The sequence below is a fragment of the Vigna umbellata genome, chromosome 1 (assembly GCF_029865625.1).
Source record: "Vigna umbellata cultivar VRB3 chromosome 1, Vumbellata_1.0, whole genome shotgun sequence".
Classification (NCBI taxonomy): Eukaryota; Viridiplantae; Streptophyta; class Magnoliopsida; order Fabales; family Fabaceae; genus Vigna; species Vigna umbellata.
Genome location: NC_142165.1, coordinates 9,116,738 through 9,186,933, shown reverse-complemented (window position 1 = coordinate 9,186,933; position 70,196 = coordinate 9,116,738). Strand labels below are relative to the sequence as shown.

General features: G+C 30.3%; 3 protein-coding genes and 1 pseudogene across 4 annotated transcripts in view; 2 read left to right on the top strand and 2 right to left on the bottom strand.

Moving 5' to 3' along the window:
- The window catches only part of LOC124848018 (zinc finger CCCH domain-containing protein 29-like), a 2,999-nt gene extending 582 nt beyond the window's left edge, over positions 1-2,417 (bottom strand). Inside the window, exons 1-2 of the mRNA XM_047325621.2 lie at positions 2,223-2,417; positions 1-1,783 (exon numbers count right to left, since the gene is read on the bottom strand). The exon at positions 1-1,783 is cut by the window's left edge and continues 582 nt beyond it. Coding sequence (XP_047181577.1) covers positions 1-1,773 — 1,773 coding nt within the window. The 5' untranslated portion in view covers positions 1,774-1,783; positions 2,223-2,417. The remainder of the gene's footprint in view (positions 1,784-2,222) is intronic.
- A 28,814-nt stretch (positions 2,418-31,231) lies between these two features.
- On the top strand, positions 31,232-34,176 carry LOC124848035 (jasmonate-induced oxygenase 2-like). Its single transcript, XM_088093543.1, has 3 exons — positions 31,232-31,761; positions 31,927-32,257; positions 33,513-34,176. Exons 1-3 carry the CDS (start codon positions 31,265-31,267, stop codon positions 33,759-33,761), a joined length of 1,077 nt encoding a protein of 358 aa, XP_087949669.1. The 5' UTR covers positions 31,232-31,264; the 3' UTR covers positions 33,762-34,176.
- Positions 34,177-46,897: 12,721 nt separating this feature from the next.
- Positions 46,898-54,679, bottom strand: LOC124848020 (protein SMAX1-LIKE 8-like; annotated as a pseudogene). The gene is made up of 4 exons (XR_015780483.1): positions 53,884-54,679; positions 52,382-52,876; positions 49,078-49,186; positions 46,898-48,748 (listed from the first exon to the last, which is right to left on the bottom strand). The product of XR_015780483.1 is annotated as a protein SMAX1-LIKE 8-like (transcript).
- Positions 54,680-62,895: 8,216 nt separating this feature from the next.
- Positions 62,896-68,792, top strand: LOC124848025 (Protein kinase superfamily protein). Its single transcript, XM_088093539.1, has 7 exons — positions 62,896-63,419; positions 63,913-64,804; positions 65,133-65,412; positions 65,650-65,757; positions 66,005-66,283; positions 66,474-66,617; positions 68,361-68,792. Exons 1-7 carry the CDS (start codon positions 63,137-63,139, stop codon positions 68,532-68,534), a joined length of 2,160 nt encoding a protein of 719 aa, XP_087949665.1. The 5' UTR covers positions 62,896-63,136; the 3' UTR covers positions 68,535-68,792.
- Positions 68,793-70,196: the final 1,404 nt, after the last annotated feature.

The following is a 70,196-nucleotide window of genomic DNA, read 5'->3' as shown; positions in this document are numbered from 1 at the left end:
GGTTGGGGAACTCCAATCTGAGAGGGTAGAGGACACCCTGCAGGAAGGGTTGGAAGGTGAAGACAGGCCAAGATGGTGGGTTGAAGCACCACGATCGATGAAACTTTGGCTTCGCTTGGCGAAGGCGGCAGACCTTGAGTTCATCACTGCAGCTGCCACGGCAGCTGATGAGTCAAACCCAAAAGCTGAGGGCTTCCTCACAGGAGAGGAAGGGATGTTGGATGGATAACTCGCACGAAGGTGGTTCATGTTCTGGCGCATCTGAAGCCCGGTTTGGGTGGGTGTCGAAGGCTGCACAGAAAGTCCATGTAGTTGTGATAACACAGAAGGATCAGCAGCGGCTAACAGGCCATCAAGGTTGGTTGGATTCAAATCACCAATCCTGTTGAATTCCTTGTTGCGGAAAGACGGAGAAGAGATCCTGGCAATCTCCTCTATCAACTGCTGCTGCTGCTGCTGTTGTTGTTGGCGAACTGGACTATCTAGACCGAGCAGCTCCATCTCCATCTCCAGATCCCTGGCACTGAGAGCAGCCTTGAGTCTGCTACCAGGAAGCTGAAGTGATGGTGGAGTGAGGTTTATTTTGTTCTGCCACAAGCTTCCACTCTTTGGAGATGAAGCTGCTGCCAATGGAGACATGGGTGGGGTTGAAACAGTTGGCATAGGTAAAGATGTGGAACTGAGAGCCAATGGACTCATGGATGTCATGTCTAGTGCACTGGATGAATAGGATTTTGGTGAAGGCATAGCTGACCCGGTTGAAGCATACACAGGGCGTAACTCTTCAGGTTTGTGGGCAAAGAAGCAGACCTTTCTGGTGCAGCCAGTCTCGTCCTTGCAGAGCCTTGTTCTGTACTGGGCAGGGTGTAGCCAGGACTCGAAAACACCGTGAGCATACTCACAGGAATCAGCCTTCTGGCAGGTCCCTTTACGGAATTCTGGGCAAGGAACACAGCTATAAGGGTATTTCCTTGGGTCTCTCCTCCTTGCGTTCTCGCCCGGATGAACAAATGGACACTCAGTCCAGTCATGGGAGTAGGCCCTTGAGCAAGGCTTCACCTTGAAACTGTACATCCTAAACTCATCTGATCCATACACACCGTTGTTTATATCAGGCAAGGATATATCAACAGGATACTCTTTCTTATCACTTCCTTCTTTTTTCTCAGAGCCTTCTTTTGCTGATAAAGAAGCCGAGAAAATCTGCAGCTCCATCTCCTGGCTCACCAGTTCATCTCTTTCACCACCTCTGAGGAGCAACTCCATGGCCTTCCTCCGGGATTTGGAGGAAGAATCAAAGGCAGGAGCAATCAGATTAGCTGGCCTGTTTCCAGTAGCATCAAGGGATTCAGCATCAGCCCCAGCATCTAGCAAGAGCTTCACAATCTCATGTGAAGATTCAGAGCCTCCAGAGGCAGCACAATGAAGAGCAGTGGCCATATCAGAACCACAGGCCCTGTTCACATCAACAGTTCCTGCCTCGAGAATATACTTGAGAACCTTAATGCTTCCAAACAAAGAAGCAATCATGAGAGGGGTCCTCGTTTCAGATCCCATCTTCTTTGACCCAATTCTTCTGCCATACCAAAAGCCAGCCTCGTTGATATCTATGCCCTTCTCGTCCACTTCTCTTTTGAAAGCTTCAAAATCATCGGAAGCAGACAGTTCAAGTAAAGCCGAGAAATTGCGGAAACAGTCAAGATTCTGCTTCTGAATATTATTCTCCATCACGAGACTCGGAGAAGAAAGCTTGCTCTTTGAATCACTACACATGTCCTAAATTCTGCACAACACCACATAATCTCAATCAATAAGTCTATCAATTAAAAAACCATCTTTCACACAGAACAAAAAAAACTACCAAACCTTCAACTTACAAACAAAATTTTCTAACAACCCTGGTTCCAAATCCCTAAATATTCACGGCTAGTTAACTTCTCACAAAAACGTGGTAAACCAATTAACCAACAAAAACTAGATCCATAACCAATACTATCCAAGACAAAAGCTTGTTATTGGGATACCTCAACAGGAAACAAACAAGGAAACTAAAAGGGAAAAAAACAAAATACTCAGAACATCTAAAACAAAGTTTAAAACTTTGATCTATCCAGAAGCATACCCAGGAAGCATATTCCGTCAGACCCGACCAATAACCAAAGATCAAACAAAAACACAAAAAAAGAGGTTTTATGAGTAAAAACAGGAGAAGAAAGACATACCCTTTTGAGTAGTGGATTAGACAGAGAGTAGGAGTAGAAGAAGTGTATGTTGGTTGCAAGGAAGCGTTGTTGTTTGTAAAGAAGAAAATCGAGAAGACCTCGATTGAGCACAGATGAGGGAGAATGAAGGGTATGGAAGGCCTTTTTATTGTCAATACACCAGCAACAGCTATTGGGGATGGGAAAGGAAGAAGGGAGGAAAGTGTGACTTTTCTTCCTCCTTCTTTCTTCTCTCTCCTTTCTCTTTCCTTCTCTCTTTGGTCAAAGTCAATTATTCAATGCTAAAGCTTGGCCCCACCAGCAGCGTTTGCTTAATGTCACTATCTTTCCAAATGCAAATGCAGATGTGAATGAAACCTCAAATGACACTCAAATGCAACTCAAACTCCACATGGACCCACCATCCATTACCCCTCCACGAAACTCAACGGGCAGTTCCGCTCTCACGTGCCTTTTGAGTTGTGATTCTCTTCACTACTTACGCGCTGGGCCATTATCATCTTTCTTCTTTCTTTAATCATTTGTTTTGCTTTCAGAGAAAACAAAAAAAACTCAAAATATGTTGAATTGAAGATCAGACAATATTTTTTTCAAAACAGTCTATAATTTTAAAATAAAAAAAATAAGTTTTAATCTTTACCGGATTATTAGTCTTTTTAATATGTTAATGTCATCATCAATGTCAGTTTTGCTTATAATATTCATGATTACAAATTATAATCCAGAAACACTAGTAAGTGTCCTGTTAAGTTTTTCATCTCCAAAACATGTTGAATAGGAAGAGGAGTGCAAGTGAACAAGAAATTGAAAATATAAAAGGAGAATTAAAATCAAATGAATTTGTAAAATTTTAAAAGAGTAATATTTGTAATATTATGTTCAAGCAGAATATAGAGATATTTAACATCATAGGTTATAAAATAAGGTTTATAGTCATCCATTTGGGGTTAATAATTCTTTTAAGTGATTATTTTGTTTTGAAAGAACCTCTTATATTTTCTCAACAAAGTCTGTTCAATTTTGCACATGCAGAATGTTTAAGTTTAAATTCTAGGCAATGGTAGGACACAATTATATTATTTATATTATTGCAAGAAAGATAATAAATTAAATTGAAAGTTCAGGAACTGTGTTATCCATGTCATGACAATTCTCTTGTCATTGAGCATTTATATGAACTAAAAAACCTTGCAGAATTACTATATTTAATGAAATTATCTGACCTCAAATGATATATTCAATTTTTTTTCATTTTGAATATCAAGTACTATAAAAATATGATTTGTGAAAATGAATAATATAGTATCAAAGGAAGATGTAAATGAAAAATTTACTTAAAATATTATTGAAGGTGGAATGAGTTCAAAAACATCAATCTAAAGAACATGTAAAAAGTACTATAAGTTTATCTACCAAATAAACTAACTTCAACCAAATAAGCTAAAAGTTAGATAAAAATTGTCAAACACATTCTATATATCTTGCATTTTCTGAAAGTTTTACTACTTAATCCATTTCCATTTTACTGGGAATAATTTAAGGGAAAGAATAGTCAATTTTATAGCATTGAAAGTGGAAAATAATCACTGCTGAAAAAGAAATTTCTTTTGAAAAAAAGGGACAGAGACCCAATCCACTTGTTGGCTTCATTAATTTATGTTGTTACTAGTTAAACTTAGTCCACTCTAAGACCTATGTAACTAAATAATAACAATAAAAATAATAAAATAATTGTATAATTATGTTAGGACAGAAAGAAAGAAAGAGTGTGGGGACCACAGTAGAATGAGTATTGGGTATGGCAGTTCAACACATTAATAGTTTGAACGCGTTTTGGTTCTGTGTTTGGCTCTTTGTATTGTATAAAATTAAAATATTTATAAACAACGTTTGATTGTGTTATGCTTATGTGAGTGGGTCGCAGTTGGGTGACAGACAGCACTCAGCACTAACAGGATAAGTTTCTGATTCAGCCTTCCACTATACTTTTTACCTTCAAAAAATCAAAACCGGACACCTTTGGTCGTAATAGGTTTAGTTTCATGCATTGTTTTGCCCTGTTTTGCCCTATCTTCTTTTATTTATTCATGACTCCAACTCCAACATTTTTTAGTTCGGAAACTATTGTTGTTTTGCCTAGAGTTGCTTAACTGGGTTTGGTTGAATGAAGTGGGATATATGGGTTTGGCACTGTGATTAAAAAATAAATCTATAAATAAAAATAACTTTTTATATTTTGTTGAGGGTTTAGAATTTCTTTTGTTTATCTTGTGTTATATAAAAACTCACTTTTAAAATCTTCTCATAATTTTTATAAAGTTGAAATGTTCTCTTGGTCTTTAAATATATTCTATTGTAAAACTAGCACGACACGGGTAATTTTATTTGTTTTATATTTATATTATATATAATAATACAATATAAAATAAAATAAAAATCGATATGTAACATCCTAAATATACAGCGATAAACTGTATAATAGAATAATTACATTTAATAATATTTCAGTTCAGTCTTACAAAGAAAACGTACGCTTATGGCCGAACGACTTTACAGAAAGAGTTATAAATTTAAACCGTACAGGATAAGCGAACCTGACCGAACGGTTTACAGAAGGAAAATACCGAACGGTCATACCTAACAAAAGGGAAGGTGATCGAACGACCACCTTACCATAACTAGACTACTGACCGAACGTCCTACTCTTCGGTCTTGACTTCGTCCTCGACCAAATTTTCTTCTTCCAGCGTATCTTCCAACAGCGAGTCCCCTTCTGCTCACATCCACACGGATGATCATTACAATGACAAGACGAACGTACAACACAAGACAGGACAGGAAAACACAGGGTAAGCTTATGTAATTTAATTCATGCATAAACATATATGTTAAACAATCCAACACACAAGAGAATTTCAACATATGTATCATACAAAACCTATTACTAGACTGACTGTCCGGACTGTATGAAATATGCGTAGCTACATGCGTTCGTGCACCCGGGTGATGTAGTAACTGGAATACTCTCATCAACTGCCACCCGAGGTTAGTCCTATTTGTCCAAAGTACCCCTAAGGACTAGAACCTCCTGTCGTTCCCACACATGACCTACCCTTCTACGTGAGGACAAGTACTCACGGAACATCAGGATGAACCGCCAGCATTAGCATGCCCACAGTCATACTTTACCAATTCCAATATTCATCCAGGAGTCGTTCCTCCCTGGAACGCTCGTTCAAATCCACATCATTTCATTCATATCACATTCTCTTCCTATTTCATTCATAATCATTCTCAATTTCATCTTTCATTATCACTTTTCTCAAATTCATCTTTCATTGCCAATAAGTTAAATTTCATCTTTATTCAAAGATTCTTACGAATACTCGATACCAAACGTTCAATCCTTACTCAGAACGAGGACGAACACTTGGAACGAGACAGAGAAGTCTCCTGTTCCAGAATAGAATAATACAGAGGTGACCACTATTGGTTTGAGAAAGAAACCGAGTATAATCATATATAACAGAAACGACTTCAGAACGATCGTTACTTAATCCGTGAGCCAATTAGATGAACTGACCCTTGAGAGTTCTAACCGAACACCGAAAGAACCATGCCAAATACTAAAGTTCTAAGCCGGAACCAAATGAATGTATACACTTCAAGACCTTCGGAGAAAATACTTAAATGAATTCACATGAAGAAACCGAACGCTTATGAGTACTTAGCTTATTTGAGTTTGGCATCAATAAAACCGAATGCCATTTAATGACCGAACACGGAAAAAGGAAAACTCTATTGAAGTTGGACAAACGCTATTTTCATCAAGATATATTATAAAAGGAATGAGAATGATCGCTTGTTGTAAGACCAAGCCCCACTCAGACGATCGCTTGATGTAAGACCAAGCACCACTCAGACGATCGCTTGGTGTAAAACCAAGCACCATTCAGATGATCGCTTGGTGTAAGACCAAGCACCATTCAGACGAGCGCTTGGTGTAAGACCAAGCACCATTCAGACGAGCGCTTAGTGTAAGACCAAGCACTACTCAGACGATCGCTTGGTGTAAGACCAAGCACGACTTAGACGATCACTTGGTGTAAGACCAAGCACCATTCAGACGATCGCTTGGTGTAAGACCAAGCACCATTCAGACGATCGCTTGGTGTAAAACCAAGCACCATTCAGACGATCGCTTGGTGTAAGACCAAACACCATTCAGACGATCATTCATGCACAGTATTTTGAAACGAAGACGGTCGTCCTCAACTAAGATTCTTCCCAAATGAAATAATCCAAGTCTAACCAAATTCACTACGAAATACCGAACGGTCGATGACCATTCGGTAACGAAGTACTCTTTCATATAGAAATTTCATATCAGAATCATTTATATTTCATTTCATTTCTTAAGATATAGTTTCATAACTTTATACATTTATCTCATAATCAATTTTCATACTTCATGCAATCCAAGCATATCAACCATCATGCATCATATTCATTCAGTCAACTAACGAACGTTCATACAGTACAACAACATACAAATTAAATTAAATAAGCTTCCCTTACCTCTGAGCGTGAACGAACGTCCTAAAGACAGAGTTTGGTTCGCCTGACTACAATTCCTTCTACCCTCAACGCTCAACGACTCTTCAAACCAGAATCAAACAACAGACCACAATGGTTCAGAATGAGGCTATGAATTCATGCAGCCAGAACTTGGTTTGCATGTGTCCGAGAACGAACAGCTAAGGACAAGAAGAACTTACCCGTTCAGAACTCAGAACTGATCGGTTCAAACTGAAGCTTGGGATGCCGGAAGTGCTTCTACGGTGCCTGAACGGAGATCGAAGAAGAGAAAGGGTGAGTTTTGGTAGAGAGAAGGGAGAACTTTTAGAGAGAAGGAGGAGAAAATAGAGTTTCGGAAATCAGAGAGGAGAATGGTTGCATGCAGAGAATAGTGTAAACTTTTGAAACTTTAAATTTGACTTCTATCAACCAAAATCGAACGCCCAATTCCTTGCAGCCACCTGTTTTCCATACTCTGAGATTCTAACTCTCGTCTCGACACTTGACTTCCACTAAAAAGGGTTTTGGAATAATGTTTAATTATATTATGTTTAAAAAATTCATTTAATTTTAAATAAAAATAATGTATGAATGTTAAATAAGTTATTATTATATGATAATTTAATAATAATATTAATATTTATTATAAAAAATAAAATTATTATTTAAAAAAATCACATAATTTAGTTTTGTCTTAAAAAAAATCCAAGAACTATGGTGACTACTTTTAGCAAATTATTAATATATTAATTATGCAAAAGTTACAAATTGTAATTTATAATTAAAATGGTTATCCGTAGATTGAAATTTTGAGAACTTTACAATTAAATTAAAAAGTCTTGTAGAAAGATAATACTAAAATTTAATTTTAAATGATACAAAACTTTGTTATTTATAGATACAAACTATTTTAACATACAAAATTTATCAAAATTTTACAATTTTACCTTTAAAATTAAAAAAAAAAAGTTTCAACTAGGCATGATGATTGAATCTCTAAATAATAATATGCATATAAATGTACTTCTTGAATAAAAATAATCAATATTCAATATTGTTACAATTGACTATATATTTTGGAAAAATAATAATCTTAAAAGCAAAGATTACGCTTAAAATAAATTGTATAAGAAATTAAGTATTAATAAAATAAAACTTTATCAATCAAATAGGTCAATGATTAGTATATAAGTTTTAATAAATTTACAAAAACTTGAATCTGGACCTTCTCACCAAAATTCATCTCTTTTGTCAATCCTAAATATGCACTGAAAATAAAAATTATTTATATACTAAATAGATATGATATTATTGACTAGAAAGAATGTCACTAATTATCTAAATTATTTTTAAAAAATATATTAAGTATAAGCAACAACCTAAAATAATGTATAATGAATATAATAAAATAAGACTCAAATTCTTTTTCACCTTTATTTATTTTCTAAAGATTGTTTCCATGGTTTGTTTTAGAACTCGTATTCCTTAATTAACTTTAGCCTTAAACTTTCTATCATTTTCCTTATTCAAGTCTCAAACATATTTGATATATCAAACCATGTTGTCATCCAACATTGTTAAGTAGTGCACACCAACACCATCTCTTTTACTTTAAACTCGATATTCAATTTCTCTTACAAAACTTGTGATATCTGATCCCAAACTCTGTTCTTGAAAGTCTTTCAACGAAAAAGTACTTTTTGAACTCCAACATATTTCTCCATCCTTTGCAAACCAACTACTTTGATATTCTAACTCACAAGCTTCAACACATCACATCTCCCTATTTTCGAGGCAAAACTTGTCTTAAAGGTTTTAACCAATTGTAATAAAAGTATACATCTCAAGTTATCCTTGAATCTGCATTCCTTTACCACTATAAAATACAAAATATTATCACAAAGGTAAGAACAAAACAAGGAATACTATAGAAAACAAAACTAGGATCACAACTCTTATTTCCCCCGAACCTTCATAGTTAAGAAAGGAAAATCATAATGTAACATCCCATTTTTAATAGCATAATACTATTAAAATAAAACGTTACATAGATGACAATAGAACAATTATATAAAACTACAACTTACACAAGAACAAGATATATACCTACAGAACCATCTTACTTCCCATTTGTAGCACTCTCACCTCTCGCTGAGCAAATGAAAAGAACATCTCACTAAGCTCACTCCATTTAGGTGATCATCGTAAAAGAAAAGCATACACAAAGACAGACAACACAAAAGCAAGGGTAAGCTAGTGTTCAAATAAAGCATTATATAATAATTTGGTTTAACAATTTACAACACTCAACAAGCAATTCATATAACCCCAAGACCACTATACTCACTTATTCGATATAATGTTGATATAGACTACTGAAGGCATGCACTCATGCTAGTATTTATACTCTGCAAAATTATAAACAAGGGTAACTCGACCTACTCACCTACTCCTAAAACCCAGAGGGCTAGACATCATGTCATTCTCTCTACCACCTCATTCAAATCTACATGAGTTAAATGGTTGGTAGAATATCAGGATACCCTCTTACTGCAGTCTCTCTATCAAGCATTCTCTTACAACCGGCTAAAATATAGAATTTCTCATTCTCATATCACATTACACATATATATACACACACACACACAAATGAATCATAACCCAACAATAGCATGAAAATAGGTCAACATAACTCAATAACTTAGAAAATAGGAAAACACTTAACTAGTGACAGTACGCTCAGCGCCAAAAGTGACGCTTAGGCGCTGATGTGTGAATAAAAATGTAATTACATTCATATCTTAGTTTAGGCCATGTGTATACATAATTGCATTAATTAAATGATTTCATCATACATTATCTTTGTTTTGGATCATACATTTGAGTTTTGTGTTTTCCTTGTGGATACATGCTTCTAAGTGTTAAAATCACAACTTTGAAAGAATTGATATTCAAGATGTAGAGTTGAAACCAGAGAGTTCAACAACTGAGTTGTGAAACCTGTGGAGTTGTCTCGAGAGAAACAAAATGCAAACCAGCAAGTTCAACAATTGAGTTGTGGCTTTTTCCACAACTTGTGGTTTTACTTTAGGAGTGAAATTGAAACCAGAAAAGAACACAAGCAGATTATGAATTTTTCCATAAGCAGTGAAAATTTTCAGAGTAGTTACTAACCTCTAATAGATACACTTCAAATTTCAACTTAGACACTTTCCCCACACATTCTACTAATCGTTAGGACCTTCTTTACCCAAAGTAACATTTGAAAAACACCTTCCTAACTTAGATTTTTCTATCTCAAGCCCACTTAACTACTTTAAATCATTTAAACTCCATTTTATACCTTTCAACACCAATTCTCTGCAACTAACAACTTATACAAGTCTTAATAGACTTAATAGCATACCCCAAACCATCACATTTTGTCTAGACCTCCTAAATCAAAATACCACTAGTGAAAATCCATAAAAATGAACTAAAAACCATACAAAACACACTCAAAGGGCTAACAATCAGTTCTACATCAGAAATATGCTAACATATGACTCAAACAAGTCTTAATCAATCCTTAGACTAATCCTAAAACACTGTATTTCCAAGATAACCTTTATCTTATCTTTTCACCGGTCAAAACCTCTTTTTAGCCCAAAAACTACCTAGTTCTTCTGCTGAATACAAAATAAGGACTTATGACAGTTTGACAACTCATATTTCATCTAATTTAGTATCTCAAATTCATTACACACAACATTTACATCATAAATCACACTTCACTTCATCATTCATCAGTTTTCACATCAATACACAACATATACAAATAACTCAACATACCAGATTTCTCAATTCAATGCAATTTCATAATTAAATCAATATTTCACCATACACACATTAATTATAACTTTCCAAACAAACAAAATAAAATAAAACTAGCTTCCTTTACCTTTTTAGAAGATCAAACTAATTTAGAAAAGTAATGAAACTAATTTATAAAATTAGTTTCTAGAGAGATTGTGTGTTTTAAAATAATGAAACTCGTTTATAATCATTTCTTTTATATTAATTTTTTTATATTAATAGAGTCTCATTATTTTTAACTCACTACTATTTCTAAAATACTATTTTCTAAGTTTTCACAATAGGACAATAATAAAATATGAACAAATTTAAGAAAAAAAATATTACTTTTAATCTAAAATTTTAAAATAATAGATTCATGTGGTCTTCTTATATATTGGTTATCTCTATTTATTTATTTATGAATTTTCTAATTCATCTTAAATTTCTAACATGATTATTTTAGAATGGGCATTTTAGGAAAGTTGTTCCGATTATCAATACAAAATGTTGCACTTCTTTCAAGCCTCCATCCCCATTAAGGTAACCATTATCTAAGTTGTGGTCAATAGTGTTTGTAAGATTATTCACAATCCCAGATGAGCAAGTCAAATCTGCACTATAATTAATTTCCATCCCTTCCAATGAAAAAAAGCCTAAACAGGAATGCATTCTTTGCAACATCATTTAAATGCAAGTGAACTCTATCCTTCAAATTATAGAGAACTGAATCATATTTTGCACAAAATCAGACAAATAAATTCGACAGTTCTCCTGTTTTCTGAAAATCAAACTTAAATTTGTTGGGACAAGGATCAGTTCTATCTTCTCACCGAAAACCATTTTCTTTTTCCAGAACAAGTCAAACACTGGATTTAATAGAATGATGGACTGTAATCACACATGCACACAGTATTAGAGTGCAAACAAAAAGAAATAGACATTATATAAAAACAATGACAAAACAACTATAGCAAATTCTAACCTTTGAGGGGACATGACTTCACTCTATAATGTACAAAACATTTCCAAAGTAAATAATGAAAACCTTTCCAACTAGGGTTTATGAAACCCAAAACTGATCCAACAAAAACAACAACCATCTTACATAAAATGCAAAACTGACAGTCAAGCCACAAAATTAAAAAATAAATATCTTACAATAAACCTTTGAAAGGTTACCTTAGCGTGACTTAGGATACAGATAGAGTTCTGGAAAAGGTTCTTGAAACTATATCTCACAGAAGATGACATTTTCGTTTGCACCACTTTGCCATGCATGATGAACTCCAACAACTCTTTCAACAGTATTTAGAACTCTATAGAAAGACTTGTAATTTGGAAATTTATTACAGCTCTGTCCAATTTGGATTTTCAAATTAAGTTAAATTAATAATACTTTATAAAGACTATCACCTTTATTTAATAACATATTATTTAATTTTATTTCAATTTCACTAAAACTTAAACTGAAATTTTATATTATTTAATATTTTCGTTTTTCATTAATAGTATCAGAGTTTAATGCAAAATTAATAATACATAATACTTTGCCAATATAAACCAATCCTTAGATATATTTGAAATTCATATGAAGAAACATGAATTTATAATTTCTTTATTATTACTATATACTTTATAGAAAAATTATTAATATCATAACAATTTAGTTTATATTACAAATTATATTATTACTTCATATCCATACACTTAATAAACAATATATAACTAATATGATACTTTACGTTGTTAATAAATATATCTCTGTTTCTACATTCCCTAATTACCAAAATTGACATATAATTATGTTTTTGTTATATTTTAATAAATAACTATATATTATTTCACTCAACACAATTAAAAAGCCAAAAAGAACCCACCGGTGCGTATGCGGGTTTAACAGTAGAACTCAATCAAAAGAAGGGTGTTGCTCCCTCCACCACCACAGCCTTCTCCCTCCACCTCCCCTTTACTATTTTGTCCCTCAGTAAAATTTTATTTTTAGAATTATTGTTTTTTAATTTTACTCATTTATAACATATTTCACTGATAACCTACGTAGTTCCTTGTATGAGTAAAATATTTTTCTGCAAAGCTCAGTGATCATGAAAAGAATTATCAAGCAATCTTCCTCTTGCTTTCGGTGCAGTACGTGGTGCAGTGCGTTTGTGGTGTAATGTGCTTGTCGTGGTTCCTCTCCAGATACGTAGTCATAATCCTTCCAATAATCCTAAACCCTAAACCCTTCCAATAATCCTTCCAATAATCTTTCGAATAATCCTTTAACCCTAAAACGTAAAATGAAAACGAAGCGATGACATCGTTCAACGGATGTCAACATCCGTTTAAGCTTTGTTTTAATTTTATGTTTCTGTTATTATTTTATTAGATATTTTAATATTTTGATTTATTATTTTTGAATATCTTTTTAATGTATTTTAATAATGTATATTTATATTAGTTTATATTTAAATATTAAAATATTAAAATAATAAAATAATAAAAATAAAAAATTTTAACTTTAAGGATATAATTGGAATTAAAGATAATTGGGGAGGTGGAGGGAGAAGGCTGTGGAGGTGGAGGGAGCAACACCCTCAAAAGAATTAGGATTAATGTAAAACTCCTATCAAGAACAATTTTGACTTTTCGCTTAAACTATGGAGGTGTATGTAGCAATTAAGTGGTGTAGAAAGCAAAATGTATATCAAGGTTGTTTTGCAAGATCCATTCTTTAAACAAACTTCATTTAAGAGTTGCTCCCTCCACCACTCCCAAGTGCTTCATATACCTCCTTATTATTATTTTTATTTCAAAAATACCTTACATAACTTTTATCATTTAACTTTTTTTTTTAAAAACCCTAAATCTTTCTACACTCCTTCATTTTTTTCTCTGATTGTACACAAACTCTTCCTCACTTTTCTCTCTTCCTGTCTTCTTCGCACACAGACACAACCATGTAATTTGGTAGATGCAAAATCAATCGTCTCCTACTAAACTTATACACTAAACTTATGGAATAATAAATAATTTCAATAAGGTAGAAATAGAATGTGAGAGAGAATACTTCCTTTTTTTTTGCCTTCTACAACTTTTTCTTTCTTGTACAGTGGTCTATTTTATTACATTTTTTTTTCATTCTTCTTCTTACTCTTCTCTTAAATTGCAAAATACATGGTCGAGACACATAACATGCCAAATTAAATAGATAAACACAACCTAAAATGAAATGAATAATAGTTAATAGTTGAGATTAAATAATAAATAATCATTATTTTTTTTGTTTATGGTTTCATCTATTGCATTTGTTTCATTTCAATTATGAAACTCTGCTCTTAAACAACACCTAGAAGGTAATCATCCTAAAATAAGAAACTTGTGGAAGTTAGTGAAAAATGCAGCAATGCCAAAAAAAAAGTAGCATTCTTATTGAAATCATATTCACATCTTAGTTATTAGCATTATGTCTTATAATTCAAAATATATTTCTGAATCTGAAAATTCATTTCAAATTAAGTAATTTGAAACATAATTTTAAATAACACAATCCATAATGCATGTATGTATTACACATTATGAAATGCATTGTCAATTTAAAAATATGATTCAGATTGAGAAATCTACAGTATGTTCCGAGTTTTAACAATTTGAAAATCTTAATTACAGATAATTTAAACTTTTTTTAACTCATCATGGAAATATATGAAAAGAGCATAATTTCTCACCTGCTAGCTCAATAATAAACTCATCATTCATAAACAAAATAATACTCACACTTTTCACAATTATACCTCATAGAAAAAGGTGTTTTAGTTCTTATGGGACGATTGCTTTGTAGTTATTATTAAAAAACTATTTGAATCCGAGTTAAATCTGATGAAGGAAGAAAACAAATGTGTTATACAAAATAATGTGACACCTTTTAGTTTGTTTCACTAAGCTAAAAGTTTGTTTAACCAACATTCTGACAAAGTAGTTTAATTTATTACCTTGTAACCTTTTTTTAAATATCATTTCTTGAAATATTTTAAATGACAGTTTATTAGATTTATTTTTCATAATTTCATTGCATTTTTATTCCTTTTCATCGAGTATCATCAATCAATCTAGGAAAAACGGACGGGCCAGGTCCAGTATTAAAATTTGATTTTGAATATAGAATTTGAATTGGGCTTAGGAGGTTGAATTTTGGATTACTACTTCACGCACCCCAATTTTCTCTTCTTGCACCTATAAAGTTTTTAATGTCTATTCTACCCTTTTGAGCTAATAATATAAGTTGACTTTCTTCCCTAATTTGAAATCCCCATTTCCACCGCACCACCCATACATCTACCTCAAATTGGTTAAGAAGATGAGTTGGACTCTTGAGTTTCGCATGGAAGAAGGTAAAACAGGAAATATATTTTCAAAATGGATGTTTGAAATATATTTACGAATATGAAAATATATTCCAGAACATCCATTTCAGAAAAATATTTATGTATTCTAGATTGAGTATTCCGTAAGGTATTTTTGAATTCAAAAATACATTCCAAACTAAAAAATACATTCCGAAATATTAAAAAAAAAATTTAGGATAAGTGTTCTGAAAACCATTTTCAGATTCAGATGGATTTTTTTTCATATACCGGAGTAAATGTTCTAGAAGGTATTTATAGATCTGAAAATAACTTTTAAAATGGTCATTCTAAAATATAAAAAATTTCTAAAACAACTGTTTTGAAAGTCATTTCTAAATCCGAAAATACATTTAATAACATTTATTTAAAAAAAACTATATTCAGAAAATAAAATAATTTCCAAAATAAGAGTTTTGAAAAATATTTTCAAATCTAAAAATATCTTCCGAAACAATCGTTCTGCAAATCTTTTCCTATATTCTAGATTAAATTTTGTAGAAGTCATTTTTCGTATCCGAAACTATATTCCTGAACATTCAATCCAAAAGATATTTAAAATAAGGAAATGTAGGATTTTTTTATTATATTTTTAATAAAAAATAGTTTGTGAAGTTCAACTTACAGGAAGAAAAACAGGACAACAGAAGCAGCATGAATTTTGTTGACCTTTCGGTGTTTACAATATATTTTTTAAAGACTTTTTCTTTGAATCAAACTTTTTATAATATATATAATCTTCGGAATGGATTCTCCAAATAAACTTTCTACGTCAAAGTTTTATTTACATACATTTATCAAATGATGGGTTGTCCGATAAATAATAGATAAATGTAACATTTTATATTATATATAAGCATATAATATAGTGAATCATATTTATATAAAAGAGGACAGTTAGAGTAGTATGTAAATAAGATAGTTAAACTTACAGTCAAATAGAGTATTTCAAAAGAATAGAAATCACAGAAAAATCCTCAACAACTAAACAATAATTCAAAATACAAAAAATACTAAGAGAATCCTAAGAGACTAAGCAGCAACATCGTTTTCCTCCAAAGCCTACTCCAGAGGCATCTCATCCGCCTCTGCTCACATCCAAGTGGATGATCATTTGCAAAAGAAAAGCATACCCAAGCAAACACAAACACATAAGCAAGGGTGAGCTAGATATAAAAATCATGTTATAGCAGTCACAGGCAATATGCAAGCAAAGGCAGATACAGTACACTACACCCACATAACTTGTTGCACTTAAACTTAACTTGTCCGGACTTATAATGATTGTCGAGCTATGGCGGGTCATGCACTCGTGGTGGCCTCTACTGCTTTGCAAAGCCATTGTCAATGGGTTTCACCCTACCACACTCACAAGGTTAGCCCGTTATCACTCACCTTGGGCCATACTGGAAGCACCCAATACTAGGACCTCCTGCTACTACTCACGACATGATTCAATCCTCTCTACTTGAGAATGATTGACCATTGTAGTTTCAGGATAACCCCCAAGACTAAGCTACCATGCAAATCATTCTAAACAATGATGACACCACCATGTATCCCCTCTTGAGGATCATGGAATTACGTCCAATACTGATACTTTTCACTTTAACACCAGCATGATAATGCACACATAAGCCCTTAAAGCAACTGAAACAATTAAGTAAAATAGCATACTGGAATAAATAGGAATATAGGCCGAACGGAAAACATAAACACATAATGAGAAAGACCGAACACTCTGTGAATGGTGGAGATCGAACGGTATCTCACTTCCCAAAGGACAGGACCGAATTAAAAGGTAAGACTAAAGAAGTGGCCGAACACTATTTAGGACCGCCCACTAAGAGAGACCGAATGCTACTACGACCGAACGCTACTTGAGAGACCGAATGCTACCTAAGACCGAGCACTATCAAGACCGAACGCTACCTAAGAGACCGAACGCTCAACAGCGCATAGCCGAACAGGTATCAGTTCACTTTCGGCGAAACTGCATAATTCTGCAGAATTTCTGCAGAATTATGAACAACACCTAACATAACCATTCCTAACCATTTTTACTAACTTCTAACACCCTTAATTCTTGTTTTATACTTAATTAAACTTATCTAAATGATTCTAAGCATTCCTACTACCATTCTAAAGTGATTAAGACTCAATTTCAACTCTAAAAGACCAATTTTCCCAACTTAGGGATCCAAAACCCAATCCTACTACTTTGCACCTATTTTGATCAATTTAGTGACTCAAACAAGTCACAATACACTAGCTAAGACTGCCCCAACAACCCAATTGCGCTTTAGGCCCCAAATGCCCTAAATCACTACCTCACTTTCCCTAATTTGCCCTAAAACACCATAATTTCACTTAACTTTCCATTTCATTCAAGTTATAACAGATTTATCACTCCAAGCACTTCCAACACGCCCAATTACAGCAGCTAGATTCAACCAATTTAGTTTACAGACCTCACGCTACAATTTCATACATCACACGCATCAACATGTATGACCCACTTACTTTAGATCTTAAACAAGCAAACCAAATAGAACACCCATTAAGGAATTTAATATACATACAAATACTGCAAACAAATTGAAAACAATATCTAGCTCCCCTTACCTTGGAGTTGAGCAATACAACCCACTAGAATGCTCTAACAGTGCCTCACACAGCAAGGACCCGACCAAACCTCGTTGAAGAAGGAAAATCTAATCGGATGGTTGCGAAGCTCACTGCGCCGCGGTCACTTGAGCACTACCTAATCCAACATGCAATGACTGAATGTGAGGGAATGGTAGAAAAAAGGCAGAGCAAGGTTAGGGAAAATAAGAGTTCTAGAGAGAGAAGGGAAAGTTGGCTAATGAACTCAGATTTTGAAAGGTCCATTCTAAGGTCATGATGTCCTTAATTTTACGGGCCTGGCTGCCTCAACCTAAGATCCAATAACCCTACATTTTCAGGCCCTTACAATAATAGTTAAGTTATATTGATAAGCCTATTTATTTTTCATTTCTGTTCTTGTTATTTGTATCTTTTATTAACATTATTTAAGTGATGAGTTGTCCCTTAACCGACTAAGTAAATGTGTAGCAATCAATATATATATTTGAAAAGGTTTTTAAAAGAAATAATCAATGTAGTTCAAATAATGTTGTCTTCTTTATTTTGGCTTTGTATCAAGTTATTCTTATTATCTAAGAAACCCATAAAGAATGAAGATTGATAAGTTAAACTTGTTTTGAGAATTTTCTTTTATCTTTTTCCCTTGGGTTTCAACAAGGAAAAAACACCATTTTCATTATATTTCTTACTTTTTTTTTTGCTTTAAACTAAAAAAAATTTTACATTTCTTTTATTCACAATCAAAAAGAATATTATTGAGAAAAGACAAATATTACTCATCTTTTGAAAACACAAAAATAAATGTAAAATTTTATTGACATAAAAAGAAAAAAAAATACATGCATCTCTCTAGCTAACCAATTAATTGACATATACTTGTAAAATGCAGAGAGAAGGAAAAAATAATTCTTTTATCTACAATGATAGAAAAAAGTTATTGACAATTGTATGTAAAATTCAGAAATTTTAATGATTGCACAAAATTAAGTTATTTATACAGAAAAACATAGTAAGATAAAATTAATAACGATATAATATAATTTTCTTTAAATATTAATTCTAAGTATTACATTTTAGATTAATCAATCCAGAAATTATAAGAAATTATAAGTGCGTATAAGATTGACCAATCTGAAATGAATTTTCGAATCCAGTAATACCTTTTAGATTTGTTATTGGTGTGGTTAGAAATAAATTGGTAAAACTATCCATGTGTCTAAGTGTAGTGTTGAAAACTATATGGTTAGATTGCGTGTATTGTTAAAATTTATTATTGTTATTATATATTTTATATTTTATTTAAAAGTAGATGCATTTTAAATGTGAAAAAACTGTAAAATAATTTATATTTTAGATTAGAAACCATTTCTAGTAGTACACGGCTCTCGAGACATGGATTATTCTCTGTTGCAAGAATGTTCCAACAACAAGTCAATAACTAATAAACTAACATTCCCATCAAATATTTAGGTTCAAAAGAATCAAGTGGTTGAAGAATAATATTAGAAAAATAAATAAATCCAAAAGTACGATAAATAATGGCAAAATATAACATTCAAAAGAGAATTCTGACTTTGTAAAATTGAGTTCCATCCAACTTATTTTGTAAAATGATATTGATTGAAGAAAATACTCACCATATTATTTAAATAGCAAATTCAATAATATTTACTATAAAGTTTTAGGTCTAATAACTATTTAAGATATTTATTTAATGTGATTTTTCAATTATTTTGTATTGACTTTTTATAAATGGTGTGTAACATTCCAAAAATACAGTCTAAAACTATATAATAGAATAATCACATCTAGTAATATACAGATCAATCTTACATTAAAGAGAACGTGCGGTCTTGGCCGAACGACCTTACAGAAAGACCAGAAATTTAAAATTGAACGCCAAAAGTAAATTCTGACCGAACGGTTTACAAGAGCCTATACCGAACGGTCATACTAAACAAAAAGGGAAGATGATCGAATGACCACCTATCAATCAACTAAACTACTGACCGAACGTCCTACTATTCGGTCTTAACTTCAACCTCAATTAGGCTTTCTTCCTCCAGCGCCTCTTCCAGCAGCTCGTCTCCTTCTGCTCACATCCACACGGATTATCATTGCAATGACAAGGACGAACGTACAAAACAAGACAAGACAGGAAACATAGGGTAAGCTTATGTAATTTAATTCATGCATAACATACATTTCACACAATCAAACACACAAGATATATTTCATCATACTTTTCATATAAAGCCTAATACTAGACTGACTGTTCGGATTATATGAAATCTGTGTAGTTACGACGTTCGTGCACCCGGGTGATGTAGTAACTGAGATACCCTCAACAGCTGCCACCCGAAGTTAGTCCTATCTGTCCAAAGTAACCCTAAGGACTAGGACCTCCTGCCGTTCCCACACATGACCTACCCTCCTCTACGTGAGGACGAGTACTCACGGAACATCAGGATGAACCGCCAGCTTAGCATGACCACATTCATACTTTACCAATTCCAATATTCAACCATGAGTCGTTTCTCCCCAAAACGCTCGTCCATAAATCAACACATTTTATCCATATCACATTCTCTTCATCTTTCATTATCAATCATCTCAAGTTAACCAGTTGTACAAGGATCACTAAGGGTACGAAATACCGAACGTCCAATCACTAAACTCAGAACAAGACCAACACTTGGAGCGAGACCGAGAGGTCTCCAGTTCCATAACATATTAAGATCAAAGAGGGTTACCATCGGGTTGAGAAAGAAACCGAGTAAGATCATATATGACAAGAACTACTAGAACGAGCGTTACATACAAGGTGAGTCAATTAAATGAACTGACTCTTAAAAGATCAAAAGGAACACTTCAAAGATGATGTCAATTGTTAAAACTCTAGGCCGAAATCAATGAATACAGACACTTCAAAGAATAATACTTATAAGAATTTACATGATAAAGCCGAACGTTAATAAATATACTTAGCCTTTGAAGTAGCTAAACAACAATAATCATCTGAATATCAGTCAAAGACTGAACACTATAGTGAGAGAACCCTATTGGGCTTGAACGAACGCTCTTATTATGGAGTTGGCTTAAGGAATTAGAACGAGTGCATGGTGTAAGACTAAACACCTGCTTAGAATGAACACTTGGTATAAGACCAAGTGCTACTAAGCTTAAAGAGAATAGACTTGATAAATATAATTAGATACTATTTGAGTAGTGTTTAAGAATAATTAAAATATATAAATACACACACATATACATACATATATATATATATATATATACACACACACACACACACACACACACTTAAGTTTATCATAGAATGCCCAGACACAACTATGCTTGGCCGAACGCTCAAACATAGTATTACAACACGAAGACGCTCGTCCTCAACTAAGATTCTTCTCAAATGAAAGAATCCAATTCTAACCAAGTTTACTAACATTACCGAACGGTCAATGACCGTTCAGTGACGAACGTACACTTTCAAAGGGGAAATTCATACTTGGAAATCATTTATCTCAATTCAATTCTAACCATATATCTTCATAATGTCATACATTCATATCATAGTAAATTTCATATAGTCAAACATCTCAATAATCATGCTTCATTTTAATTTAACAACTCAACAAACGTTCATGCAATACAACAACATACAAATTAAATTAGATAAGCTTCCCTTACCTCTGAGCGTGAACAAACGTCCTAGAGACAGAATTAAGGCTCGTTTGACTACAAATTCTTCTACTCTCACGTTCAAAAATTCTCCAAACTAAACCAAATAACAGAAGATCAACAATGGCTCAGACAAGATGAAATTATGCAACCAGAACTTGGTTTAGATGTACCAGATAACGAACGGCTAGCGAGAAAAAGAACTTACAGTTCAGAATTCAAAACCGTTCGGTTCAAACTGAAGCTCTGGACGCCGGAAAAGCTTCTACGGTGCCTGAACGGTGATCGGAGAAGAGAAAGGGTGAGTTTTGGTAAAGAGAAGGGAGGGTTTTTAGAGAGAAGGAGGAGAATTTGAGAATATCAGAGTTTGGAGAAGAAGATGCATGGAAAGAGTGTGTGACGTAAACTTTCAAAAACTCAGTTTTGCTTAAAACGAACGTCCGCTCATCTGCCGACACTTACATTCCATTATCTGATTTCCGAATCCCCTCCGTTTGACACCTGACGTCCATTCAGAGGGTCTTTGGATGCGTTTTTAATGATTCTGACATGGTGCAACACCCATTTAACTAAAATGATGATATTGACTCTTTCTAAATAAAATGAGTACTGAATTGAAAAAAAATAATTAAAAATCATATTGAATAAATTTATCAAATATTGAAATAAAAACATCTATTAAATTAAAATTTTATTAAAAAAAATTTGATGCATTAACTAAAAATAAGTTAATATACAATATATAAATGAAAGTAATCTTCACCAACAATTTTATAGAATTGACATGCGTGTAAATTACTTTATGATAAATGACACAAATTTATGCGAATCCTATATTAACATTTACAAAAATCCATATACATTTCACACACCCACACATATATTAAGTAAACTTTATGGAACAACATATAATATTATAAGTAAGATTAATTAATAAAACCATATCATTTGAATTTTAATATATATTCAATCGACAATTAAAATGATTTAGAAAGTAAATTAAAAATATATTAGAATTTTCCAATTATTGTTTTAAAATTTAAACGTCAAAGTAAACAATAATTAATAATACTTATTATTCCACAAGCTGCCAAAAATATAAACTATTGGATAAGATTTATTTTTGCAAGATTATCCAAGGAGCTGGAGGTAATTAAGTTAGCCTTACTTTAAAGAAATAGATATTTAGAAGTGATAAAAATAATTATTAATAATAATTAAGTATAATCTATTCTTATGTATTAAAAGATCGTAACTAGATAGTTGAAATCATTTAAAAATTAGTTATATGCTGCAACTTACTTTTTTTGTATTTGCAAAGAAATCCTTTGTTAATTTGCATCCAGGAAAAAGCTATTTCTAAATATGCCTGATACACTTAAGCACAAAACGTTTTTTTTTCTGTTTAAAATAAAACTGATAAAAATATTCTTATAACAAATTTCCATTAACAATAAACGAGTTTTATGTCTTAAAAAATTAAAAAAACAGCCTTCATTTTATAAATGATAAAATTCCTATAAGCTATAGAAAATTTTGACAATATTACATCCTAAAAGAGTGGTTTGGTAGTGAAAATAAAATAAGATAGAACATGATATAAGGGTTTGATAAAAGTATACTTTTTTAAGTTAGGACATATTATCGTTGGTTATTAATTTAATTTTTAAAAATAAAGTCGGTGAGTCAAATTAATTTAGAGAATCATGAAAATAATTTTTTTAAGATTATCTAAATAAATTGAACATGTTTTAATAATTTAAAATAAAGATAAGTATGAAAGGGAAACAAATAAACATACTCACTATTCTCTTATATCAAATTTAAAAAATATATTATTATTCATATATAAATTTAATCTATACAAATATTTACTATCAAAATAAAAAAATTCGGATAATATCCATACAAATAAGTTTATCTGTAATTTCAATATTTATTGTACATAAAGCTTTGATTTGAGTTGCCGAAGTTATCCATGTTTCTTAGTTTATTTGTTTAAAAATTTTTGGCTTATTTTCAACAACTTTTATAGTGTCCTTTAACCTCCATTAAACCAATAATTCAGAAAATAGTTAATTATAATTTAAGTTTAACCAAGATGTCTTCATTTTTTTTAAGTTGCACATCAATTTTTCCATTTGTTTCTTAATTTAAAAAAAATGAAGCGATGTAACTCTTGGGGTTAAATTGGCCAAATGATATTAAAAAATAATAGTGTGGCTGATGTGATGGTAAATTTGGTTTTTAAAAAACAAAAAATGTTATATAATAGCAACTTCGTCGTTATTAGTGTGACTAACCAACACAACCAGCGGATAAATTCTACAAAAACGCTTTCTAATACTTAACTCACTAATTTGGTCAGTAGTCAAATCTCAATTAATGTAAAATATGAAAGTAAATTATCCTTAATGTTGTATTTATAATGTTTTTACCTTTTCTGATACCATAGACTTGGGTACCCGGTCCTCGATACCTAATATGTCATCATGTTTTAAGGCTACACTCCTTATCTAGAAGGGTTAAAGGGCCTTTAGCCTTACTCAGTACATCAATCCCTAGTCTTTACATGACTACAAGACGTGTAAAGAGTGCCTAACGTCCAACATGATCGAAGCAACGTGTTAATCCTCGTACTCAGTTATGATATTTGTAATAAAAGATTTTGCAAAAAAAAAAACTTTTATCTTTGGCCTTATCCCTATGGGTATAGTAGCCCCTGAGTCTCAAGGAACATAACGACGAAGAGATTTAAAAGTTGAAGGAGTTTTTTTACCGACATAGTGATGTGACCTTTAGTGGCAGAGTTTGGTACAAAAACTTCTCGTAAGGTTACTACGGTTCATGAAAGGATGCAAGGTCCATGGGCTTGCTTTGAACAAATGTGGCCTAATAAGTTGAACCTTCACCATTTTGCTATAAATAAGGAAGGGCGAACCATAATTCACCACTCAGTTTTTTGGCCTACTTGTTATCTTGTATTTGTCAAAGAAGCTTGTCTTTTTAAAGCAAAGTATCCAGTCTTCTTTATCGGGTATGTCTGAGTCCTTTAGTGATGATAATGTTGGTAATAGGGCATGTCTTCGAACACTTCATCCTCCCTAGGTTTAGGGGAGAGTCTCAAGCACTTTATAAAAACTCGAGTACATCGTTCTGAGGAGCATAGTGAGACCTCTTGGAAGGTCAAAGAGGGATACAACTAAGTTGATGTTGAGGTCCAGACTCAGACATCAAACTATAGATGGATCCAAACACTCCAAAATTGGGTGGACAACATCTACATTTTTAAGCATAAGGTGTTTAAGGATATTGTATCATTGAAGAGGGTTAGCGTCATTGATTGTGTTTGCCACAATAAGAAGAGTTGCGATGATGATTTCTTCTATATCTATACTAATATATTCACGTAATTACATGTTTAGATGTCGTTTGATGAATTCACAATTGACGTCCTTTTTCTATTAAATGTGACTCCAACTTAACTTTGTTCAAATAAGTGAAAATACATACAAGTAGGATTTTGTGAACATTTTAAAGCAAAACATAGCAAAATTAAACATTTTTTCAAAAATTATATCTAGAAAGATTACCATGTATATGCCCTGTAGAAAATTAATTAGCAAAGTGTTGTACAAAATTTCTTATAAAAGAAAGACGAATACGTTTAAGAATGTTATTTTATACGCAATTTGTTAATATTTAATTAAGATATCTCCTTGTTACAACTCATTCATGTATCATTCCATCCATCCTATGTATTGTCCAAGGATTATATAACCACTAGTGTCGGGTATCGATCATACATTAATAATATTTAAAGAATTAAAATTACAGGCTAGAATTTAATTATATTTGGATAAAGAAAAAACATGAATTTTATATAACCACTGAACATAGAACAAACAGGCAAATTATGTCTGGACCACTCTAAGCACTTAGGACATATAGGTTTCGGAAAGGAAAAAGTTTATACACGTGAATCATTTTAATAAAAGTCCCATCAAAGGCAGCCTAGAACATTTTCAAAATCTTGGAGGCTACGATAAACTCAGAAAATTCCTGTTCACAAACGGCGCCGGAAAATATATGGCCATCCCTTTCAATCCAACTCTGTCGACATGAGTTGTAACATTAGTGGGGTGCCCATATTCATCATGCATACGCTTTCGTTTACATATTCTAGAATATATATTTCTTTGTAAAATAATACAAAATTTTAAAATAAAATCAATATTATACTTCAGCAATTAAAAATGTCACTGTATCATCCCCATCATGTTTTTTTAACGTAACAATTCATATACTGTAATATGTGATTTTGTTGGTTCTTGTAAAAAATTAACTTTTCTCCGTACACATTGTCAATTTATCGTGTAATTCTTAAACACCACATTCTAACACCTATTTGAAATGCCGACAAAAAAAATAAAATTCAATCCACCATAAGACAACACCCGTGTCCCTTAACCTAAGAAAAACTTATTTATAGATAAATATCAATATAATAAGTTTCAAATAATTCAAATAATTCAAATAATATTTTAAAAAATGTACTTTAACTTAAGCTTATAAAATTAATTTAGAATATGATGTTTACACTTATATAAATATGTCTTATTTCTTAAGGTAAGATTTTTAATATTGTCAAAGTCTAGTTTGTAAGTCTAAAATTACGGTAATTCACTCATCCAAAGAAGATTCTACCATGAGAATGGTATTGGAGTTTGGTAAAACATGTCATAATTCAATAGAACATTTCCAGTAACATGTACCAAAATAATATAATATGTCATGCTTATAAACAACAAACACAATGAGAATTTTTATTTCATGTACAAGTTAGTTTTAATTAATTTTTTTAGGTTAAAATATTAATTTAATTTTTATTTCTCGTTCAGTTTTGTCAATTCAATCTTAATATATTTTTTTTAATAAAGTTCCAACTTTTTTTTTCAATTTTTTTCATTTATTTATTTTTACTCATTTAAATAATTAACGAGTAATAAACCGTATATGTTATGCGTCACTTTATGATTTTTTTTATTTTTTTTAATTTTTTCTTAATTAAAAAAAATTCACATGTCAAAGTGAACATTACACCACGTAATAATAGTATGTTACGTGCGAGCATCAATATCACATGATAGTGTTCGTGCTACGTGTATGTTAGTGTCACATCTTAGTATTTTATATTTGATTTGGTTTTTATTTGTTATTTTTATTTAATTAAATCTCATTTTTTATTTTTAAATGGAGTAATTTTATCTTTTACATATTATAACTAAATTTAATTATATAAATGTTATTATGATATCTTTTAATGAAAATTAGAATAAAGATTTTAGAAGTAGAGACTACCACCATTGGTTTTAAAATTTTAAGAGATTAAAAATCACATAAACTATTTATTGCTTTATATGATTTTTAGGTTTAAAATCAATAAACTATTTAATACTTTATGTGATGGTAGGTTATAAATCAATTAAATAATTTAACCTAAACATTAATATAACATTTATATAAAAATTAATTAAATTTGGTCTAAATTTGGAAATGAATAAAATTACTCCTTTTAAAATATAAAAACAATGAAACTTTTTTTAGAAAAATTAAGAAATATTAAAAAAATCACAAAGTGAGCAGTGATATATGTGGTTAACTTTTTGTTGATCATTTAAAAAAAATTAAATTGAATAAAAATGATATAAAAAATTGAAAAAAAAAGAAATCTAAGACTGAATTGACAAAATTTTAACCTATTTTATTTTCTTTCTTAAAAGTTACGGAAAAACTCATTGAAACACTAGGCAAAATTTGATTATTAGTTTACGTAGATTCACAATGTCTTTAAAACTAAATATATGTTTTGTTCACAAATATTTTATGAAAAATTGAAGTAAATATTATTTTACGAGTTAAAAATAGCGTTTATATACATTTAATGTTAAATTACTCTTATAAATGAACTTATATATAAAATAATTTTAATTTGTAAAAATGCCTATATAATTTATTTTATTTTTATCTCTTGAAATGTTTTATTAACAAATTTAGCAATATTTATATTTAAAGGAATGTTTTTTGGTGTTCCATCTCAATAACACGTCTTGTATCTAGTGACTTATACCACATATATTATTATTACATATCTCAGCTTACTGGTTGTTTTTAGCAACATCATTTTTTTTTCTGTATTTTATAATTTTTCATTGTATCCCTTAAGTCACAATTACAAATATTGAAACATAATTTTTTAGTATTTTCATTGTTGCTTTAATTATTCATCTCCCTTTGTCTAACATTTGAAAAATCCAACGTAATTTCCAAAATTTCCAACACCAATCTTCCGTCTCCATCACCTTCTTCCTCAATAATTGCTTCTCTTCCACCTTTATTCCGATCCAAAGAGTAACACCTTGCATCTCATCCGTTTGTTTTAATTTGAAAAGGATAAGCTTTTGTTTGCTAAATCAGATGACTTTGAGTTTCCCTTTCACCACTATGTTTTCATTATAATGAAAAATTAACGTTATTCTCTGCCAATCTCATTCACAAATTAAAAAAAGTAAAGCACGTGTATATATCCAATTTTTATGAGTGAATGTAACTCTTACTTTTTGTAAAATAATTTGAGGGATGGAGATCTACTTTCCTTTGAAGAGATTGAGACTGTAAATGAACTCGTCCTCAAGATTATTGTCCTAAATACGAATATATATTCAATAATTATCTATCATATTCTAATATTTATCTATATTTTTATATTTGCTCATGTTTTAAATTATTAAAACGTATTTAACTTTTTAGATAATCTAAAACATTTGTATTAACTTTTATTTAGTGCATACTTTATTTGGCCTTTTATCCTATTATTGTGTAATTTCTTGTTTGATATTTATATAATTAATTATTTTATATATTTAATATTGGAGAAAACAATTTAATTATATATCAATTTAACATTAACTATTTAATATAATATTGTAACATTTCAAAAATATAGCATAATTCTATATTATAGATTAATCACAAATAACAATATGATAGGTCAGTTCTCCAAGAGTTAATAAAGTATTTAACATTACAGTTATCCAAAAATAATCACAAAACTAAAACACTTTACAGAGTACCATAAGTTTGATACAAAACATAAACATAAACCGAACGGTTATACAACACCCTGTATAAACCGATCGGTTTACAAAAGATAAGTTAAGCCTATTGACCGAACGGTCCTATCTAAAACTATATACAACTGATGACCGAGCGGTCCTAAGCTAAGCAGCAGATCCTCGCCTTCCAACGCTTGTTCCACCGAACACTCATTGCCTTCTGCTCACATCCACAAGATGATCATTGTAAAAGAAAAGGTAACTGGACAGACAATGCAAGACAAAACAAGAAAGTAGGGTAATCTAATGTAATTTAATTATAAACACATCTATACATTTCATGCAAGTTCAAACCGTACGAAACCGAACGCTACATCATGCAAACACCGAATACAAGTAATCATATACAAGCCTAACACCACAAATCATGCATAAACCGAACACCTGACTTGACCGTCCGGATTGTATGAATATGTAACTACAGTTGTCCTTGCACTTGTGGTAGTGTAACAGTTGACACCAATCAAGCTACTACCTAAGGTGGTAGGACCTCCTGCTATTCTCATAAATGAAATATCTCTCTCTATGTGAGAATGATACTCATAGAATTTCAGGATTAACGCCAACTTAGCAATATCCATATTCATACTTTACAATTTCATAATCATCCATGAGATATTCCTCCTTGGAATTCTCTTCAATAGTTTTGAAAGCATAGTTCTCGTAAATTAACATAAACAATCATTCATCAGTTATATTTTCACTCATAAGACAAAGAGAACCTGTGAATGTTGGAGACCGGACACCTTCACACTACCCAAAAGATAGGATCAAACGATCCATAATAGATACAACTGAAGAAATTGCCGAATGTAAATATTGGCTGATTACTAGAGAAAAACTGACCACTAGGAGCTTAGCCCAACCCTAAGAGTTTAAAACGAACGCTTAAAAACTTAAACCGCATGCATATAGCTCAGACCGAGCACTGGTATAAGATCGAGCACTATCAAGAACGAGCGCTAGTACACGACCGAGCACTACCAAAAACGAGCGCTAGTACAATACTGAGCGCTAACACTAGTCATTACTGCCAGTATAAGATCGAGCACTATCAAAAATGACTCACACACCTAAGACCGAACGTTCAACATCGGTAAAACTAAAGAGACCAAACCCGGTTAATGACCGAGTAGGCCGATCGCTATGACTACCGAATACTACTAAAAACTTAACACTAAACATAGTACGACTAAGAACGAACGTTAATACCAACCTGAAGACTGCCGATCGAAAACAAGTATTTTTTTAAAACTGAACGTCAATACTAAACCGAACAATACTAAGTTAAAATATCATTACAAAACCAAATACCGCTAAACCCAATTACATGACCTGACCGAGCGTTCAACAATGAGCGCTCTGCTTTCTACATAATTCTAGAGAACTTCTCAACTAGTTCACAAGTCTTGGCAATACATATAAATCAAGCCAATATCAAATTATTTACACATGCACACGTTCAACCGATCATTTCAAACATAAACAAACATAATTAAATTACTAGCTTGCCTTACCTCGAATAAACCAGACACTTCCTACGCTTCCACAGTGTTGACTAACCAGAAATCAGCTTCTAAGGCAACCTACTAATATATGATCGGCGAAAAGGAACCAACCAGAAGATCAAAGACAGAAAACAAATTCAGAGAAGTAGATGATGAACACATGCAAGCTGAACAATGCTTGCATGTATAAGAAAATACAGAAATTTCAAAGAACGAGTGAATTTAACTTACCAACTCCAAACATCAACTTGATTGGTGAAAAGAGACTCTTAATTTAACTTAACACCTGAATTCCACTTTCCTCTTAATTTAATGGTCCTAACAAATATCAGATTTGTTTACTATATTTTTTTTATCAAAAAAAGAATGTAATCAATATTTAAAATTCTAAGAATACCAAGATATATTAACATTGATAAGCATACATACGTGTGTTCCATGAAAGGACGAAGACGAGACAAGAGACAAGAGACAAATATTCTTACATGTTAAATATGAAGATTTGAATCATGGTTTATTTTTTTCTAATTTCAGAAATAGATACGAGAAACTTGAACCTGCCTCTTCTAGCCTTCATTTTCATCCTTAAGGTATATTTTTCAAAAGTACTACACACACATAAATTTCCATATTGATAATTCGTTTTTATTTAATATTTTTCTTAAAGATCTTTTATTAATAAAAATATTTTATATAAAGTATTGTCTATTTCTTATTTTATTTATGTGAAATCTTGATTGTATCTTAAAAAAAAGAAAAAAGATAAAATAAATGAATAAAATATTGATGCTATGACGCAGACAATTAGGATTAATATTCTCGTTGTATTTCCACAACTTTGTTTTTACATATAAGATAGGGTTTACGTTAATTTTATTTCTTTTACGTCAACTTCAGGGAGACCTGCCACCGCACCCCACCCCTCCCCCACCATTGCAAAAATACCCACTGAATTGTCTCACCTTTTTTTTTCTTTGCATTAACTTATCAAGCATTCACACCTATCAAATCCCCCACGAATTCCACGTTTCCTTCACTACTTGCGCCCACCTCTCTCTTTCACCTTCTCACACACCACGTACCCCAACTGTTACAATGAAATCAACACTTTTGTTTCCTATTACTTCCTCACATGTCTGTCTCTCTCTACACACACACACATATATATATCTCCATGGTATTATGTTTCATAGTATCTACAAACAAACCTTGTTGTACCAAAAATGACGAAAAGTAGTCCTCAAGATTGGCCTGAGCCAATAGTCCGGGTTCAGTCCTTGTCCGAAAGGTGCACGGATTCAATCCCGGATAGATATATCAAGCCCATCAGTGACCGTCCATCTTCTGCTGTTCTCGATGATGATGCCAACATCCCAATTATCGACCTTGCAGGGCTTTGCGGTGACCCAGAAGCCCGAGCCTCCACGCTGAGCCAAATCTCTGAGGCCTGTAATGAGTGGGGTTTCTTCCAGATCGTGAACCATGGGGTCAGTCCTCAGTTGATGGACATGGCTAGGGAAACTTGGCGCCAGTTCTTTCACATGCCTGTGGAGGTGAAACAACAATACGCAAACTCCCCAAAAACTTATGAAGGGTACGGTAGCAGGCTTGGAATTGAGAAAGGTGCCATTCTTGATTGGAGTGATTACTATTTTCTCCATTACCTTCCCTTATCGTTGAAGGACTGCAACAAATGGCCCTCTCAGCCTCCCTCTTGCAGGTATATTTTATGATAGTTCATATCAATATTTAAAAATCATGTTTTTACAGAATCAAATGTTATGAATGACAGAAAAACATGCATGGGTAATACATAAAGTCGTTTTTGTATTGAAAGAATGAAGTTAATGTTGAATTGTGGAGTAAAATTGCATTACTGATGCAGGGAAGTGTGCGATGAGTATGGAAGAGAGGTGGTGAAGCTATGTGGGAGGTTGATGAAGGTTCTGTCGATAAACCTAGGATTGGAAGAGGATGTTCTTGAGAAAGGTTTCGGAGGAGAAGATGTCGGAGCATGCATGAGGGTGAATTATTACCCAAAGTGTCCACGACCAGAATTGACGTTGGGTTTGTCATCTCACTCAGATCCAGGGGGTATGACCCTCTTACTTTCAGATGACCAAGTCCCTGGTCTTCAAGTCCGAAAAGGCGACAAGTGGATCACGGTGAAGCCTCTTCCCCATGCTTTTATTGTCAATATTGGTGACCAAATTCAGGTGAATACTCTTTCTTCTCTCTCTCTCTCTCTCTCTCTCTCTCTCTCTCTCTCTCTCTCAATAATTATCCTTGTTAAGAATGTTTGGCTACAAATTCATGATACATGCATCTGTCACATGGAGGGACATATCACATATCAAGTTGTGCTCTTGAATTTTTTTAGTTTTGTCCTTCGTCGGATTTTTGTATGCATGTGGCCTTTTCAATGTTTCTCCACACACATGTTCCCATTTCCCGTACGGTTTCTTTATTTTCGAAAAATATATTAATTCCTAATTATATTTATTTAGTTCACACATTCACGTCAGAATACTTCAAGTTTACGTGGTTCACTGTTCCGTTAGTTTTCCTCGATGAAGATTCTTTTTCAAAGCAAATTAACGTAACTATTTTATATATATTATTCTATTAATATAACGTATATTAGAGATGGTGTGATTGGAACCAGAAAGAGATATTTATTATAAAGAACGTTCTCACTATTTGAGAATCATCGTGCACACATAAAATCGGATAAACATTTGGCCTGTTGGCCACGGGAACGATAAGGTCGTTCTTTTATTTGGCATGACATATCTAAACAAATAATTTCATGCCATGAGCTGAATTGTACTTTTTACATTCTAAATAGGCTTGTGACAGTTAAGTTCTATCTTGTATCGTGGTTGTCGCCAATTATATACCCTTATCATATATAAATATAATTATTAGTACATATTGGATCTTTGACATGGTTGAAAAGACCAAACATTTTGCTCCTGGTAAAATATTATTTCTGTCATGACTGTATAACATGCAATATGTAAATTATGTTGACTCTAAAAGAAGGTTAGGGCACGCTCCAATAATTGATATATATACTTCAACTATAAGAGTACTGTTTAGATACCTGTAATCTGTATCCTTGTTTAGATTCTAAAAAAAAATAAAAAAAAGACAGTACATTGATTAAACTCTTATCAACTATGAACACATAATAACGAGTGCATGACGTTGTTGTTTCTATCATGACTTAAAAAAGAGTGAATAGCATACAACCACCGCATGAATTAGTGATGGTATTTAAAAAATTATTCTCAGAAAGAAAGCACTGCATTATTAGGTGCATATTTGCTTAATCAAATCCGTGGTACGACGGTGACGTAGATCTTTGCTTCCGATTTTAGTTTGCATGACGATGTTACTTTCAACTGAAGTTTAACGTTTATTGTTTTTTATCGTACTGATTTGCATATTGATTTTGTGTTTGAGAAGGTTCTAAGCAATGGAAACTACAAGAGTGTGGAGCACAGGGTGCTGGTGAATTCAAACAAAGAGAGGGTTTCCCTTGCTTTTTTCTACAACCCTAAAAGTAACATACCCATAGAGCCAGTGAAGGAGTTGGTGAAGCCAGACAAACCTGCACTGTACACTCCCATGACCTTTGATGAATACAGACTCTTCATCAGATTGAGAGGACCATGCGGAAAATCTCATGTTGATTCGTTGAAATCTCCAAGATGATATATCTTTGTCAAGAACATTGCATGGATTGTACTATTATCTCTTCTTCATATTATCTCTTCTTCATATATCTTCAGATATGTAAATCCTGTACCTAGACAGCTACTTGTCTGAACAATTTGCCTAAAAAGTTAAACCACAGAGGATAATTTGGATAATATATAGATATGGAATTGATGTAAGAAAAAAAAAACATGTTAATGGCTGAATTTGAGTGGTCCACAAAATTTATACTTGTGTAACTGTAAGAGATTTGTGTCCCCATGATGACAGGGAGAAGTGCACCATAATTTTGGGGGCAACATTGTATGCTGTATCTACTGTATTAATTGTATGAGGCAAAGTTGCTTGCCAAGCCTGTTTCAAATTCAATGCACTAAATTAATTATTGAACTCCACTGAGTTTTCTTTTCCACACTGTTTCTGGCTTTATTTATTTCCAAAAATATATTTTCAAAAAGTGTTGTTACCGTAAGATTGTTCTATATATTAACCAAAATCTATATAATTTATCCCGACGGACCTAATTTTGAATTATGTTTACCATTTTTCCTTATAACAAAAATGTATATATCAAAGAAAGAAATATTAAGAATGTTTTAAGTAGAAAGATAATTAATATATAAGTATAAATATATAGCATTTTTTTCCCTTATATTGTTCTAGGATCTTTGAACCCCTAGGTTTAAAAAACAAAAAATGATGGTTCGGAACTTAATCTTTTCCTTGCAATAAACAAAACCAATAAACCAAGAAACCACTTTTCGTATGGCATCAAAACAAGATCTACTACACTTTAATGGCATTGAGATTCGATTGTGCCATTCAAAATCATATGAAATGATTCGATGGTGGCAACCAATTACAATAAGAAAACATCCAAGTGTTGATTTTACTAGGGGGTGATTATATATAGATATAAGTGATTAGAAAAAAAAGAAATATCATGAAACAAATGCAATCACATTTTCATCTCACACTTGAATAAACATGCAATTCAACAAACACATGCTTAATATTAATCAGAATAATTGGTTTAGACCAAACTAACAACAAACTTAGTAAATTATAAAGAAAATGATAAGTAATGCTTTGATAGAGACGTTTGTGGGGGAGATTTTGAAACACTATATACACTGGATGACTATGGGGTCACCATCTGAAGCAATAATAAAGAACTGACAGATTGGGTTAACATTATGGGAAGAAAAAGTGAGAAGATAGAAAGTATGGGCATAAAGGAGAGTAGTTTCTATATGGGTAAGGGGAGATGCATTCAGCAATTGTGAAAAGAAGTGTGAGAAGTATGTTTCGTATGTGGGGCATTTTTATTTTGAGGTTACTACTATTTTAATCGTTTAATTAGTAACTTTGTTGTTATATTTAGATTTTTTAGATTTAAACTTATGATTCGTTCTTGTCTCTTCCGTTAAATTAAAGTTAATACTGTTTAAAAGTGTTATGTATCAAAATCACGTCTTAAAAACTGTTAACTTTTTGTTTGAATTTTTTTTATTACACACGTGATATCTTTCAAGTAAAAAATGACTCATATTTTTGTATGTGATAAATTCAAATTTTAACCTATGACATTTTCAATGGCATAACGCTAATATAAAGGAAATAGTTACGTTCAGTATTTTTATAAAATAAAATTTTAATAGAGTCTTTTTAAAAAAATAATACTGAATCGAGTAAAAAAGATTAAAATAAAATACTAATTCAATCTATTTTAATTTACAATCTATTTTAATTTATGTATATTATGATAAATATTTGTTATAATAAAATATAGTTTAGTATTCATTTATTTTTTGAGTCATTAATAAAAATTTACCCGAGTTTTAATAGTAGTTATCGGTAAAAATATTTTTTGTAGTATTGAATTTTAGTATTTGACGTATATGTTACATATTTGTCTTAGTTAAATTTTTCTTCAACTTGTGTTGCTTAATTATAGGATGTACATCCTTTTATGCTTTATATATTTATGTCTTACACATTTGTTTCTCATTTCATAGATACTATTTCAATGGACCTTCTGTAGTTCTAAATTACTATCTTCCTTATAGCTTCATTTTAGTAGGCTGGTTTGTATGTTGAACATTGTAAACAAATTATGACATTGTAATTTTGGTGTGTTACTTAGCTTTTATAAACTTGTGTGTATTGTAATTTGATATCTATGACTCAATCAAGGATGAATGTAGTTTAATTATCTATTGATTCCAATTAGAAGAACTTCTAGATAGATAACTGAGTTTATATTGATTATGAAATTGTGATTATGCGTGTTGGTGAATTTGAATTTAGAACAAAATAAATTGAATTGGTCATACGTATTTTATTAGCGTTGGCTAACCCTCACTATTTGTATCGGCTAGCCCACATCAAATTTAATATTTTAAACTATTAAGTGTTGTCTAGTCCAAACATTAAACAGCATAACATAGTTTGACCCACTCTAGTTTTAATATTTAACGTCTCGTAACACACACTAACGCTATATCTTTTAAATTTTTTATTTGATTTTTGTAATTGAAGTAACTCAATACGTTGATAATTGATTTTATTGATATATTTTTTAATTTTCAATTATTTCTACTTATTTGTACAATATTTTCATAAATAAGAACAAAATATTTGTATTTCCCAATTCTAAAAATTTAATTATTTAAAAAGTAATAATAAAAATATCCATAAAAATAGAAAAATAATGATGAGGTCAATGATCACTTTTTATTAATTATAGTATCTCTGGACCACACTATTTATACAAATATATTACTTTTGTATTCGTTTGCATCAGACAAGGTTATATTACGTTACAAGTTGTGTGCGCTAGCCAACATAATTGAAATTAACATTTTTTCATGGGTTGTTTTTGTGATGCTTATTTACCATCCAATTTTTACATAATCAGCAATCACAAAGATTAACATATCACAAAAAGATAGACACGAATTCAACAATTACTACATATGATTGTACATCTCTCTACTTCCATGAAAAGGGTAATAATAGTTCATAATATTATTGAGCCTTCTTGGTAGCATATAGCTATCAAATAGAATCATTAAGACAAACACACACACCTAATTTTGTTTAACGAAAATATAATTATTATAGGTCCGTACTGATTCTTGGTATGAATGCTTAATTTGATACTTCCTGTTTTTATGTTAAATGCATAATATTTATACAACTTTGTCAGTTTTATAGAAACATTTTTTTTTTTGTCAAACAAGGACAAATCTAATCAACATTTTTCACGGATATATAATTTTCATTTTGTGGTGCATCTGGTTTTACATGTCGCACTTGATCACTTTCATTTATAATTTCTTTAGCAGAATGCATATTTTATTTCTTTTTAATTCGTCGAATCTAGCTTCTTCCATATTGTATTTTTTTTTTCCTTTTTCCATGACGGCAAGATTCTCCACTGGATTGATTGTCTTAAGTTAATATGAAAAAACAGTGTGCGGATTGATACAATGAAAAAAATATCATAGAGACTGCATTTAAAAAAAATATATACAATATGTATTAAGAAGTGAACTTTAGACCTAACTCAATTTCAAAAAAACAACTTGTAAGGTGAGGTTTGTATGGTCCGATAGATGAAAGAATATGTTTAACAAACAATAAATATTGTAGGATAGACTCGAACCTAATTCTGATACCATATTAAAAAGTACTTTAAGCTTAATTCAATTTCACAAAATCGGTGAAATTTACATTCAGTTGTTATATTATAAATTATAAATTGGTTTTATTTGATATAGAAATTTTAACAATATGTAAAAGAATATATTAATTAACCTTTTTATAAATAATGGTCCGATTTCATGTAACAATTTATCACATAAACTAGAATATAGACTGGTTTTCCTCTCAGAGCTAGCTCTAGCTAGTGGCCAACGTTGAACAAGACTGTTCAACAACGTGGGTCGTTGCTCCTAACATATTATTACAAAAGTTGTTCATAATAAAAAATAAAAAAACCCACATGGTAGCCTAATAAATTTCATGTCACCTGTGAGCTTTATCTCACAAGAAAACAAGTGCAACTGTATTGAATATTCTAGAGCTCCATCATCCTCAAAAGTCAGCATTGTCAACTATTTATTAAGGTTTTCATAACAAAAAAATATATCCAATCACTACACTTTTTAATCACGTGCATGAAACTGTACAACAGTGACGCTTTGTTTAATTTTTCAAAAGGTCACTCATGTTGTCTCATAGTGAAAGTGAGTCACCCCAATCTGGAATGGTTCATTTGGGATTACGTAGATACATGATAGGGTCGTTTAATTGGTTTGGAACCTTTTTCTTTCTTATGAAATATTCTAACAGGAAACATATTCGACAAACTTAGTTTAACAGACGTTTGTTCCAAAGAAAAAATTTACGTTTTCTTTTTCTTCTAGAATTAGTATGATTGGATGTTAATTTAAATTCAATTCTAAATTGATAAGATTTATTTATAATATATATATATATATATATATATATATATATATATATATTATTCATAGATCGAAATTGATGAATAATTTAATAAAAGTTGAAATAATATGTTCGACCAACACAAATCTTATTAGATAGACTATAATCCATAATTTTGATATTATAATATTAAAAGGTAAATTTTAAATTTAACTTAACTCTACACAAATAACCTATAAATATATTGGGTCTATAAAGATATATATGTTGAGTCTGGAACTATAGAGAAGAACATTCGTTGAGAAAACACAAATGAAACATTTTCTTTATCTAAAACCTTAAAATAATAAGTTAATGGATTTTTAGTCTGTTTTATTATCTTATTTCTATTTTTTTATCTAATGTAAAATTTAAACTTAAACTTAAAATTCTAACAAAATATATATATATTCTAAATTCACCTGATAATTAATCGATTTGAGAGTTACACATTCGTTTCAAAGATTTAACAAGTAATTAACACAATTTATGAGAAATAAACAGAAGCAACAAGTGCATTTTCGTGGTGTCAAATTGAATCAACTGTCGTTGGCATGATTTGAAATGTTTGAATTTGGAGAACTGTGAGTGGTAGTTTAACCTTTAACGTCAGCATCATGGCATAACAAATGGAGGGAAAAATTCAATCTTATAACCTTTCAATCTTTTCAAGTAAGAAAAGTATAACCATCTTTGGATTTTGATGAAATGGTTCCACTTGTGTGAACCAGATCAAGTGACAAACTGAAAATCATTAACGAAAGTTAAGATGCAAAAGTGATGCGTTCATTAACTATATTTTGTCTTTGATGTCGTCAATAAAATAGTAGAGGTGCTAGCTAGCTGCCTATACAAAATATGAAAAGATAGCGCCACTCAATATATATATATATATATGAACGTGAAAATTTTATATCAATCTCGACTAAGATTTTAAAAAATAGATTTTAAATTTAATATTATTTATAACGGTTCATTAACAGTGAATATTCAATCTTGTTAAAATAAATTTTAAATCTAATTCAATCTTAGAAAAATATTTATAAACTAAAATTTACATTTATTGATGAAGTCCATAATAGAAAAATAGGTCAGAACACGAGTTTAGCTTTTGCTACTGTTAATAGTAGTTTATCAAAATGTTGATTGAATAAAAACGGTTTGTTAAGTTGTCATTGTCTAGAATTATCCATTGAATGAGACTAGAGAAGTCACAACATATATATGTACGTATTTACAGGGAAAATCTCTTTACATAGCACATGCATCGATTTAGTGGTCAAATATCTTAATGGATTATATTAGTGATGATAATTATTGTATTAGACAAAATAGAATGTAGATAGTGGTTTAACCAAATTGAAATCACAAATGATGTGTTAACTTTTTGTTTGTCAGCTCAATTATCCTAAAATAAGACTACACATGTAGTGCTTATCTTTCTTTAAATTATAAAAATTGACCCATGAAAGATTCACCTCTTTAACTTTGTTTGGACAAAATTTCTCTAAAAATAAATTAAAAAAAGTAAAATAGATTAAATTGTAACTATATCATTTAACTTACTAAAAAATGTTGTTTATAAGGAAATTTAAATAATTTTATTTATTTATTTTTGTCTTACAAGTACTTAGATAAATATCACATACGTTCCTTTTCTTGTTGCTTTTTAAAATATAATTAGTTATGTTGGTCTACTAGTTATTTTAGTCTATATTATGAATTAAAAGAAGTGATGATTTAGCAAGTTATTAAGGTCCTAATTGTTTAATGATTTTGAAATGGCATGGAATGTGGGTAAGACAAATTTTTAGTGGAGTGTGATTTCATGTTGTGACAAAGTGTGGTAGTCCTCAGCATAAAAGGAAAATATAATTAAGAATTGGGTATTGAAAGTTACTCATATGAATATTAAGTTTGAAATTGTATTAATAATTATTTTTAATAATACATATCTCTATGCTGTTTTGAATATTTCTAGTAATAAAAATACTTATAATTTGATAAAGATTATTATAATTATTTCAATTTACTAATACATTATTTTATGAATGAATAAATTAAAAAAATGGAGATTTAGTCTTATGTCTAACGAGTATGATCAAAGATAGACTCAATTTTAATAACTCAATTTTTGTATGATTCTTAGATAGACTCAATTATTAGAAGTTCTAACGAGTATGATCAAAGATCTTTGTTACAAAGTCTTCTTTTAGTGATGGGACTTAGTGATGAGACTTGATAGAAATATTTAATTGATATGTGATAAATTAAAAATAAATCAAAATAAATCAAATATATTAAATTAAAATTTAAAAAGTTAATTTGAATTATTAATAATTTAAAATAATTAAAATTATGTATTATTGAAGTGAATTAAATTAAATTACTTTAAATTGTATAGTATTTCAGTTAATAGACATGAGTGTCATGTCTTGAATTATAAGTTTTAATTTTTTTTTTAACTAAGTTTTAAATTTTTTAATAGTTTGGGTTTTTCCTTTTGTCGCATTTAAAAATTTTATATTTTTCAATTAAATTTTTATCATTTAATTTTTCTGTTAACGATCGAGTTTGTAATTTGTTTTGCTAAATTAGTAGTATTAGTCCAACTTCAGTTTTGTTATGTAATTTTTCAAACACGGTATTTAAATTTTTATTTTACTTTCTTTTTTATTTTCATTTACTCTTATCCAAATTAAAAGTCTATCTATTATATTAATTATACACCTATTTGAAAACTAAAAAAAAATTGTAAAATGATGAAACAAGATAACATATGTTATCCAATTAATAAAAAAATTAAATAGTAAGTACTAAATTTAAAAGTATAACTTTTTTAAATACTTAATAGATAGAAAAATCAATAAAATTTCAGTTAAAAACACCCAAATTTATGAAATACTTAAAATTTAATTAAATTTTTTATTTTTAATCATTTAAAGTTTTTATTTATACATTTTAAGTCTGTTTGATGTCTGGTTGACAATGTCAAATGAAAAACATTATTTGGTTCGGCCCGTCTCTTGCCTTTGTTTTCTAGGTATTTGTGCCCCAATAGCACGCTTCAAATAAAATAAAAAGAAAAAGAATAAAAATATATTAGTCAAACAACACGTGTTTGAAAATGAAAGTTTACCATTTATTTAATGAGGCTAGCTGATGCACACTGTTTATAAATGAAAATGCAGTTTAATATTTTTTATTATGAATAATAACCATCTCTTACAAAATTATAAATGCACGTGAAATATTAAAACTATAAATTAAAACTTACTTTATTGCTAGTACAATATGCATTCACTTTCTATAAATATAAATGCTTATAGTTTTATTTTGAAATATTTATTTATTGTTAATTTAATCATAATTTATAAATACTTTATTATATTTAATTCTAATTTGAGGCATTTAAGTATTGACTAAATAATAAATAAAATTTAAGGGTTGTGTGAGTCGGATTGAATAAGATTTTTGGCAAATTTATTATTCATCTTACTGAAGAAATATCGGTTTGGTTGAGTTTTTTCAATTTTTTGTTTTATGTTATCTTCCATTCAACTTGAATTAGATTCAATTGAATTAAATTTTAAAAGAATATTAAAATTATATTTTTTTAATAATTTTAAATAAAAAAATAATACAATTTTCACAAAAATTAATTCAAAATTTGATGTCCATTGTCCAAACTAATTCAAAACACATTACAATTATCCATAATATAGGTTATAAGTTTTGCATCAATTAAATATAAGACGATTTTAAAATATATAAGTAGGTGCAAACCTTATTTTACAAGTCTTTTTTATCGAATTGAGTTAAATTTAAAGTTCACTTTTTAATATGATATAAGAACTATTTGTAGAATCTATTTTAGGAAGATTTCTTGTTTGTTGAACATATTATTATATTCATTATCGGACCGCTATGAGATATATCTCTAACATGAGAAGGAAATCTCACTTTACAAGCCAGTTTTAGAAATTAAGTTTAAAGTTTACTTCTTAAGATGATATCAAATTTATGAACTTGAGTCTAATCTAGTGAAATTTGTTTTTTGTTGGGTGTATTGTTTCATTCGTTATCGAATCACCCATTAATATATAATCTCACATACGAGATGTATATATCTCGATGTGAGGGAGTGTTGGAAATCATGTATCGATTAGAAATAATATCAATTCATAATACGTAAATGAGTACAAACTTCACTTTACAAGTCAATTTTGTAAAATTGAGTTAAATTTCAAATTTATTTCTTAACAATATGATTATTCAAATAATTTTTGAATTAAATAGCGAGTCATTTATATGAAATTCATCATCAATTCATATATGAGATAATTCATATACGAGTGAGTTAATTTAGATGAGGCCAAGTTGAATTCTATCATAAATAAAATTTAACATAATTTAATTTAATTATTTTAGGTTATTATAGGTCATGTAATCTAACCTAATGAATTTGTTATTAAAATCTAATGATAAACCAATTTTATGGAATTAAATTAAATTTAAAATTCACTCTTAAATAATATAATTATTCCAAAAAGTTTTAAATTAAATATTCAATCATTTATATTAAACTCATAATTCATGTAAGAGTGAGATGATATAGATTGGATCAAATTGAATTCTATCGTAAATAAAATTAAACAATTTAATTAAATTAGATTAGGTAATGTTAGATCATATAATTCTAATGAGTACTCCTAATAAAATTTAAGGTTTCATTGTTTTTCTTTGCATTTTGTTTTATTAAAACATAATAATAAATAAATTAAAATATTAGTTGAATTTTTTAGCATGAATACACTAAAATTAGAACATTTGGCCTTATTCAAAATCTCTTTTCACTACATTAACAGTCATATGTTATTTTCTAGCTATTTTATAAATGATTAATTAAGAAGAAAAAATGGATTTAATATAAAAGTTCATAAAACACCTATTGCAATACAAGGATAGGCTTTTTAAGTCACAATAAATATATATATATATATATATATATATTTTACCAAGTTATTTCAATAAATAACTTCATTCAACCAAGTTAATAGTTTGTAATTATTAATCATAGTTACTTGTTAACTCGAATCAACAGCTTATATTATTTTAGTATATATAAATATAATAATTATTGAAAATATATATATTTGTCTCGGTCTCTTTTGAGCAAGGACATTGAAGGCTGAAATGAACAATTCCACTTTTATTAATTTCTATTATTTTTAAATTATGTTTCATATTCTAAAAATTGGTTGTATGCCTCAACTTCTTTCCAATTATTGCTAGGAGTTTAATGGAGGTGATAACATCAGTTACAGTCTAGTTGATAAACATATACTAAGAAGTTTCTATTATACTTTTTAAAATATATTTGTTATTGTTGAAATTTTTTTAAGAATTATAAAATTATGTAGACTATACTTTTTTGTTCATAAGTTTTAAAATGTTAATTAATAATAAAAAAAATAAGTTTGAGTATATGAATAACATATATTTTATCATTTTTAATATTATTATAAATTTCATATCAATTAAAAATTAAATTAAATTACAAATTACATATAAACTAAAATTATATATAACCTGATTATTGTATTCTAAAATACAAGTTAAAAAAATTATATCAACACATCTTTTCAATCATTATCACTATTGTTTGTTGTAGTGTTGTTATCTTATTTAGATAATTTCTATCATGTATTATTGGTCCAATAAGTTTGCTTTTCACGTGGATTAATCACTAACTAAGTAAAGTTAAAAGTCAAAATTAAAAATAATTGGTGACATTTTTATAAATAAATGCAATTGTTAGACATCGTTCAAAACTTTATGTTGAATATTAAGAAGTTCGACATCCTATTGAATAAATTTTGCAAAAATATTTGTTCCAAAGGTGAAAATATATTTACGTATGACATTGAATATTGTAGAATTAAACGTGAAAAGGTTATAAAACGTCGAATGTCCTAGCGTTAGACGTCAAAAAGTCAGTGAATTCAATAAAAATTTGAGCGAGAAATTGAAAATTCATTCACTTTATCTTAGAGCGCGAGACCCTTTTTTCTGCTCAAACTTTTCTCGAACGAAGTTTGACGACCATCATATGTAATTTTTCTTTTATTTGATACAAATACATGTTAATTAACTACTTTATGTATGATTTTTGTTTGTTTTAACGAATTGTTTTCGTGTTCTACCTTTTTTTTGGTTGAACTTGTTTGTTATTGATACTACATTGCATACTTTCTACCTTATAAAATATCAAAAATTGAAATTTATTGTTTTTATGTTTTTCAAGTCTTTGTAGAGTTGTAAAAAAAAATCACAATTAATTAAAAAAACAAAAAAATTAATTAACGTCTATTTAACGTTTCTTAATACGACGTTTTCGGCGTGAAAGACCAAAAATACACCGATGTTATAAGTATTTTTGTACTAGTGTCCGAATCAATTTGAGTTAAGAAACAAATTATTTATGGTATTTTAGAGAAAATTTTAGTAAATTATTTTATTTATTCGGAAAATAAAAGTATTATATTCTTTATGCATGCATGCTTTTTTTGAGGGGAAACTTCTAATTAGAAAAATAATGGACGGTTACATATTTATTTAATTAGCCATTAGTGATGTAAGGAGATTAACATTTTTAAGCAAAGAATCAAATTGAGTATTGTAACAAAAAGACAACAGAAGATGGCAACGACCTTAAACAAATCCGACACTACTTTAATTAATTAATTGAAATAAAATATGACTCTGTCTCTCCTTAAAGGATATGGTTTTTGGATTAACACGTATTTTAAAATCCTGATTAGTCTATAGTTGAATTTTTATTTAACTCTATTTTATATATGGATTAAATATTAGAACTACGATACATACATGCATTCTCATATCACTATTTTTCCTTTTAATTATTTCATGACTAGCTTTGGATATGAATAAAATAATTCATATTTATAAACTCATTATTTAGAAATTTATTTAGTTAAATATATTTCTAATTCCCAAACATTATAAAAAGTTACATTTTGTTTTTAAATTAAAATATAATTGTTTTTGTTCTTATACTATACGAGAGTTATGTAAAACATTATTTTTAACAAATATTACGAAAAAATTATATTATAGTTCAATATAAAATCTTTTTTATCATATAAAAAGCATTACAAATGTGGTTTATTAAAAAATGATATTTTAAATAATTTTCGTAAAACAAAATAAATATTTTATAATTTTATTTAAGAATAAAACATTTTGATTTCTCTTTCAATCTTCTCTCCCATTTTCATATGTGAGAGCATGAACAATACTATATTGATTCCTAAATATAAGATTTTAAAAAATTTGTTCACCTCTTTTTGAATTATTTCTGTTTACTATTTTATGAAGATACTTTTAATTGTTTGTAATAAGTACATTATACACTAGTACAATACATTAATTTCTTCTTCTATGAGGATAAAGAAATAATTGATACAAGCTAATTAGTTATTTTTCTGGCAAAAATTATAAGGGGTAGAGAGTTTGTGAAGTTAGAAGAATAAAATTAGAGTTTATTTCAGCAGATGGAACTCAAGCCCAATTTCTAAAACCCAAATACATCAGACTTCTCATGCTGGAAAATAGTGACAGGTAGAGTTCGAATTATTTTAAGAGGAATTTCGAGAAACATACATAAATTGTTAGTAATTTTAATGTCAATCCCTAAAGTAATCCGTTTTCTAATGAATGTGAATTAATTAAGTAGTTGTATATTTTGGAACAAGGTAGTTTTGCTTTACAGGGATTTAATTGTAAAATTTTACAATAAATCATCAGAATATTGGTCAGTGTATAACAATACTAATTATAAAAAATTACATTTACTAAAAGCTTTTACATTTTAGAAAGTTTTGGTGAAAAATTAAAACAACCATTTCACCTAGAAAAGTTTGACAATTGAACTTCAATCACCAAGAGTTATTGATCAGTGTATAACAATACTAAAATAAAAGTAATTTAAAATAATAAAAAATATGTTATTAAACATTAATATATTAATTTTGATGAATTAAATTATTTTTAAAGTAAGGAAATTGCTCTGTACTCTCTGATCAAGTTATGTTTTGCACCAATTATAATTTAAATTCTAGAATTGAGTTATTATTCACTAATTATACAAATTGTAAGATTTATCTTTCCGCAAAACATATAAGGGGTAAGTAAAAGTGTGAAAACGACTAAGAGTGAGAATACACAGGGATTCAAATGGCAGACTTATATAAACAGGTGGATTGATTTGCAATTTTGATGATGAACTTTTTTTTTCTTAAAGAAAACTTTATCATTTATGTTATTTGGATTGATAAAAAAAAACAAATGAAGTAAAATTACATTATTTTCCATAATTTAGATCATTAAAAATATTATAAAATGAATAAAATAGGATCATCTTTTATTTCATCGAATACTTTTGTTCTTTTAATTTGTAATATATGCTTCTTTTTTTGTTTCAAGGTGGACCTAGGGGCCCAAAAAAATCTAGAATACATTTGACTTTTTTTCTTTTCCTTGGGTTGTATGAAGATTATTGGTTTTACTATGTAAGACACAAATACTTGCTGGAAAATAGAGACTACAGAGTATACACTTATAACTTTGACACTGAGATAAAGAAACCCAGAATAATCATATCTGCATTAGCTAGATTAAGTTCAATTATGTGCTACAGCTAAGTTATACATCCAAATTGGAAGAACATTTTCTAAGAAATTTAATCAATTATTATACTAGGAGGAAGGTACACATTTGATTCTTGATGCGAATATGTAGCAAGCTTAACCGTAAAACAATCAGTAAGGTTGTACCTTCTATGTGCTTCTGTAAATCCCCCACAGAGAACTTGTTCTGCCCAATTCTCTATGTCCTTGTGTCCATCTGAGGCATATGCAGCTGCAAGCAATTGGTCCATGACTTCAGATTCTATCTGTAAGGCTACTTGTCATCACATTCACCACTCTATCCGCAAGTGCATCAAAATTAAAAGGTTTGAAAATAACTGTTTCATCAACCAGTTTATACAAATCTTGCAACCAAAGGTTTTGGATCTCAGTTGATGCATGTTCCAAGTTCACATCATTCATATGTTGAACTTGAGATTCATTCTCTTCTGCTGGAAGATTCAAATCTAAATGCAAATTTGGTGCTGTGTGTACTCTTTTAGCCTTGTCTGAGATTAAGTGCTGATCTTGAAACTCATTGTAGCTAATGAAATTTCGTTTATTTGCTAAAACTGGATTGGGAATGTTATCTATTGAACCATCACAAACACTAACACTTTGGCTTTTGATGTCTCCACTCACATGTTCAACTGATATTTTTATAGCCCTCCCTTTTACCTTTGGTATTCTCTCGGAACAGTTGGACGGTTCCCTTGTTTGGTGACCAGTGAAAGAAGTCACAAATATTGCATTGTTTACACCCACTTCTCTTCCACGTGAGTCAGTTAGCTTTCCTGTTTTCATGGCTTGAGACAAACCATTTTGAACTAACACATCAGCCTCGTCTGCATTTTCGAGAAAGACCACAGAGAAGGGGTTCTTGCAATATTCACCTACAATTAAATCAAGAGTAGTCTTTCCTCTGAATTTCACATTGCATCCTTTCATTTCTTTAGAACTTAGATCCACAAAAATATATCTATCCCGGCTTCCATACAAGAACTCAGCCAGAGTAACAGCAATTTTCTTTTTACCATTCCTATCTGGTCCAACAAAATTCATCCACACGTCACCCCTATGATTTGCACCAACCTTTTTTGTATGGCTGCCAGCTATTGTTTTGCTGATGACACTAATGGCTTCATCTTGCCAGCTAACCTCCTGAGTAAGGACATCGTAAAGAATTTTGGGATTCCTTGGATCAACCTTTCTACAAAAGTCAAAACTTAAGGTTGGTGGCTGGGATGGAGGCTTCAAGATATTTCCACCAGCAACATTAACTTCTGAAGAAAATAAACTTGAGATTTCCTTTGGAGGTTCAATTGTAAATTGACTGGAAGGTTTGTTAGATTTATCACTGGAAGGAGAGGAGCACATTCCTAATCCCAAATCACAAACAATGGAAGTGTACATGTTGCATGATCCTAGATCACTTGAATCCAAACGTTCCACTTTCTGGAACTTCTGTGAAAGTTTTGGAGTATACTTCTCATGCCCTGCATTGAAATCCAAAGGAAAAAAACTGCGTGATTGTGATGTGGAAATCGTTTGCTTACCAACAGGCACTTCTGAGTTGATATTGATGTACTTACTTGATGTGAGTGTAAGTCTGTTGCTGGTGTTGCTAGCATCTTTTTCTTTATTGTCACAATATTGGAACGCCATAACTGTTGGAGTGTTATTTGCATCAGGGAATATTTCATGCAGATTCTGGCACCTCTTGTCCAAGTTCTTATGCGTTGCAGATTCACTACTATTCCACACGACACCATCATCTTCTATCTGCACTGAATGGAAAAAAAGTGGTTTAACTCTCCATGCAAATAAGGCAATCTCTGGTCAATTAACAGATAATCCGAAGGATGTTATGTGAGACATGAAGGTCAATTGATGATAAGCTATTACTAACTATTAAAACAAGGAGGAGCAAAATTAAGACGGTAATGTAGCTCATTCAAGTCCTTGAAAATCATGAATTACAATGAGAGTAGGTCAATTTAATTTCTCAATTGAACTAGCCCTTAACTTTAGTTTCCTATTATTTTCTGTTTTGGGTTGGAAAATTACTCCTCTCAATAATTTGAGCCAGAATGTATGCAAGTACTACACACCTTAAGATTTAATCCTTTTGCTGATCCTAATTCTGAAATGTGCAATCGTGGAGGTAAGTTAGGCAAGCAAAGATCAACAGTTGAAGCAGCGAGAGTACTCGGTTCACACCTTTCACCATATTGATGGCAAACACATTAAAATTAATCAAACCAGGAAATAAAGAAAAGAAAAAAAAAAGCAATAGCAAATGGCACAAATGAATCCATTTTGCATTGTTCCTGTAAATAACTCAGAATAGTCCAACAAAAAAATATATATAGTTTAGAGAAAATTTCCTATCGTGTAAAACTAGTTACTGCGTCATAGAAGCAGAATTCTAATTGCTGAGGATGTGATCATGGTGATGTTACTAAAGTAGTGTTATTTTTTTTTCCAATTTTACTGAAATGAGTATCTTTGTTTTTAAGTTATCTACAGCATAAGTTGTGATTACATGACATGATTTTATTTGAAAAAAGTCACGTCTAACTACATTTTTTTTTTGCTTCAAATGAAATCGTGTTCGAACTAAATGATTTTCATAAATTTGGCAAACTCGTGTTTCATAAACACAACTTCAGTTTAATTAAGATTGAAACTAAAGTTGTCGATGCTAGCCACGATTTCACTGTTGTATTTTTCTCTGTCCTTCCGTGTTCGTAATGTTACGAAAGTAGTATAATTTTTTCCAATTTTACTGAAATATAATTTAAACTTACCTTTATGGGTAAGTGATATTTCCATAATACAATTTCATTACAAAAGAACCATAATACCAAAATACAACTTTAATTAGAAACCGTGTTTAATAATTCTAACAAAATTATGTTATATAAACACGATTTGAATTTAATTAGAATTGAAGCTAAAGTCGTGGCCAAGTTGTGGGTGTTGGCCAAGACTTTATTGTTGGGTTACCTTCCTGTGCAAAAAAGTTATGAAGATAGTATAATATTTTTTTTCTCCAATTTCATCAAAATGTATATTTATATTAAAAATTAACCATATTTATCGGTAGATTTTTTTTCTTTTTGAGAGAGAAAATTAAACAACAAATGTGACACCAAAACAATATAATTATACCGAAAGGTTGAAAGTTAGGCGAATCGAGTCAATTATCGTTCAGCATAGTTCGATTTAAAATTAATTAATCAATTTAAAGTTAAAATTTCGCTCAAGTGATATGAATTTTATTTTAAACTCAAGTTTAATTTAATTCAATGATCATGAATCATTCAATTTAGCTTATTAGCTTACAAGAACTTAAAATAAAAAAAATGCATAATTTTTTTTTTGAATATATTATGCCATAATTACAAACAAAAATAAAATTTGTCGATAAACTTAAATTTATTGACAAATTTTAGTGATAGGTTTTATAACTTAAATTATTGACAAAAGCTTTCGTTAATAATGATTTTGTTAGTAAAATTTGTCGATTATATATGTTGGTAAATTCAAATTTGAATGAATAATAGATACTTTTAATTGTTTGGCATTTTATCGATCAATTATGGTGATAAATTGAGCAATAAATTTCTTGTCCAACATCAATTTTTTTTATATATTATAAAGATATGAGTAAGACAAAGAAAATAAGAAGATCAGGAAGATGAAATCAGAGTTGGTAGATGCAGGGACAACAACACCAGAAACGTGACGATGACAATAATGAAGGCATGACGAATGATGGTGGTGGTTTGATGGTGACAATGACATAAAGGTGTGAGGGCGGTGATTGTCTTGGTTAGAGGAGGTTGAGAAGAAAGAAGAAGAGAAAGAAGAAAAGAATGAGAGAAGGAGGAGCAAAAGGATGAGTCAGAGTTGATGACAATTGACGCTCCAGTGATGACAGAGATAATGGACATTAACAGTATGTTCACTTGATATGAATTTACTATTCACGAGCAAAGAAAGCGAAGATTTAGAAGATATTTCATGTTCGCTTTAAAAGAATTGTGAGCGATTGAAAGGAAAGATTTGCGTGCTATGCGAAGATTTAAGATGATGTATAATCAAATGTCTTTTTAGCCCCTTGCACTTACTGAATGTATTTTATTATCACTGTGTGAATGTATTACATCTTCAACCAAGAAACAAAAATAATAACTAATAATAATAATTAATAATAGTAATGATTATAATTAATAATAACGATAATAATTAATAATATTAATAATAATATTCATAATAATGATTTTTTTCTCTCATAATGATGATAATAATAATAATATTAATATTAATAATAATAAAAATAATAATATTATTAATAATAATTGTTATTATTATTATTATTTCAATTTACTAAATTACCATTTTTTTACATTTTAAAAATTAATTTTTATTTTTTCCCTCATAAATATTTTTACAATAAAATATAACATTAATAAATAACATTTTATATTACTTTAATAATTAGGAACATTTTGGTAATCTTTAATTTCTACCAATTAAACAAATTTTTAAATCTGTCACACCAATCAAATTCTACACTAATTCTCACACACTTTACTTCCAAATCAACTCTCAAGTATCCAGAAATGAATGAAAAGAGGAAAAAGAAGATAAAAAGAAAAGAAAAAAGACTAACTCGTAATTTTAACATACAATCAAAACCTATTGTATTTATAGACGAATTTTATTGACGGATATTTATTTATAAATTTATGCACGTGTGTAATTATCGTGCAAATTTTACAATATTTGTCAATAAATTTATTGATGATCACTTTTTTAACATTTTTTACCTTTAGTAATCCTTCAATAAAATCAAATTGTTGACAAATTTTTACTATTTTAAAAGAATTATTTCCGTCAAAATACACAATTTTCTTATAATGAGTATTGCCATAATAATACTCATAAAAAGTCAGTTGAAAAATTAAATTAAATACAATAAAATTAAATCAAATTATTTATGAATCATATGTATATAATATATTTATACAAGTCCTTTACATTTTCCCCCCTTATATTATATCGTTTACTACCAAGTCAAAATAGCACATTTTCAAAATAACTTTGCACCTAAATTAACCCGTACGTCTATCCATTACAGTTATTAGTTAAAAGAAAAGAGTGGAGTATTAGTTATAATTTTGATCTCTATGTATTTTAATTTATGTGAGATTTTTTTTGAATAATACTTATATGTGATTTTGATCTGTTTAAATTTAATTGCTTAGATTTAGTCTTTGTGGTTTCTAAGTTGTTTAAATTAAATCTAGCGCCCCAAAAATTGGTTCAGTATAACATAAATATATAGAGTTGTATCAACAAAAAAGAAAAACACAGAAGATGGCGAATTGGTGATATATGCCGTACCTGCGAGTGTGATATGATTGAGCAGAGAATGAAGAACGAAGAGAGAAAATTGGCAAAAGCTGCAAGTCCCAATCCTTCTCTATAGAAGGAAACCTTCCAACGAATTTGATAAAGCTTTCATAATTTGTAGCAGCAGCAATGAGCCATAACCTTCCATAACTAACTTCCAACAACTTTCCTAGCCCTACAACAACATACTTAACTGTCTCACTCTCACCCCAACCATTTTTCTCGTTCACCATATCCTCCAAATCTCCCACATCCACCACAATACCCTTCCCCACGCGCTGCTCCACCATATCACCAATCTCTTCAAACCTCCGACGCACACTCTCTTCCCCGCAGCTCCCGCTAACAAACTCCATAACCTCTCTTCCAATGCGCGTCACGCGCAAACTGCACAACTCCCGTAAAACGCCGCTGTTTTGCCTCTCCACTGCTTCCGCGAAGCTCCACAGCGCATCACGTGCACATGCACCCAGAAGCAAGGGATTTCTTCCCTCGTACAAAACACCGTTTTGGACAAGAGGATTGAGAAAGGAAGAAACATGATAGAATGAACAGTCAAATTGTACGCTTTTAAGCGTGTCTATTCACTCCTCAAAAATTTTATTTACTAATGAACGTGTAAAAAGTGCGACACTAATGTGTTGTTAAATTTTGTGAAACTTTTATCACATGTATACACCAATTTGTAATCATTTACAAACTTAAACTTTTCGTTCTTTAATTTGTTACTGATTTCATTTTCAAAAATCAAAATCACAACTTTTCTTTCTAAATTAGACTCTTGTATTCAATTATTTATTTGTATAAAATATTTATATTTTAGTCTTTATGTTTTAAAATATATCATTTTTAATCTCTGAACATAGTTTGAATTCGGACTTAAAAGATATCATACTTTAAAGTCATGTGTACTAAATATATAAATTTAATATTAAATTAAACAAATTATATAAACTAAACGTAGTTTTTACTCGCGTGACCAAGCTTCTTAACACAAAATCGTTTTTTCAATTACGACTAACTCAATTTTATAATTTTATTTATCACTTATCTATAGAAATTACACAAAAATAGTAAATTTTCCGTTTAGGAAAGAATGTATTTTGAATTTTCCAAGTTTAATTCACAAATATTAAAACATTAGTTCTATAACTATTTGAGTAGAATTTGCGTTCGAGTCTTTTAAACCCACAACCATACTATACTTTTAATTCGTTTTAATAGACAAATATTTGTTTGAAATTTGCTATAGTTCTCGTAATTTCAAGAGTTAAAAGACTATTAATGAATCTAGTTCAGATACTTAAATATGTATGTAAATTGTTATTAATTTTTTTATATTAGTATTCATTTTTTAGGAAACTGTTAAAATTTAAAATAGATTAAAAAAATGTAAGTACGTTTTAAGTATGAAAGTTATACGAAATTAAGAGAATAATAGAAGCTACAAAGTATGAAAATAATTAATTATTAATCTCCAACAAACCGTATACCTGCCTGCCTTCCGGGATAGCACCTCCGCGATCCTCCGATGATCGTTGTTGTCCTCGCCGGAGAAAGGGAAGGGGAAGCTCCGGCGAAGCGGAAGTTGTTGGTGCATGAGGCTAGTATGGGGACGATGGATAGCGAGTTTGATCTCAGAGCTCCGAAAACCCGCTTCGGCGAAGACGCGACTCACGACGGGGTCGTCGAGGATGGACAGGGTCAGGTGCCGCAGATCCACCTTAACGCAACAAGGCTGCTGGAGGTGCAAGTTCTCGGGCTTGCGGCGCTGCTCAGCTTGCGACCGCTTGATGGCGGCCATGAGCGAGTTCGACACCGGAGGATCATCGCCGACGCAAGAATCTGACGGCACACGGTCGAGTGACACACTGAGGGAAAGTTCGAGGGCTCTGTATTGGAGGCGCGTCCAGTAGACGGCGCTTCGGGCGCGTGTGCATGCGTCGCGCAGGGTAGAGGATGCCTGGGAAAGCATAGCAGAGACGGCGTGCAGTGAAGTAGTCTGGGCGTGGCCGCGCCGCCGAGCCACCGATACGGCGTCGTGGAGCGCCTTTGCGGCCTCCACCGTCAGGCATTGTATCGCAATAACCACCGGCGTAGGCATCGCCGACGTTCATAAAGCGAAAAAAAAAATATAAATAGTAACGGAAAATTCTCTTACGGAACTTAAAAAAAAAATTAAGAGTAAAAGAAAACGAAGTTTAGGATTGGAGTTGTGGAATTTATTTCATGTTTGTGAATGAATGCTCTCGTAAACTTTAAACTACATTACATTGCATGTGTGAGATATATAAAGAGGATATGAGACAGTTAGAAAACTAAAATTATATGTATTTGGAAAGTGCAAATTCCTGCTCCTAATAATAAGTAATTTGAACGATTAATTAAAAGTAGTTTTGAGTGTAAAAGTGGGATATGTTAGACCAGTTTGGGAATAGAAGGAAATGCTTTTTAGGGAGAAGAGGCCAAAATAGAAATGAAAGGATATATGTTAGAGCCTAAAAGGGAGCACACATAGTACTAAGAGATGTAAAGGAGAAAAGAATTATATATGAATTTGATTTTATGACATTTTTAGACGAAAATCAAAATCAAATTAGTAATTAAATATAAATTGTATTATAATTTGAGTGTTTTAAGATTTATTTTAGTATAATATTTGGGTTAATTTTTTGTTTATGAGAGTGAGTGTGTGTGTATTTGGTGGTGTTGGCTATGGTTGCTTTTGTGATGGAGAAAGAAAGGGAGATGCTACCTCCACTTGCTTTTTGGTGCATGACCCACTTTCCACATTCACTCTCACTCTACTCACGTTTCCATTTCTTATTTGTTCCTCTTTCTTCTCTTGTCTTTTCATTTATTTCACACTGTTTAATCATAAATTATGTGAAGTTTAAACGACTGTGTTCCCATTCTGCATTCAAGCTTCAATAAAAGTGTAATAAACATCTTTTCAAGAAAAATATCTTAGCTTAACAATGTCAACAAAACTGTTAAAAAAAGTAGCAAAAGATTCTTATCTTTTGGTTCAAAGAGACGTTAGTTGACTAGCTATTGCGAATAGAATAATGTTTGTGTAAATATTTCCAATCGCACATTTTCTTGAATTGAAATTTGATATCCAACGTAATTCCAAATCACGATTTCACATATAAAGGCCAACAAAATTTTCTTTCATTAAGACAAACCATGATTTTAACACTTGAAACCAATCGTCATTCGCAACGTATTGGATTCATTTTGCTCTCTTTTTTAATATTTTAACTTATTTTTAAGTTTTTATAAGCTCTCTGTAAATATATATGTAAACAGTTTATAATTTATATGAAAACATCATCTCCTCTTCAATAGTAAAATAAAATTTGAAATATTAAATTTACATAATAAGTCATTTTTTAAACATTTAATCAAGTTGTTTATTCCACACAAAATGGATGACCTTGAGTACCACAAAATGTTATTATAAGTATGGGCAATAGAATTTATAATATTAAAGAGTATTTTTTTACGTCATTCTAATTTATTTTTTGTTCTATGTTTATTTATATTTCAAATATTAATGATTAATTTCGTAAAATAACGAAATCTATTAAATAATTTGTAGTTCTTATACCTATAAATCTCAAATGAAATTATTGTGAAACAAAATTATATATATAAAAAATATAGAAATAAATATTTATAATTAAGTAAATTTATGTCCATTGTTTTAGTATTAGAGTCTGTCTAAAATATTAATCATTATAATTATAAAAACAAGCACAAGCTACTACTAATAAAATAATTTATATAAATCTCATCAATTATTCATCGATAATAATGAATCATGTCCATTGTTTATAAAATACACCAGAATAAATAAATGAAACAAATTCAAACTCAACAACTTTTAAAAATTTATATTCCTTTTGAGACCAATACGTAACTTAATATCAATATATACTTTCGCATTATACATCCGATCCCAGCTATCAGTATGAGCAACAATATTCATATGATTAAAAAAGTATATTTTTTTTGTCATGCTAATTTACTATTTGATTTCCTTTTATTTATATTTTATATTTTAAATATTAAAAATTAATTTTTTAAGATAATAATAAATTATAAAGAAATTATATTTTTATACCTATAAATCTCAAATGAAACTCCTGCAGAAATCATATATATATATATATATATATATAATGTAAATATTCAATATTATTATAATTTAAATCATTAATATTTACAAATTAAATTTTAATTATTATTTATAATAAAGTAATTTAACATTATAATAATTTTAATTTTTATCTAATTAAAAATATCAATTAAAAGCTTATAAAATAGTTATAGGATTAAATGTGTTCTAAATATTTATTTATAATATATATACAAACTAATTTTAAAAACAAATTTTTAAAAGATTAAAAATAAAATGTGATGGCAGCCCGTCAACTCCTCTTATAATTTATGATTTTTTTTTGGCGGGTCAACTAACCGATCCATTTTTTGTGGGCCTAAACGAGCCAAAAAATTCGTTTTTCCACCCCTAAATTTATCCGTGTGACATTCTAAAAAGCAAAGGTTACAGCTGACATGCATAGTAAATATTGTGTCCATATTATTTCTTGAATTTTGTTGACCATTGTTAAAATTAAAAAAATAAAAAATAAAACATCAAAATTAATATATTTTGAAAACACAACATATGAAAAATAGAGAAAAATTCAGCAGAAAATCTAAATTATATTGTGCCATGTTGAATGATGTGTAATAGTGTTTGTTGCTATAAGATTGTTTCTGTTTTTCTTTTGTTCAACCCACTAAAATTTGAAAAGGCCCTTCATAACCTTTTACTTTTGATTTCTTCAGAAAAAGAGATGATAGATAGACATCATGCAATTTGTTTTATTTATACATAGAGAAAATAAATTGTAACACCACAAATCCACAATTAACACAAGAAGAATTCCAAAATGCATAATTTTTTTTAACCTGCGTTATGAGTATGAATTATTTATAGTTAAAAAAATTAATTAATTTCATTGACATGATTTATTTCACCCTTAAAATAATATCATTATAATTCTAGTTCTAAATTATTTAATAAATAAACATAATATTTCTAAAAGAATATATTTTTATTCTTGGACTTCGAATTATCATTTTAATGGAAATAGTTTTTCTTTATTAGAAAAAAAAAATACTAAAAACTTATAGAATAGTATGAATGTTATAAGGTTACATTCCTTATACTTTGAATTTTCTCTTGATTTAGTTTAAAGTGAAACCTATTACAGAGTATGAATATCTCCATTTCAAAAACTGTTTCTAATTATTAATCAAGAACAATACATATTTTTCTCTAACTAATTTGCTCATATAGAAATCCTAACTTAGAAAGCCTAAAGCACAAAAAATATTAGTAATTTAGTTAAATTGTATAACGGATATACACTAATTTTAACTCTTCTATTTTATAAAATTACTAACTAACGGAGATACAAGACAACTAATTATATAAAAATTTAAAAGCCATATATAGTTTCCGGGAAAAAAATTACACCATAAAACAATATAGTGTATTGAATAGAAAATGAATAAATTAAAATCGAATAAAAATGTTTTGAAATAGAATATTCATTTATTTATCCATTCAATGTCATATTGGTATTGACGATCTAGTATGATATATATTTTATGAATAAGATTACTTAAGGAACTTTATTTGCATAAAAAGGAAAATATGTTATTTAAATATAGATTTATTTAAAAAAGAAACTAAATGCATATAAGAATGAAGAAGTTTATTAAATGCCACTTAACTAACATCATCTTATTAATGCCCATTTTTAGATTTACTCTTTCAGCATCTAGGACAAGTATTTTAGAGTTTTTTTTAGCAACGTTGAATCTCTCAAGTGAGTTGAACAAATTGTTTAATCATTTGTGTTGTTATTTTCTTGTACCTAAAGTTAGAGCATACATCTAATTAATGGTTTAATTGGGTTGATTAAGCATCAAAAGCATGTTTAAACGGATAATTTTGAAAACTTTCATTATAATATTTTCATCTAGGAACGTTTTTGTGAAAAATATCTTCATCAATAAGATTAGAACACGATAAAAATTACGATGCCTAATTATGATAAATAATAACCTTAATTGTTTTTTTTCTTTTTGAAAAATATTGTCAATTTCCTTTCCAAAAACTATAGTTCTTTAAACTTGAAGATGTTGAAAAAATAACGGGATAAATGTTTTTTTGGTTTCTTAACTTTTAGTAAAAATTGAAATTAGTTTATTTTCAAAAATTTGATTCAATTTAGTTCTTTAATTTAAAAATTGTGTATATTTAGTCTTTTTAACTAAACTTTGTTAGGTTTATTTGATGTTTTAAACATGTTTCGTGATAACATTTAAGTTGTTTATATCATTTGACACATTTTTACTTCAATGTTAACTAAGAAACACATTTGAAACATCAAATAAACTTAATAAAATTTGATTAAAAAGAATGCTACAAAAATAACATAATTCAAATGAAGGAACGGGAAGACCTAGGATGTAAAAGATCATAACATGAGCAGTAGATTTGGACTCTTATATACCCACTCGTGTGTTACTTCATTGTGATATATATAAGATCCATTTGTATAGATATCATCATCTACATCTAAAAAATTGTATGCTTTGTAAGAAGTTTGTATAGTTTGGAAAGAGGTTTTGATTAATCAAAAAGAAAAATCTACTTCAACTAATATTCCTTTAAGCACAACCATACATAACATAGAAATCAGACTCGAAAAATCTAAAGTTATTTCTCTTTCCTCTTCAAGTTTACCTACATGATACCGGAGTAGACATAATCTCCACCACCAGACAAACATAATGTTTTATCCAATACACGAAAGTCCATACTATAATTTTTTTGTCTCTCAATTTACTTGCATTGCACAATGTATATAAAGAACTAGGCCATTATATCGGCAATAATGAGTCAAACTATTATTTGCCATGAATCCCCTATTAAATAATCATACATTATGATAGAAACAACTAATTTTAATATGAGAACTAAATTGGTCCAAATTTAAAATATAAACTAATTATAATTTTCACTCAAGATTAACGACCAAATCCAAAAACAATTACATCTTGAAACTCAATTGCACCTTATGGGCTGTACTAAAAACAATGTAAACAACAAATAGTTTTTATCTTTAGGATATTGTTCCTTACACCACCACAGTTACTAACGGCACCAACTAACAAGAGAAAAAGATGCAAACACTCTTTAACAATGTCCTACAATCATTATCGTTGTCCTCACTGCAGAAAAAAAAAACTCATTCCAAAACATATTTCATGTGTTTTATAAAGTTTTATTCAAAATATATTTTATGTAAGAATGTTCCAAGTGAAATGTTATTTCTGAAAGGCATTATATGTGCTCAGGAAAATTTATTCTAGAAATATTATTTTGAAAAACATACTAATATATTTCATACGTTCCAAAATTTCTGTTCTGAAAATCATATCCCAAAAATGCTGTTCCAGAATTGTTTTAAAGAATCTAAAAAACTTATTTTGAAAAGTCTCAAATTGGAAAATTACTTTTAAAAATTTAAGGGGATGAACAAATCATAGGCGTGCAGGAAGTAAAAGCCTTATTTTGCCTTTTGAGCATTCAGAAAGAAGGTTTCGGTTGATTTGATTTGAACGAAATTATTATTTGTCACGAGAAATACATATTATATTTATTTTCTTTTTCTTAAATATTTGTATAAAAGCAGTAGAAAATATTTGCTATTAATTACAAGGAAAAAAAATTGACAATTTTTTCACAATAACTTACCTGATACATTTCAAATATACGAACCAATAAAATAGTAAAATATATCATGATCCTAATTATAATCATTACATATTATTTTAAAAGTAAAACAACATTATATTAAAAGATTTGTTAACATTTTTTCTTAGGAAAAACGCAACTAATCATTCTTCTAATTTACACAATATTCAACCAGAAACAATCTGTTCTCAGATCTCATCTCTTTTGAGGGGAGTTCATGATGGCAATTATGCCCTAAATTTGTATCTCTGATTAGACATGAATTAGCAATCATCACCCAATATTATTTTCTTTTCCTTTTTTTTTTCACTATTCCACGAGTCACTTTCATGCTGAATGGGATTAGGAAGCTATCAATTTTTCTCTATTTTCTTCCGCTCCTCAATCTCCGCAAGGTGCTACACAACGTGGCCATCACAAAATCATTATTCAGGATAGCTATCAACCAAAAAAAAAAAAGAACCCCATCTTCAGCAACATAAATCAATACATTAAGACCAAAATTAAATAAAATTATCATCACAAATAATGCTTCCACACCCTTTAAAATATTCAATTTCAAAATTGGCCACTGTGGATACGAGGGACAGAGAACAGCTCAAACAATTGTTTCTTTTTCTTTGTTGCCTATGTCGACGTTCGTTAGTGGTTACATTATACTATATTCCCATGACCCCAATTGAAATGTTCTTGGTTTTAAAGAGAGAGAAAAAGAAAGGTCAAATCTTTCGTTAGGGATTATGTCATTATATCTCACCATCTAGGTCGGGTTTCTCGACGCAATCAAAGTTGAACATTAGAAAAAAAAAAACAACCTTTTCCAACATTACAAGTAACGCAGCAAAATTTGCATCTATGCACCCTATTTGTCTATATGTTGAACTCATGATCTTTTAAATCACGATTTATGGATTAGTGCCTATATTGGGCATAGGTTCTGTGCAATTTATAAAGATTCGTGGTGCTATAAATTATCCTCTGACCAAATATTTCACCTGTTACATTAATTTGAAAGCATGCAAATGCAATATGTACAAGCTGTCACTTATCCATATTTTAATGAAATTGGCATGATTCGCGAGGCCTGAGCAACGGGAAACTGGTTTGAAATTCAAAGGGTGAAAGTGGAAAAGAGAGAAAGAAAAAGGTTAAAAAGAAAACAAAAAGGAAGGTGAGGACATGAATAATTAAAAAGGGAAGAAAGGAAAGAAAGAAAAGAGGGTAATGATTGATTCTACATGGCATGGTGTGTGGTGAGTGTGGTGAGTGATAACCTGGAAAAGAAAGAAGTGGGTGAAGACTCAGTTTCAGAGAATTGAGAAACAACATTATTATCAATGGTGGGTCTCTCTGCTATTATTATTCATTTCATTACCCTCTAATCAAAAGTAGGTTACACAAGTTAAAAAAACTTCCATTTACTCTTAAGATTCAACGTCTGCATCTGCTCCTACTCCTTTTATCATTAATCTTTGCTTCACTCTCACTTCTCTCTCACACTTTTCTCCAAAAACACACTCTAAAATAAAATAAAAATTTAGCACCATACATTTTTACATTCATTTAAAACAAAATATAAAAAGATAAAATATTTATAAAAATATAAATTTTTATATTTAAAAAAATGAAAAAGAATAATATTTAAATATAAAAAATTTAGATGTTTCAATGAAATGAATATTTTTAAAAAGAAAAAACTTAAACGTGTTTTTCTTATATTTTGATGTTAAAACTTTAAAAATAAATTAATATTATCCTTTTAAATAAAAACATTATTTTTTTTATGAATACTTTAACTTTTTATACATTTATACGGTCAACACGTGTATTTATTTTTAAAATTTAAAAACTAAAATATATTAAAATTTGGATCAGATAAGGGTTTAAATTTAAAAAATTGGAAAAATTACTCTTCGAGTTGTTTCTTTGAGATATATTTGCTTATGAAAGCATTTGTGTCCGTATGGCAACCAACTATATATATTTATATAGATTAGTTCATTAGATTAGAGATTTTTTAATGGTGCAGTTATTTTGAAAGTTGCTTGTTTCTGAAGTTTACGATCAGAGACAAACATGAAATGTCAAAGAAGAAGAATATTCCAAGCATAAGGAAGATTATCAAGGAGGCGGCTCAAAATTGGTCGGATCATCACTGTCAATTTTTTTCATTTGGTCTATACCAAGAATATTAATATTTCCGATTATACTGTAACATCCAATTTCAAAATCACCGAGAAAAAATAGGTATTGACTTTTAGCTTTTTCTTATTGTGAATTTTTTTATTTTCTAAAAAATTATAATAATTGTATTCTTGTATTCATTTATGTTTTCATGGAAAACAACGAAAAAAGAGAAGAAAAAAGTTAGGGAGGAAGCGCTGAAAGCACGTTCTGGAAATGAAAAGTAACAAAAAATGGCTAAAAGAAAAAAAAAGAGAGAGAGAGAGTAAAAGCAAAACCAACGGTCCCATGCCATGTTGACTTCTCACCATAAAAGAAACAACAGAAAAATAAAAACAAGAATAGACTGATGACGTGGGCAGTGCACGATGATTACACGTGTCATATCAAAGAATGCGTAAAATTTGTGGCCCGACTAAACAACAACCTTTTCTCTCTCTTCATCTTTTCAAAAGTTGGTAAGACATTGGCACCCATGGTTTGGCTTATGTTTTACACTGAAAACATATAGAGAGACGCAGAGCGAATCTTCCATGTTTCTAACGCACTCTTCTCTCTCTTCTTACAACCATTACCAGAGCATGCACATCATAAACCATGCGTTTTATTACGCTTATGTCCCTTCCGTCTTTCTTAATTCACATGTCACTGCCCTACTCAGACATTATCATCATCAACAACAATAATAATAAGGTTTCTGAATTGGTCGTGTCGTGTCCATGGCTGTGTCCAACGGCGTCGAAGCAGTGTTAGAGTTTCTGCGGAAGAATGGCTTGTCGGAGGCGGAGTCCGCGCTCCGAGAAGACATCATCGAGAACACCGACCTCGGAAACTTCGACTACGAGAAGTTCTTCTTCCCCATGGTCCCGCCGCCGCCGCCGGTCAGAGTCCGATCCTTCTCCCGACAGTCCGAGTTCGCCGCCGCGGATGACGACGACTCCAAATCCAGCTCGGACGAGTTCGTCACCATCGATTCTTCCACTTCTCGCGTCTCTTCTTCAGGTACTCCAAATTCAAATTGAAAATGAAATTCAAATCAAGTTTAGTGCTTATTCTCAATTGCATGGGTTGATAAGTGATTGATCACTCTCTGTTCTATGTAACGGAGACCTAAGCAGTTACTGTTTGATGTTTTCCACTCCGTGCTGCTAGTGCTACTATTGAATTGGATGTTTTTTTAGTTTTTTTACACTTAGGTGTTTTCAATTTGTAAATTAGGATCGCGTAATTGATCATCTATATTTGATTTCGTGTGTTTGGTTTTGTTGATCACACAGCTCAATTGCATGCGTATTAATTCAGCATTATACATATAGAACAATTCATTTTAGGGGATGCAGAGTATTAGTGGTTTCGTACTGGAAAAAAAGTGCTAGTATTTAATTTTTGTTAGAAATACACGATTTAGCAATCCGTGGAAACATCGATTTCTTTGAGTGATGCCATTCACGAATATTCGAGAATGGAGCATCCTAAAACGTAGTTGTTTTTGCAGAATTCGTAAATCCATATGGAATCCGTTCCTCGTCTCAGACTCAGAATGATTCGGAGTCTTCGTCTGAAAGATTATCTCAGTTTGGCACAGCACGTGATTATCACGATTTTGATATGCAAAATGAACCGTATTGGTATAATGAAAAAGATGAAGACTATTTCATGACTCCTAATTTTGAAGGGCCAGACTATTTTGCGTGTCAGAGTGAAGATAAGTTTGTCATGACAGCAGAAACGGACAACCAACGGGACAATTCTCTGCATCTTGGTTCCAACTATGAAGAATTTCAACTAAAGGGGAATAGTGATGGTGGTTACATGGACAAGGCATGCCTTGATAATCATTTTTCTGTAGTGGATGGAACTGTGGCTCATTCAAAAGGGTATTGTTATGTTGATAACAAGGACCAGTTTAAAGGGGAATTAGAGGGTAAGGCTGAGAAACCCAGTGTTGCCTGCAGTTGTGAAGTTCCATTCTGCAAAAGCAGTCCTGGTTCTGGAGGTTCTTGCAGTCTGGATCCTACAAACTTCGGCTACCCTAACTTGAAGGAAATCCATCTGAACAATTTTCATTTGGGGGTTGTTGGGGACATTAACTCTTTTGATTCTACTTCAGAGCTAACTCTGGATCAAAGTTTTGACCACTACACTAAAAACGACAGCAGTAAGGAGTACAAGGGTCCTTACGACTTAACTATCGAAGTTACTGATAAAAATCTACCAAATGGACTTGACACCTATAAAGCACAACTTGGTGGAGAATTAACTGAAGACTGTCAAGATCCAGAGCTTGCTGCAGATGGAGAGGATACAACTGATGATGAGCTCTTGAAGTATACTCAAGAGGAAGAATACGAAGTGTTTGATCTGAGAATTATACATAGAAAGAACAGGTTTTGAAAGATGATCTTGTGTCTTAAACTTTCGTTTCTAACAAATATTCCTGGTAATGCTTGTGAATAAGTTGATTTTGGATGTGTAGAAGTTTAGGAATTATTAGAATTTGAAATTAAATGCCGCTTTTTTCATTTATAAATTTCTTAATTTTGAGCCTACAACTTTTCGTAGTTGGCATTAACTATGTGCATGATGATTTGGACTCCGCATTTATTTCTTATGAAATTTGAATTGTGGCTTTGCACTTTTGCTCCTTATGTGTGTTTAGATAAACTTACGTTGTATTTGAGTATGATTTGCTATGGTCCATTATTGCATCTACAGGACTGGATTTGAAGAAAACAAGGAACTTCCGATTGTGCTAAATACAGTCTTGGCTGGAAGGTATTATTTGACCGAGTATCTTGGTTCAGCTGCCTTCAGTAGGGTTGTTCAGGCACATGACCTTCAGACAGGGATAGATGTTTGTTTGAAGATTATTAAAAATGACAAAGACTTCTTTGATCAAAGCTTAGATGAAATCAAGCTTCTGAAACTTGTCAATAAGGGTGACCCAGCTGATGAACATCACATTTTGCGCCTTTATGACTATTTCTACCATCAGGTATGTCTTATACATCTGAATTGATTTCGTAAGGTATGCAAATGTTCAGTTCAAACTATATGCAAAATTATACTTGCTTATCAGGGAAATTATGAACTATAGAGCTAGAGCACAAATAAATCTTTTTCATGTAGCTTTTAGAATGATCTAATGGAAATTTATCATTAGAATTTATTTACATATCTTTTCCCATTCTGTCCAGTCTTAAGTTGCTTATATTGAATCAAAATTCCACAGGAGCATTTATTCATTGTAACTGAACTTCTGCGAGCAAACTTGTATGAATTTCAGAAATTCAACCAAGAATCTGGAGGGGAAGCATATTTTACATTAAAGAGATTGCAGGTTTGTTCAAATAGAAGAAAAGTTTGTGTACCTATTGCACATGATTATTTATTCAGTTGTTATATTGCTAGAGATAGTTGTCTTAAGCGCACTGTTGATCCTTCACAACTTTGATGATCACGAATACCTGTCTCCTATTAATGCATACCTATCCATTATTGGATAGTTAATTCAGCTATTTAAGTAGAATTGCTTCTTGCCAGAAATAGTTAAGTTTTTTAAATGATTAGATTGTTGTTATTTGCAGATCATTACTCGTCAGTGTTTGGAAGCATTGCAATACTTGCATGGCTTGGGAATTGTTCACTGTGACCTGAAGCCAGAAAACATTCTAATCAAAAGTTACAAAAGATGTGAGATAAAGGTTATTGATCTTGGAAGTAGTTGCTTCCAAACAGACAATCTGTGCCTATATGTACAGTCCAGATCCTATAGAGCTCCTGAAGTGATGTTAGGTCTTCAATATGATGAGAAGATTGACATATGGTCTCTGGGATGCATCTTGGCGGAGCTATGCTCTGGGGAAGTATGTTCTAATCTGCCTTTTCTTTATGATATTAATCAAATACAGTTTTCTCTGGTTTTAACATGAGCAAGGAATTTGCTTTTCTTTCATACAGTTAAATCAGATTTTCAGTTGGTAAGATATAGTTGTGGAATAATTTATTTTCAAATATCTTTTTGTTACTTATCCTGAATTGTAATCTCTTCTGCAGGTGCTGTTCCCAAATGATGCAGTTGTGATGATCCTGGCACGCATAATTGGAATGTTTGGTTCTATTGATATGGAAATGTTGGTGAAAGGACAAGAAACGCACAAGTACTTCACCAAAGAATATGATATTTATTACATAAATGAGGTTTGTTTCCCCTATTTTTTTCCTTTGCATAGCTATTCCTTTTTTTACAGATTTGTCGTTTGTGTGAAATCTTAGGTGAAAAAACATTCTATTATGGCTGCCGACTTCTTAAATAGTGAGAATCATCATTTAAACTCAGTATTGAGATTGCAATGCAGAGGAAGAAAAACAGAGAAGCAAAAATAGTTTGTGTATTATCCCAAATCTGCATAATGCAGATACAGATATTTATACATTAAGATTATAACAAAATTAGTTATAATTCTATCTAATCTATCAGTTATATCAACAGAATAATACCAAACAGAAATAATAAAAAACAAGATATTAAATCCTAACAAGATATTAAATCATAACAAATATTAAATCCTAACAAGATCATAACAAATATTAAATCCTAACACGACTGCTGGTCACATTTACTCATTTAATTGGAGGGGGGCAAAATTTTCTCTTGTTTCTAGAAGTGTACTAACCTGATATGATCTAGTTAACACGAGAATGTAGCACATTTTGATTTTCTTTATGAGCCCTGATTAAATCTTATATTTACCAAAAGAATCTTACATTCTTACTAATCCTCATTGTGGTCAGTATCAAATCTTCGAGGGGCAATCTGTGAAATTCTACTATCTTTTCTCAGACTATATTAGCAACGTGAAGTTGATGTGAAAAAAAACTGAGAGGGATTAGTACGTTTATTTTAAGTGAGAAAATACAGTAATTGAAAGAGGAGTATAGATATGTACTAGTTTGTCTGCAAATAAGGATAACAAATAAAAGGCCCCTTCATTCATCGACATAATTAATTTTTAACTGTTAGATGGATAATACTAGAGTTTCTTTTATCCGTTAGAATTGAACATTTGTTAGAAAGTTTACAATAACTTAAAAACTCTACTCCAACAAGCCAGAGCCCCCTTGATTACTACTTCAATTAACATAGCTAGAGAGGATAAAGCAGGTGGAAATAATGCTAAAACTCACATTTCTTCGTATCCTCATTACCCAAAAACAACACCTTAAAATAGCCTACAGCTACTAGCCTGTTGATGATAACCCTATAGGTCTAATGATCTAACTTCAGAAAATAATAAAAGAAAACACAAAACAATAAAATGTTAATTAATTGCAATAATTTAGCCCCATCTTTGAAGTTTGAACTACTGGAGGGTGGGTCTGTTTGGATTTCAATTCCCAAACCAACTTTCGATTTTCATTAAACACTGCACCAACATATTTGAATTTTTGTTTTTTCAGATTAAGTTAGAATGAAATCCCAGCTCAAATTCTAATTCACTTAAAAGCTACAATTGACTTAGAAGCTAAAATAAGTTGGTTTTTTTCGACTCTAATTGAATTCAACTCAACTTAATTTCCTAACTGCATTTCAAACTCACACTCAGAGTGGGTGAATTTGGATTTCAATTGAAACTTCCAAACCAACTTTTAGTTTTCATTAAACATTGTGTCAACATATTTAACACTTTTTCTCATATCAAGTTTAAAAAGAAATTTCACATCAAATCCCAATTAACTTAAAAGCTCCAAATAGTTACTTTCTTTTCACTTCAAATTCTAATTAACTCAAAAGGTACAGTGGCTTACTTTTTTTTTTTCAACTCCTGTTGAATTCAAACAAACACTTAGTTTCAGGCCTAGAGTCTCCATCCTATCATGAATCCTTCTAAATTCTATTTCAGTTGTTTCCAACCAATCATTAATGTTATACACTCTACACAGGAGACTGATCAACTGGAGTTCTTGATTCCAGAAGAGTCATCGTTGGAGCAGCACCTGCAGGTTACTGATACTATGTTTATCAACTTTATCAGATACCTACTCAGCGTCAACCCTAAAAGAAGGCCTACCGCAAGACAAGCACTAAAGCATCCATGGCTTTCCTATGTTTACTAATCCTTTCTCTGGTGGAAAGTTCAGTAATTCCATTGGAATCATCCACATCTCATGATCTCTTCTGCTTATATTATGCATATAGCAAAGCTTGCAATCACAATTTTGGTTTGTTTATAGGCACACCAAGTGTCACTGTGTCATTCTGTATATTTCCTTTTTGCCTGTTGATTTATAGTTTGCTCATTGTACAGAATTGCTTCCCATTATTTTTTTGCCTTCCACGAATGGAGAGGTTATCAGAATAACATTTTCTTGTCACTCCATTTGGCTCTAACATGATATCACATAATACAGGGGTTACATGAATTCAGTAGATTTGGATTAATTTACTTTCTTTACAGAAAAAAAAAATGGAAGTTTCTCACTGATCGATGCTGCTAATTCAGAGGCCAGCCTTTGTAAATGTAAGTTTCATTCTGGCACTGAGTTTGGTCTACTGGTTAGAGGCTCAAGTAATTTGCTTTAGATCAGATATTCAATCCTTACTTTTATGATATACACAAAAAATAAAAAATTCTCAAACATGAATATTTTTATTTATTTTCTTATGACACATGAATTTATCATTATTTGTCACTTTTATCATATGTTTTTCAATTTAATTATTCAGTTTTCTAAATTTTATTCTATGTTCAATTTACTTCTTTCCTCTTTTATCCTAAATTTCAGTTATTAATGCTCTTATCTTTAACTTTAAATGACTTATTATTTTACTTAGCTGTTTATTTCAAACGATCACCTTCTTTACAATTTTAAAAAATTATAACCGTGTTTAATTTCATGTATATTTTTTAAATTCTGTTGACATAATTTCAAAATCACTTTTACTAATATTGCTGTAAAGTCTACTTTAAATTTGTATGTTATAAATGTTTCTCAACAACATAAATTTATTAACGAATCTGTTAAATATCTTATGTAATATACTATTATACAATTATACAAGTATATATATATCAATCGAAGTGAATTTTAAAACGTGCGTGATATAAATTAATATAAATTTAACTTCAGATATATTTATTGTTTTCAATAATAGAACATCAAGTCTACCATATTGTTGATAAAAATGAAAACTATTTGAATATAAGTACTTCATTAATAAATTCAATTTTACATGATAGTGGGTATTTTTAAAATGTAGAATTATACAGCAGCAAAAATGTTGATTTATTTATCTAAAAATGTGAAATGTGGAATAAATTAATATAAATTTAACTTTAGATATATTTCTTGTCTTCAATAAAAGAACATCAAGTCTACCATATTGTTGATAAAAATTAAAATTATTTGAATATAAGCACTTCATTAAATAAATTCAATTATAATAGTGGGTATTTTTGAAATATAGAATTATACAGCAGGAAAGTGTTGATTTATTTATCTAAAAATGTGAACTTTGCTATCAATGAGCCATTATCAAGAGAATTGAATTCATAAAATTTAATTTCGAACTTGAGAAATCTGTATGTAATGGCATTAATTTCTATTCCTGATTTTGAAATTACATATATAATTGTAACATCCCAAAATACAGTAATCACCATAAATCAGAATTAATTACAATTAACAGTAATCACAACCAGTCTTTGTATTAAATCAGATTCACAAAAGCCTAAACGGCCTCAGTACAGGGAACGCTTATAAACGCATACAAAGGAA

What these genes read in the sequence shown, in the direction of transcription:
- LOC124848035 (XM_088093543.1), top strand. Translation starts at nt 31,265, where the DNA reads ATGACGAAAAGTAGTCCTCAAGATTGGCCTGAGCCAATAGTCCGGGTT. An exon ending in TCTCAGCCTCCCTCTTGCAG is followed by an intron (nt 31,762 to 31,926) that starts GTATATTTTATG and finishes TTACTGATGCAG; the next exon opens with GGAAGTGTGCGATGAGTATG. An exon ending in ATATTGGTGACCAAATTCAG is followed by an intron (nt 32,258 to 33,512) that starts GTGAATACTCTT and finishes GTGTTTGAGAAG; the next exon opens with GTTCTAAGCAATGGAAACTA.
- LOC124848025 (XM_088093539.1), top strand. Translation starts at nt 63,137, where the DNA reads ATGGCTGTGTCCAACGGCGTCGAAGCAGTGTTAGAGTTTCTGCGGAAG. An exon ending in ATTATACATAGAAAGAACAG is followed by an intron (nt 64,805 to 65,132) that starts GTTTTGAAAGAT and finishes TTGCATCTACAG; the next exon opens with GACTGGATTTGAAGAAAACA. An exon ending in ATGACTATTTCTACCATCAG is followed by an intron (nt 65,413 to 65,649) that starts GTATGTCTTATA and finishes AAAATTCCACAG; the next exon opens with GAGCATTTATTCATTGTAAC.